General features: G+C 49.2%; 3 protein-coding genes across 3 annotated transcripts; 2 read left to right on the top strand and 1 right to left on the bottom strand.

Annotated features, from left to right (window-relative positions):
- Window positions 1-9,500: 9,500 nt before the first annotated feature.
- LOC136458833 (probable pectinesterase/pectinesterase inhibitor 61) lies at window positions 9,501-10,525 on the bottom strand. Its single transcript, XM_066458749.1, has 2 exons — window positions 10,285-10,525; window positions 9,501-10,144 (listed from the first exon to the last, which is right to left on the bottom strand). The coding sequence occupies exons 1-2, from the start codon at window positions 10,480-10,482 to the stop codon at window positions 9,716-9,718; spliced, it is 627 nt and encodes a 208-aa protein (XP_066314846.1). The 5' UTR covers window positions 10,483-10,525; the 3' UTR covers window positions 9,501-9,715.
- Window positions 10,526-37,189: 26,664 nt separating this feature from the next.
- On the top strand, window positions 37,190-37,756 carry LOC136460923 (uncharacterized). The gene has a single exon (XM_066460446.1). It carries the CDS (start codon window positions 37,190-37,192, stop codon window positions 37,754-37,756), a length of 567 nt encoding a protein of 188 aa, XP_066316543.1.
- A 16,221-nt stretch (window positions 37,757-53,977) lies between these two features.
- On the top strand, window positions 53,978-56,026 carry LOC136458832 (high-affinity nitrate transporter 2.3). The gene has a single exon (XM_066458748.1). It carries the CDS (start codon window positions 54,241-54,243, stop codon window positions 55,786-55,788), a length of 1,548 nt encoding a protein of 515 aa, XP_066314845.1. The 5' UTR covers window positions 53,978-54,240; the 3' UTR covers window positions 55,789-56,026.
- The last annotated feature ends 16,063 nt before the right edge of the window (window positions 56,027-72,089 follow it).

Genomic DNA, 72,089 nt, shown 5'->3' with positions numbered 1-72,089 from the left:
GTTTGCCGAGTGTCGGGCACTCGGCAAACCAGAACACTCGGCAAAGGGCCGCCGCCGCTAACGGTCGGTAGCCGCCGTTAACCCTTTGCCGAGTGTCTTCTTCTGACAGTGTCATTTTTTTTACACTCGGCAAACCATATTTTTTTTACTTTTGACCTCCAAACTTTTTCTGTAGTCCTCATACAATACCTGGTACTCCATATTTCAATGTGGCACATTTCTTGGACTTTTTCTATATTTCTTTAATTTATTTCATTTAATTGAATTTTCTTGGATAATTCAAATTATAACTGCTAGTCATTCGAATAATGGAAAAAAATGAATGAAAAATGATATTCATGTTATTTAGTATAATGTGAGGCCGTATCCAGAAATAAACCATCAATTTCGAACATCTTGTTCACGAAACATGACCACGAAATTGCGGTCGAGTTGTTTTTAAATTCTATAAAAAACAAACGAAGTCCGAAAATCATGAAACTTGTCAAGATATCATGATATCATATGTGGAGGCTGTGATAAAAAATTGAGAAGGTTTCGCGCAAGTTGTCACGTACGGTTTGTCGAGTGTCTGAGTTTGGCGCTTGACAAAGGAGCCTCTTTGCCGAGTGCCAGGACGGCTGGCACTCGACAAAGAGTTTAAATTTTTTTTTAAAAAAATACCCCTCTTTGTCGAGTGCCAGGCCGGGTGGCACTCGGCAAAGAATTTAAAAAAAATAAAAAAAATACTTTGCCGAGTGCCAGATCGTGGGCACTCGACAAATAATTTTTTTTAAAAACCCTCTTTGCCGAGTGTCAGGCCAGGTGCACTCGGCAGAGAATTAAAAAAATACTTTGCCAAGTGTCCGATCGGGGGCACTCGACAAAGGGGGGATTTAACCCCGGTGGCCCAGCCGGCCCACACACACCGCACGCACGCACACACGCACGCTGACCGCGCCAGCGCTGCCGCCGCCCCCCGCGCCAGCTCCGTCGCCGCCCCCGCCCGTGCCGCCTGCGCCAGCTCCGCCCCCGCGCCCACGCCCGTGTCACCCCCCGCGCCGCGCCGCCGGAGGAGGAGGAGAAAGAGAGGAGGAGGAGGAGAGGAGGAGAGGAGGAAGAGAAGGAGGAGGAGGAAGAAGGAGGAAGGAGGAAGGAGGAGGAGGCACCCCGGCCGCCGTTGCCACGTCCCCGGCGCTTTTCCAGCTGTCGTCTTGTCCACCGGCGCCCTAGCCCCTTCACCACCACCGCCCTACGGCGCCCACTAGGTATGCCCTACCGTCATCGTCGTCGTAGTATTACTAGTAGTTGCGGTAGTAGTAGTGGTGGTAGTCGTAGGAGTTATAGGAGTGGTTGTGACATTGTTATATATATGTGGTTGGATATAATCTTGTGCATGTCGGCCATCGTGCCGTTCATATATATGTGCATGTCGGCCATCGTGCCGTTGGTTTTCTTGTAGGTTTTGGAAACCTCACCGTGCAGGGGAGGTGCTGCCGAAATTTTATATTGACAGTTTTATGTTTCTTTTTTTTGCAGAGAAGAGCCCGTCGGAGCGGAGCCGGAGTACCTCGGTGACCCCGATCGCCTTCCTCGCCGCTGCAGGTCTGCCTGCACCGCGTCGCCTCATCACTGCACCGACCCGCCATGGCCCCGTTAGCCTGACTCCACCGCCACCCTAGGTATAACCCCGCTTTCTGTATCATGGTTGTAGATCACGTAACCCAGTTAGGCGTCTCCCGTTCGAAAGAGATACGGTTGGAAATATGCAGATATTTCCATATCTAAAACCGTATCTGTTTCGAATTATCCACGTTTTTTGGACAGCCCGCAGATGCGTAGGTGAGGTTAGTTTCCATGGTCTGCTCCGATCCAAGACAGAGTTTTGGCATCATCTCCCTGTTGTTCTCCGAATACACACTCTCCATGTCAGGACTTGTATTTGGAGAACAGCGGGGAGATGCTGCCAAAATTCTGTCTCGGATAGGAGTAGAGCATGGAAACTAACCTCATCTATGGATCCTCGCTTGGGATTAGGACCTATCCTCACCTATTAGATAGTAGAAATGTCGTGTAGATGCAATTAATGTTTATATTACTCGCCGCTATAAATGTTAGAGGATGGAGGATCGTGAGTGGATGTACACGGGTCGCGCAAGTCAGGATTAGGTCACCAATAAATGAATCGACAAGACCAATGCTTTCTTGGAACAGGCCTTTGGCGCGGCTGCTAAAGGAGTGAGTAAAATTTGTTGTCCCTACAGCAAATGTGCAAACAAGAAAAGACAAACGAAGAAGGTCATGGGGGAACATCTTTGGAAGAATGGATTTACGGTAGACTATACTCGGTGGGTCTACCATGGTGAAGCTAATCGTATGAGAGAAGAGGTGGTGAGACCATGCGTCAAGGATTATGATGCTGATGCTGGGGTAGCAGACATGTTAAATGACTATCACGAGGCACAGTTCGTTGAAGGACGTACGGAGGAGGAGCTAGAGGCAATCGCAAAGGCGTTCTACGACATGTTTGCCACGGCACAGAAACCTCTTCATGGCCAGACAAAGGTTTCACAACTAGATGCCATTGGACGCATAATGGTGTTAAAGTCCTAGTATAGCCTGAGTTGAGATGCCTTCGATGGTATGTTGACAGTTATTGGCAGCCTGCTTCTGGAGGGTCACCTTCTGCCAAAGAGCATGCACGAGTCACAAAAACTCCTTTGTGCACTTAAGATGCCATATGAGCAGATACATACTTGCCCGAAGGGGTGCGTCCTATTTACAAAAGAATACATGGAAGCAAAGTACTGTCCAAAGTGTAAATCCTCTAGGTTCCTGGAGGTAGATTCTGGTGATGGACAGAAGAGGCAGCTTCACATTCCCGTGATAATCCTACGACACCTTCCGTTCATACCGAGGATCCAACGGCTATACATGACCGAGCAATCTGCGAAACAGATGACATGGCATAAAAATGGCAAACGATACAATCCTGATAGGATGGTACATGCATCTGATGGTGAAGCATGGACCCACTTTGATGGCATTCATCATGAGAAAGCTAAAGAGGCTCGTAATGTACGTGTTGCGCTGGCAACAGATGGGTTCAATTCTTATGGAATGATGGCTGCCCCATACATATGTTGGCCCATGTTCGTTATCCCCCTCAATCTCCCCCCCGACGTATGCTTTCAACGACAGAACGTATTCTTGTCATTGATAATTCCTAGACACCCGAGGAATAATATGGGTGTGTTTATGGAGCCTATGATTGATGAATTGGTCCGTGCTTGGGAGGAAGGGGTATGGACATACGACCGAGCTACAAAGAAAAACTTCAAAATGCATGTTTGGTACCACTACTCCCTGCATGACTTCCTGGCGTATGGGATATTCTATGCCTGGTGTGTTCACGGGAAGTTCCCATGCCTAGTATGCAAGGAGGGTCTGAGGTTCATTTGGTTGCAGAAGGGTGGCAAGTATTCATCGTTCAATAAACATCGGCAATTTCTCCCTCTTGACCATGCATTCAGACGAGACATCAAGAACTTTACAAAAGGTGTCATAGTGACAGACCCTGCACCACCGATAATGATTGGTGCCATGGTTCGTGAATAGATAGATGGTCTCATGGTCAATCCAGAAGGTGGTTTTGTGGGATATGGTGAGCAACATATGTGGACTCATAAGTCGGGCTTGACTCGGCTCCCCTATTTTGATGACCTTCTCCTTCCATACAACATTGATGTAATGCACACTAAAAAGTATATCGCCGAGGCACTTTGGGCAACAATCATGGACATTTCTGACAAGTCAAAGGACAACGTTAAGGCTAGAGTGGATCTGGCAACATTATGCGATAGACCAAACCAACATATGAAGCCTCCTAGTCGTGGCAAGACATGGAGAAGGCCTAAGGCCGATTTTGTCTTGAGCAAGCCCCAAAGGAGGGAAGTACTAGAATGGATCTAGACGTTAATGTTCCCTGATGGGTATGCAGCTAATCTGAGGAGGGGAGTGAACTTATCTACTATGCGAGTCTTAGGGATAAAGAGTCATGACTACCACATATGGATTGAGCGGCTTCTTCCAGTGATGGTTTGAGGCTATATCCTTGAGCATGTCTGGCTAGTGCTAGCAGAGTTGAGCTATTTCTTTCGCCGGCTTTGTACCAAGGAGTTATCTCAGATCGTGATTGCTGACTTGGAAAGAATGGCACCTGTGTTGCTCTGTAAGTTGGAGAAGATCTTTCCACCCAGCTTCTTCAATCTGACGTAGCATTTGATTTTGTACCTCCCATATGAGGCACGAATGGGGGGGGGGGGCTCGTGCAGGGCCGTTGGTGCTATCCAATTGAGAGATGTCTAAAGGTTTTTCGAAAGAAATGTAGAAATAAATGCAAAATCAAGGCTTCCATTGTAGAGGCATACATTCTGGAGGAGGTGGCGAACTTCACAACAACATACTATGGTGACAACCTCCCTAACGTGCATAATCCACCCCCTCATTATAATGCTGGTAAAAATGAATCGAACCTCAGCATTTTCCGAGGGCAACTCGGAAGCGCAAGTGCATCGACCCCCAAGACCTTGAATCATGAAAGTGGCGCCATATCATGCTATACGTGTTGACCAACCTTGACAAAGTGGCGCCGTACATGCAGTAAGTTCTCAACGAACTTGTTAAATACGCCATCACTATTCTGCATCCAACCCCCTTGTTTCTCGTTGGTACAGGGAATTTCTTCATGAATTCTGGCGTCAATCAAGGGATCCTACCCCACAGCAGCTAGATACCCTTCTTAGACAGTGTGCGAGAAATGGAATGCCTGATTTCATTTCTTGGTTCAAACGGAAGGTACCGCCCAATTTAGCTTGTACTTAGTTTGACATTCTAAGTTACTCATACGTGCGAATAATATAACGATGTATCCTGCTTGAGCTTGCAGGGCCAAAGGGATGCGTCTATGCGTGTCGAGTTGAGGCAGGTTGCCAATGGCTTTGCCTATAGGGTCAGGTCATTTTCCGGTTATGACGTGAATGGATATCGCTTTCGCACAACAAGCTACGAGCAGAGTTGGCTCAATCGAAGAACCACAAGTTCCGGAGTTTTTATGCCCGACGTTGATGAGGTCGAGTATTATGAAAGAATTGAAGAAATATACGAACTCAAGTTTTATGGTTCCAAACCTTTTAATTCCGTCATATTCAAATGCCATTGGTTTGATCCTGAAGTAACGAGACGGACATATTCTAATCTTAGGCTAGTCGAAATTCGACAGGATTCTGTCTTACCAGGAGACGATGTCTATATTGTGGCCCAACATGCCACACAAGTTTATTATCTCCCATATGTGTGTCAAACCAAAAGGCATCTTAAGGGTTGGGATATTGTGCATAGGGTATCGCCACACGGTAAAGTGCCTGTCCCAAACGATGAAGATTACAACTTAGACCCAAACACATATGACGGAGAGTTCTTTCAAGAAGAGGGACTAGAAGGGAGGTTTGAGATAGACTTAACCGAAGCGATCGGAATGGAAGTAGACAATGAAACGGTTATTGAAGAGGACGCTAGAGATGAGGTGCAAAATGTGAAGGACTTACAAATGCTTGAGCGATTACATTTAGACAATGACAATGGCAACATTGCTCATTTGGATAGTGTTGATTATTTCGACATGATTGATAGTGATGATGAGACTTATGATCTAGCTAATCCCGATCATGAAGATTATTTATAATACATGTAATACTATGTTATTTTGTAATTATGTTTTGTTTATTTTGCATCTCTTTCTAAGTACTTCTTGTTTATCTGTGCTTATTGGTTTACTCTTTTTAATTGCAGGTGATTGAACAAAGATGGTGGGCGGTGGGATGAGGAAGCTAGCGTCCTTGTACCGAAGGACAAGGACCGCTGCACCGGAGGAGAGTAGGAGGAGGAGCAGCCATAGGAGGGAGCCGTCGCCTGCCGCCCCATCGCGTGAGGAGGAGGAGGAGGAGCAGGTGCCCTAGGAGGATGCCGAGGAGGCGCAGGAGGATGCGTAGGAGGACGACAAGGAGGAGGCGACAGTAGGGGGTTCTGCTTCCTCTAGTTCGTCGTGCGTCTACTTGCGAGGTCCCGCAAGCCTCCCTTAGCGACCGATACCTCGTGAGAGACGCCCGCTGATTCGACCCGAGGGGGAAAAGTAAGTAACTTTAGATGTTATCACTACTTTATATGATATGTTGAAAATCAAAATAGAAACTAATAATTTTTCATAATCACTTGGGTAGGAACTAGACGATTGTGGCGAGTGGAGGTACTCACACATGCCAAGTCAATGGCATCCTCGGTCTTCTATGCAAGGAGCACTTCCCTGGCCTACTTGAGTACGCCGGAGTGACGGGGCCGGCCTACTTGTTTGACCACTACGCCGCCGCCCCCGATGCTGCAGATCGGGCCCGTAGGGTATTCAACAACAAGGCAGAGCGGGTGAAGCAAGAGCTATGGGTAAGTCTTTCTCGCACTACATTGCTCAATACATCGCATTCATTGGACATTCTTGAAATAATGAATGGATACATTGTGTTTGCATGCATGATTTCTTTAGATGCCAGGACTGACATGAGGCTAGGGCGGATGCGGTGGCTACCAAATGCTGCAAAAAACTCATCATGGACATGCATTACGAGGCGCGCATCCAGGCCGTCGTAACTTACCACGGGACCGTTCTTGGAATGAAGGTCACCAAAAGGGATGCAAGAACCATGACGCTGACCCGGGACCAGTACCTACAGGTAAATACAGAACATTAATACTGATTCCTTTTGAGATTAAGTAGGCTTAATTTCATCTTCTGATATGTCATGTACTTGATGGCCTATAGATGATTCCTTATTGGTGCGCCGTGCATCCCCAGTGCTGGGTACAGATGGTGGACAAGTGGTGCTCACATGAGTGGGAGGAGACGCACAACTTGTGCCGGGAGCGGCGTTTGATGATGCCAGGTGTAGCACACCATCAAGGTAGCCGTAGCCTCAGTGGATACGCAGAAACATAGGTACGCGAATTCATTTATTTATTCTAACGCTCAATTCTGCATGATTTCTAATCATCTTGCTATTTTTATCGCAGTCGGCGTCACATGGTGGCCAGCCTTGCTCCATCTTCAAGGCATTTGCTATGGCCCACAAGGGCAAGGCGACGTCCGACGTCGACTACAACCCGGAGGATGGGCCCGAGGCGTACAGCAATGCGACTGTCCACAACTGCCTCAGTGAGTACACATCGATGGCAAGGGAGGTCCATGGGCCAGAGTACGATCCGAGCACCGAGGACCTTGATGGAGAAGTCGTCATGAGGGTGGGAGGAGGCAAGAAGCATGGGCGGTACTGGATTGGCGACGACGCAATCGACTCGGCCACTACTCCCAGTCTCTCCTAGATTCGAGCAAGCAGCACGAGTACGGGCCCGGCCATACGACCTCAACAGGACACTTCACACCACCGGGTGGAGGCACTTGAGGTTATTCCTGGTTTATTCGTAGTTCATTGGTTTTTTATACCTTTCCTTTGCATTATTGTAACATTGGGGTGAATATATTGTAGGCCCAGCTGGAACAAGAGAGGAGGATACGGGAGCAGATGCAGGCGAAGATGGAGAGGGTGTAGGCCGAGCGGGAGGCCGAGCAGCGGAGGATGGCGAAGATTCTTTAGTACATGCAAAGTCTTGGCGCCGCTACGGGTGTAGTTCCGTCACCTTCGCTATTTGCTCCACCTCCACCTCCTCACTATTCTACTCCTGTGAGTATAAATATTTTAGTTTGTATGTTCATGCTTATGGTCAAACCTAGTAGAGTATGAAAGTTTTATTCATGTATGGTATATATTTATCTTGTCTCACACAATCCCCATTGAGGGGGAATCTGTTGGAAGGCGGGTTAAGGAGCAACGCAATGCCACGCGAGGGCTTTGCCGACCCCATCACAAGCGACGGAACCGGATTCCGTTCAAACGTGCCCATTAGCGAGCTAACCGAGCGCGTCACAAGTGACCCCTCTGGTTGCGGAAACTGCGGACGGGGCAACAGTCACAAAAACAAGCTAACTCTCGACCGAATCCCCGCTACGTGTGGGGGTTCAAGGAAGGTTGGACTTGCGAGAAGACCAAACGCACGGTCATAGAATGATAGCTAAGATCCTAAGGAGGGGGTACATGCGAATGCAATCTCTTCTCCTTTGTGCAGAATCAATCGGCGGCATCGAACGATCCTCATGCTTCAGCGAATCCTTCACCAAATTAGTCTCATTGGTCATCTGGTTAAGATTCTTGTGGTTGTTAATGGAACTTCTATTTGTAATTGTGGTTGTAGATGATGGAGCACTTGGATTACTTGTGAACTTATTTGTGATATATTGTGAGACATGTGACGTTTGTGATATATATGTGACGTTTGTGATATATATGTGGTGTTGGTGATATATATGTGCTGCTGATGATATATATGTGATGTTGGTGATGTTTGTTATATATATCTTCTGTTTGTCTGGATGGGATGTAAAAAACAAATAAAAAGGTTGTTTTCAGTCACTTTGCCGAGTGCAATGGCCACGACACTCGGCAAAGTGACTACCTGAGAACATGCTTTGCCGAGTGCAAAGGCCATTGCACTCGGCAAACATCACAGATTTGCCGAGTGCCATGGGCCAGGCACTCGGCAAAGGTCTCCTGTTTGCCAAGTGTCTTGACAGGACACTCGGCAAATAGGCTACCTTTGCCGAGTGTCTTGCCGGTGGCACTCGACACAGTGGCCACCTTTGCCGAGTGCCTGAGTCAACGGCGCTCGGCAAAGCGACGACCTTTGCCAAGTGCTTGACCTTGACACTCGGCAAAGCCGCCGTCACGGTGGCGCTCGCCGTCACGGCGACTTTTCTTTGCCGAGTGTCAGATTAGCACTCGACAAAGGCTTTGCCGAGTGCCCGATAAAGTGCACTCGGCAAAGAGGTCTTTGCCAATAAACTGTTTACCGAGCGCTCTTTGCCGAGTGTATATCGGCCTTTGCCGAATGTATATCGGCCTTTGCCGAGTGCCTGAGGCACTCGGCAAAGAAGCTGAATCCGGTAGTGATTAATGAGTTTGGCATTGTTCGCAGGTATGACCGGAACGAAGGCATACCTTATGTGTTTGCCAATAATGGGTAGAATAACCTACAAAATAAATCTAATGTTAGTTCAGAAAAATGCATCTTTCTTTGGAGTCCTCCGATAACTTCTTTAATTTGATGTATCCAAATATTATCATACTTCATTATATATTTCTCGCTAGTAAAAAATAAAGAGTGATTAACTCTTTAGAGTGCGCATAAGATATAGAAAATCTACTGGAGAGTGAAAAGATTGAGAAAGTGATGATTTTCCAAATGATTTTCTAAATGATGATTTAGAACGTGAGTTTAAGAAAGACACATAAAAAAAACTCCTCGGTGGGTTGTACTGTCCATGCTTAGAAGATCTTCAACAACTAGAATTGCATTTCTTAGTCCCGAAAACACCTATATATTCTGAAAGTGATTATAGTAAACATAAACATAAACATAAGCCTGTTATAAACGCACTGAAGCTCCCCATGGCAAATGCACAACAGATCGAGCAATGTACGCTAGCAAGAATACACATAAACATACATGTACGTAATGTACCATGCTTGCACTGCGTGTTTTCGTCAATGCATGCATGCAAGCGGCCTGGTGGCGTCTAGGGCTGCTCCTTGATGGTGGCTGCCAGGTCGAGGCAGTTGCTGACGAGGCGGCTGATGTGGCGCTGCGCCCCGGGTATGGGCGATTGGAGCTCCGGCCGCTCCTCGAAGGTGTCCTCGCAGTCGGTGGAGTAGGTGGCCGCCGCGGACAGCTCCGTCATGAGGTCCGCGTTGCTGCCGCCGTTCTTGAGCGTGTCCCGCGAGTTATTGATGGAGTCCACCAGTGACGCGTAGCTCTCCTTGCACGTCTCCAGCGACGACATCATAGGGTTACCCTGGGCGCCGCCCAACTTTATCGCCTCGTCCAGCTTCGTCTCCGCCATCGCCGCCTTCACCGCTGTGATCCGCAGGGACGCGTCCAGCAGCTGCTCCGGCGTCGTCACCCCGGGCAGCGTCGTCATCGTGGTGCACAACGTCTTGTAGTGCATCTGCACGCACATGCCATGCGTTGCGTGTGCATGCACATTTGTAAGTCTTCATTCAGGAAGAAATCAAGCCCCTACGTACCGCACTGCAATTCGTCTATACTACGCAACAGATCAAATTCGTGCCTGCATGCATGTGCTACCTGTTGGCATAACGCTACGAGTTCATCGTGGCCGGTGGTGCCGATCAGGCGACGGCCGTCGTCGTCATCGGCGGGAGATGGGCCGGCGGCCTCGAGGTCGGGGCCGACGATGGGGTGGACCACGCGGGCATCAACGGACTTGTTCGTAGACGCCGCCAAGGCGGCGACGAGAATCAGAGCAGCGAGGTATCGGAACATTGCGTGGTCCTTTCGGATTTGGAATGACCGCGAGGTTAACAAGAGAGACAAGGGCGTGAAATGGCTATAAATGGACGTCATTCGTATCCCAAAATTTGTGCTGCTGCTAAAGAGGTCGATCGGGAGTTGACTGCAGGCGAAAGTTGGCCATAAGTTTTTCCGGGTTGCCATGGTTGGTTAGCCTTCATTGTAGGTCGCCTACTCCGTACCCTTGCAGTTTTTATCATGACGAACCCAAATTTTAAGAAAATATATAGATAACAAAACTTGTGTTTGCAAAAATAAAATTAACTTCAGAAATAATGTTAACCACATTTGAGCATCTCCAAAAGTCTTTCTTAAACTCACTCTTTAAATTATTATTAGTTGGAGAGTTATTTGAACAAAAATCGCTCTTTATATCTTTTCACAGTCCAACAATTTTTCCATATCTTGTGTGCACCCTAGAGAGCCAGCCCGCTCTCTATCTTTGGTTAGCAGTAAATCCGAAATAGAGGATGACAATATTCGGATATCTAATTAAAGAATTCGTTGGGAGATATTTTTCACCAAAATCTATATTTCCATTCCCATCAATTAGGAAGGATATAAGCTCTTGGAGTTGCTCATATATCCTTTTCTACTGAGTCAAAGTCGTGTGATGCAAAATTATTTTTATCGACTTTCCTTCACATGTATGATATTTGCTATATTAGTTCAATGAGAAATGGCGGTAATTTCCTTTCTTAGCTTGGACTCCAAGAGGACCTAAACTACTCCCTTCCTTCTTTTTTACATATAACATTAGTTTTATTTGAAGTCAAACATTACTATATTAGACCATCTATTTCAAAAAAAATCCTTATAATTTTATGACATATGAATTATACTATAAAAGTATTTTTCACAATGAATCTAAAACATAACTCTTATGTCATGAACCTATATAATTTTTTTAGAAATTGTCATAGATCCCAAAATTTCTTGTAGTGAATTATGAGCTACGGACCCACATGTCAGTTCCACGCTGAAGCGTCACGTCAGCTAATTAATGGACTATGACATGGTTGTTTTGGACCGAGATGGTATATTTAAATAGTATAGGAACCTAGATATGCAATTTTATGGTTCGGGGACCTAGATAAGAATCGCGTAATAGTTTATGGACCGCCAATGTAATTTACTAAAAAATCTACTTTTTTTTAATAATTCAATTGGTGCTTATGGGATCGGTTGCAAACCTTTTTTACAAATAGGAGTTCCATTTAGCTCAAGCTTAGAGCATCTCCAAGAGACTTTGTGGAACTCACTCTATAAATTATTATTTGGAGAGCTATTTAAATAAAAATCACTCTCTATACCTTCCACCCTCCAATAATTTTTTCTATATCTTATGTGCACTTTAGAGATATTTGACTAGCGAGAAATCCGGAATAGAGAATGACAATATTTGAGGATCTATTTAAACAAGCTATTAAAGGTTATTTTTCTATCAAAATCTATATTCCTAACGATAAGAATCGCGTAATAGTTTATGGACCGCCAATGTAATTTACTAAAAAATCTACTTTTTTTTAATAATTCAATTGGTGCTTATGGGATCGGTTGCAAACCTTTTTTACAAATAGGAGTTCCATTTAGCTCAAGCTTAGAGCATCTCCAAGAGACTTTGTGGAACTCACTCTATAAATTATTATTTGGAGAGCTATTTAAATAAAAATCACTCTCTATACCTTCCACCCTCCAATAATTTTTTCTATATCTTATGTGCACTTTAGAGATATTTGACTAGCGAGAAATCCGGAATAGAGAATGACAATATTTGAGGATCTATTTAAACAAGCTATTAAAGGTTATTTTTCTATCAAAATCTATATTCCTAACGATAAGGAAGGATATAGAGAGGCTCTCGAAGTTGCTCTTATTCATGACTAGCCAATCAATGGTATACATGTGTAAGATGGGAGGTTAGTTCTACTGATTCAATATATATAGCCAGCTGCTGTGTATTTAAACATATATTTATTTTAAGATATCATCTTAATTACTTGAGGCAGCTGCAAGATTCCAACACAAATAAAATACAAAGAACAAAACTAAAGTCGTATCAAAGTAGACAGATAAAATATTGCTGAAACGGAATCATGAATCTTTGTAGGTCAGAGCAAGGATAACACCATCGTATCTGGACTTAACTATAACTTTATAATGACGTAATAGTGACACACATCTGGGAGCAGAGGGATTGGCTTCCGCAGCAGGCCACCGAACCGAATCGCCACGTCCAGCTGCTGGGGTCACCGGTATGGTGGAGTTGAAGGCCAGGGCCATCCCGTCACGTCCATAAAAAAGACTAGTGGTAACAACTAGCGACCAATTGGATACGATCGATCGAGACACAGGTTGACATTTTGGCATGAACAAGTTGGCAGCTATCTTATGCATCACATCCAGAGAGAAAACTTGGTACAAGACGTACGGCCAGGAAAGTATCAGCTCTGAACTAATGATTTTAGTCTGAACTACTCCATCCGTTCTAAATTATAATTCGCTTTGACTTTTTTGGTTCATACATTTTGCTATGTATCTAGACATATTATTATATCTAGATGTATAACAAAATAAAAAAAAAATCAAAGTGACTTATAATTTAGAACGGATAGAGTAGTATTGTACTAGTCTCGAAAAGAACTGATAGAGCCGCATATTCTCGCAAGATGTTTACTCCTTTAGATTAGAAATGACAAAGGCAGTTTGGGCACTGTGTGTTGAACTTGAACCAGGGCAATCAGAACCGTCAGTTGTGCTTGCACTCCTTTCAATTTGGTTTTGATTCGGGAGCTCTTTAGTCTTGTCTTTATACGAATGCGTTACCATTTTGCATGCATTTGATTCTGTGATAATGCCCTAATAATGATATTGTCTGCTTCCGTACTTCTGTGCTATAAGATGTGAAGAACAATGTAGTGAAGTACTGCGAGCAAGTACGGAGAAACAACAACATATTTCAAATGACGAACTTGCATATTTGATTGCCTACCAGTTGGCTACCTGGCTGTTAACATACAGTAAGCCACAATGAAATCTTTTATGCAATACCATACTGTCCTGGTTGCAACTGCGCTTACACACACTGTGCAGAGCTCAATGTCTTCGCAGATCATGACAAGAGCAGGCCATCGTCAAGCTGCAAACAGTTCCGTCAAAAATTGATCCATGTTCCTATCTGCACTGATTGTCTGCGTCCTCCACAGATCAGTATACCTATGAACAGGAAATGTACAAATTAGCGCATTGTTAGTTGTACAACTAGTTTGATTTGTCGAATACACAGAACTAAATGTATTATTTGCATTACCACAACACATATTGTGTCAAGGTTATACTGAATTCAGGATGATCAAGCATGGTTTTTACGTCGTCGTATAGCTATCTTTATCACATATTCAAGATTTAAGAAAATGATCCATGACATCCATGCCCTCTGATCTGTGGGCAAGTTTCAAATGTCCATGGTCCTTAATATTCTGTATCAATCAGAATCTAAATCTATATATGTGGATCAAGTATATTAACTATTCTTGTTTTAGTACTTCCCCATTGCAAAAGGCCAAGGTGGTACTGTGAGATCCCAAAGTCAGATTGAGAATCCTCCATGTTCTGACGAAAACCCACAGTACGCGGGGCTGGCACAGGTATTACTTTAGCATTAGGCTGCTAGTTGCTGCAAGTACAAAATAATCTCAATCTAGTAGTTGCCCTATCAAAGAGCTTGGGTGGATCCATTTCATAGAATCTTATAAGAAACTAAGTTCATGGACTACAAGTTTTCCTGTTTATATTATACACATATAGTCTTCCAATAGTTCATAGCGCTCTTTTTGTTGTTCGAAGCAAAGCTGAAGTCAATGCTTCCACAGCAACTATCCTGGAAAATGTACATCCTAGCAAACCTCATTTATCTTAAGACAACAAAGGTTAGCAATTTTCAGGATGGTTTGATACATAATCAATTTGGATTCTGGAATTGTTTAAAGAAAAGAGGAAATTGCAAGGGGATCCCCTTGTCATTTTTCCTAATAACTAGTTTTTGGCTAGCCTAACCTTTCGCTTTTTCTTAGAGCTGAAGCACCTAGTTTTGATATGTTCTCATGTATTCATGCTATGTGAGTGACTTTCTTAAAAATTCAAAAGGCATCTATCATCCAACTGCAATCTGTCCCAACAGAATTAAATTCACCAACACTTCAACCCTTCACTCAGTAGTTTTGCCCTTTGAGAACCCAGAGGTCACGTGTATTCATTAGACAAAACTATAAAATGTCATCTTGCATGTGTACAGATAGAGAGAGTTAGTTGGTTTTTGTGACATACATATTGTCGGGGACCAATACTAAGGTACCCGAAGAGGAGGAGCTAATGGTCATCGATTCATCCGAGCAGTCAAGAGCGTGAGTACAGCTCTAACCGACCCCAGGTGTGCGGGCTCCGCCTTGTCCGATCTCTTGGGGAGGGCTCCGTCTCTCCCGACCCCAAGGTCGTGAGCTCCGCCTCGCCCGACCCCAAGGTCGCAAGCTCCGCATCGTCCGACCCTGAGGCCACGGGCTCCGCCTCGTCTGACCCCAAGGCCGCGGGCTCCGTCTCACCTAACCCTGAGGTCGCGGGCTCCGCCTCGCCTGACCCTGAGGCCACGGACTCCGCCTCGCCCGACCCTTGGGTTTGCGCTCCGCCTCGCTCGACCCCTCGGGTGCGGGCTCTGTCTCGCCCGACAGAGTCCATACCGCCGCCAACCACTCCAGGTCCAGACGTATGGGCCTAGGTCAAAACTCTGACAATAAGGAAGAGATCGGCACGCCCCGATGTAACCTATGGCCATGACGGGCCATACCTAAGGATTTACATCAAGAACAGTGTCGGGCGTGCCGGTGCTGTTCTGTCTAACCCTCGTACGAACGCTGACAGGTGCGTTAGTTCACCACGACGCCCACCGGGACAGAATGGGACGCCATGACCGGCAGACAATGCCTGCGCATGGCGTCAGTGACGAATAGGGCGGCGATGTGGAGCCATCCTCATTGACGTCTATAGGATCGGCGGGACCCGCATGAAGAAGAAGAATGACCCGGCAGTCCTGGCAGCCTTCCTCTCTCTCTCGTTCTTCTCCTTTTCCTCTGCTGTAACCCGCGCTTTCCCTTGGCCTATAAAAGGGAAAGCAGGGAGCCCCATGAAAAGGATCGATCCATCGATAGATCGAGCTAGATCCGCATGAGATCAGAACACGAGATAAACACACAAGAACACGACACGAACACACGGCTGAGCAGCGATCGAGCTCTCGGCACCCGTTTACTCCTTCTACTAGAGACTTAGGATCCTTTCCCTCTCTCGCCTGTTTGTAACCCTACTATAAACTTTCAGTGCTAGTAACACGAGCAACAACGATGAATTGGACGTAGTGACTTTCTGCCCGAACCAGTATAAATCTCGTGTCCTCTAAGCACACCATCTGAGCCAGACGCACAATACTAGAAATTTACTCGTCGGTGGTAACTCAAAACACCGACAGTTGGCATGCCAGGTAGGGGCCTTTTGCCCATCTCGACGTCCACACCAGGCCTCGGATGACAAGTCACGACATCAGCTGGGTCCTGGGCACGCACGTGCGCTTCGGGAACCTAGACTTCATCGTCACAATGGAGGGAGAGTTGGCGCAGGCTTCCGCCGCCGTCCAACCTCTCCACTCCACCGGCCTCGATGCGATTGCTGAGGTGCTTGAGGAGCTACAGCTACACGCACCGGAGGCCCACGCCCCCAGGAGCGACCAGCTCCTCGGCTTCGATTACGGGAGGCTAGGGCGCCAGCTCGGCGCCTTCCTAGGACCCCGACCGTCCCTGGAGGACCTACACCACCTCACCTTCTCGTTCACCAACGTCATGACGCAACATGTCGGAGGAGATCCGCTCTCCCTAGAATACCTTGTTCGGAGCGCCGCGATGACGCTCCCATCCGGTCTACGCAACACCGCAGAAACCGTTGGCCACCTTGTGGCGCAATGCACTCCCCCATCCCCTATGAACGATGAGTTCGTGGGGATGACTGAATATGTCATCAAATCTTTCCACGACCTCCTCCCAGGAGAATCGGAGTTGCCCTCTAGCTCTGACTCCGGCGGGGGAAGCCATCACCCCTCTCGTGAATGTTTCATGGCAGGTACCCCCAAGGGACACGTCAAAAGCATCCACGAGGGAGAGGCTACCCCAACAAACGACCTCGACGATGAGGTCGAGGGGGATGCAGGGGCCCCACCTCGCCAGCGGGTGGAGCAGCCGAAGGCCCGGCACCAAGAGCCCGAGTGTGGGGGTATAGCCCCCAAGACATGGGCCGCACCATCGGAGGTGGCCCGGTCCACAAGATTAAGGCGTGCACGGCGCTGCTCGGCGTGCACCGCAAGACATTGTATAGTACCAAATAGGATACTTTACTTGTAACCCTACCCCTCTAGAGTATATAAGGAGAGGCAGGGGTTCTCTACTCGACATGATATATTCAATACAATACACCAAAGACACAGGACGTAGGGTATTACGTCGATCAGACGGCCCAAACCTGTCTAAATCACTGTCTCTGCGCCTTGTGTCACCATCTGGTTCCTGATTATGCGCACCCCCACCGATCAATCTACCATCGCGGGATACCCCTCGGTGGACTGCCGAGCATATTCTGTCGACAGTTGGCGCACCAGGTAGGGGTGTGCGCTTGATCCATGGTGAGCCAGATGGACCTTAAATCAACAACGCGTTCTCGTCGTCAATCTCGTGGAGATCCATCCCGGTCCACGACGACGATTCATCGCTGCTACACCAGCCCCTGCGACAACAGATCCGATCTCGGAACCACCTCCGAGGTCGTCTTCACCGAAAACTCGCCGCCGCTGCTCTCGTCAGTCCTCGTCGATGGCTCGCCGCCGCTACCCTCATCAGCCCTCGTCGACGACTCACTGCCGCTGCCCTCGGTGGCCTTCGCTGATGTCCCTCACCGTCGACTCATCGTCACTGCTCGGCGGCCTTCGCTGACATCCTTCGCCGACGTCCCTTGCCGTCGACTCGTCGTCACCGCTCGGCGGCCTTCGCCGACGTCCCTCGCCGTCGATTCATCGTCACCGCTCGGCGGCCTTCGCCGACATCTTTCGCCGACGTCCCTCGTCGACGACTCACCGCCGCTGCCCTCGGCGGCCTTCGCCAACAGTCTTCGCCGACAGCTTTCGTCGACGTCCCTCGCCGTCGACTCGTCGTCACCGCTCGACGGCCTTCACCGACATCCTTCGCCGACGTCTCTCGCCGTCGACTCGTCGTCACCGCTTGGCGGCCCTCGCCAACATCCTTCGCCGACGGCCCTCGCCGTTGTCTCATCATCATTACTCGGCGGCCCTCACCGACATCCCTCGTCGCCGCCGAGCTGCAAGCAAGCTGCCTGCGTCGCCGACCAGATAACGCTATACGCCGCTAACCAGACACTCTGTCTAAAGCTAAGTCACATTTTAATATTCTTCTAAAATATTCTCCAATCTCCGTATATCGTCATAATGTTTTTCCGAACTGTTTTCTCCATGTTTGCTCTCCAAACGATTTTTCGAACCCCCGAACAGTCGCGTTGATGCTCGGACGCCTCCAGAGACGGCCCTGTCTCCGGCTCCTCCCTACACGTGCTACGGGCTCCGCGCTCTGCGTTATGGGTGGTCGGCAGTGGCTCCTTAGCGACACCTGTTCCTCCTACACGTGCACGGGCTCCGCGCTCGATGTTATGGACTATGGGCTAGCTAGGGCTGGAGACTCAGCTACACACTAACTGGTCGGGTGGTTTATATTAAACATAAATATATTTTCACGCCAACTGATCGCCGAACTGCATACGTCGTTTCATCACCATTGCTGATTTTTCTCTGGAGTTTATTTATTTTTACATCATGTACTACCCGTTCTACATGTTTCTATTGCAGGATCATTGTCCAGGTGATCGGACCACCTGGTGCTCGGACTTCTCCACCGATCAACTGGTCGGACCGCTTGGTTCATGGACTCCGTCACCGACCAGTTGATCAGACTGTTCGCCGCTCGTGCTTCATCGCTAGCTACGCCGGTTACTCCTCGGCCCTTGGATTCTTCGTGCTCGAGGACTAAGTGGGCACACTTCACCGCACGGACGTCGTCACTTACGTCGGTGCTCAGACCTCGCCGCCTACGCGGGGCACTCCTCGGTGCTCGGACCTCGCCGCCTACGCCAAGGACTCCTCGGTGCTCGGACATCGCCGCCTACACCGGGGACTCCTCGGTGCTTGGACCTTGCCGCCTATGCCGGGGACTCCTCGCTCCTCGGTGCTCGATCATCGACAGCAACGCCGGGGACTCCTCGCTCCTCGGTGCTCGGTCATCGCCAGCGACGCCGGGGACTCCTCGGTGCTCGGTCATCGCCAGCGACACTGGGGACTTCTCGCTCCTCGGTGCTCGGTCATCGCCAGCGATGCCGGGGACTCCTCGCTCCTCGGTGCTCGGTCATCGACAGCGACGCCGGGGACTCCTCGCTCCTCGATGCTCGGTCATCGCTAACGACGCCGGTGACTCCTCGCTCCTCAGTGCTCGGTCATCACCAGCGATGTCGGGGACTCCTCGGTGCTCAGACATCGCCGCCTACGCCGGGGACTCCTCGCTCCTCGGTGCTCGGACATCACCGCCTAGGCCGAGGGCTCCTCGCTCCTCGGTGCTCGGTCATCGACAGCGACGCCGGGGACTCCTCGGTGCTCGGTCATCGCCAGCGACGCCGGGGACTCCTCGCTCCTCGGTGCTCGGTCATCGACAGCGACGTCGGAGACTCCTCGCTCCTCGGTGCTCGGTCATCGCCAGCGACACTGGGGACTCCTCGCTCCTCGGTGCTCGGACATCACCGCCTACGCCGGGGACTCCTCGCTCCTCGGTGCTCGGTCATCGACAGCGACGCCGGGGACTCCTCGCTCCTCGGTGCTCGGTCATCACCAGCGACGCCGGGGACTCCCTTGCTGCTTGGATCTTGCTACGTCTCGTCGATGTGCTATCAAGCTGCTCCATGCTGTTCGGATCAGGGTGCTGATCTTGGGCAGCACGTCTGGGGTCTTGATATGCATATGTCAGACGACGTCGGCAAGCTTTCAGACTTCTTTGACCCTGCTACAAGATTCATTCTTCATCTTCCAGCAGGCTCAGGGACTAAGTGGGCACACTTCACCTTGCGGTGAATGTGCTTGTTCTCATCTCGAGGCTACGCCCGGGGACTGGCTGCCTGCTCGGCTGGTCTTCTACTTTATGACCCTGGCACCACGTGACTGCGTCACCTACTGTCAGGCTCGGGGACTAACTGTGGGGGTATGGCCCCCAAGACATGGGCCGCACCATCGGAGGTGGCCCAGCCCACAAGATCAAGGCGTGCACGGCGTGCACCGCAAGACATTGTATAGTACCAAATAGGATACTTTACTTGTAACCCTGCCCCTCTAGAGTATATAAGGAGAGGCAGGGGTTCTCTACTCGACATGATATATTCAATACAATACACCAAAGACACAGGACATAGGGTATTACGTCGATCAGACGGCCCGAACCTGTCTAAATCACTGTCTCTGCGCCTTGTGTCACCATCTGGTTCCTGATTACGTTCACCCCCACCGATCAATCTACCATCGCGGGATACCCCTCGGTGGACTGCCGAGCATATTCTATCGACACCGAGGAAGCACAACTCCGGCTCGAGTAGGAACGCGCGGAGCTCGAGCGACAGATCAAGCACAATGGAGACAGCGGGCGTGCATGCGGTGTGGCCCGTGATGTGAACCGGAGGATCATCGAGGATAATGAAGCCCTCCCACACTTCACTCGGGGGAGCTAGGACATCGATGACACGGTGGCCTTGCTCTGGGGGCTTTCGGGGCCCACGACGCCCGAGGATCGTCGGGCCCATCACGAGATTTGCATGCTACTCGAGCGTGCAGCGGCATAGCAGACCGAGAGCTCGCTGTCCCGACGACGCAAGCTCGATGCCAGCCAACGCACACCCTCAGAGCGACCCGACAAGGATGTGTCAGTCCACCAAGCGCCGTAAGGCAGTAGGCCACGCACTGTGGTCCCAGTGCTTGAGTGTCTCAGACGCCACTATGACGCGTGTGACACCCTCGATGCCTATAGGCATGCCTGCGATGATGAGAGAGAGGGGGCTAGCCGTGGCTACCACCCACGTCGTGGTAGACGCTACGACAGTGGCAAGGACCGAAGCCCAAGCCCTAACTTGCTAGGACCTTAGGCCTTTGGCTGACATATCCTCAACGCCGTCTTCCCTCTATGGTACCTACCACCGACCAACATCCCAAAATACTTTGGGGAAATGAACCCTGGACTGTGGCTCGAGGATTATCGGCTTGCTTGCCAAGCCAGTGGAGCAGATAATGACAATTTCATTATCCGCAATCTTCCATTGTTCCTGGCCGATTCGGCGCGAACGTGGTTGGAACACCTTCCGTCCAACCGAATCCAAAGTTGGGCGGACCTAAAAGAGATCTTCGTGGAAAACTTCTAGGGCACATACGCGCGTCCTGGGAACCCCTAGGATCTAAAAATTTGTCAATAGAATTCTGGGGAAACCCTTTGTGGGTACATCCAGCGCTTCTCCCAGCAGTGCAACGAGTTGCCCAATGTCGTCGACACCGACATCATAGGGGCTTTCCTGTCTGGGACCACCTGTGAGTCCCTAGTCCATAAGCTAGGATGTAAGGGCCCGTGAACCACTAAGGAGCTCCTCGACATCGCCACCAGCCACGCCTCGGGCGAGGAGGTGGACGGAGCGATCTTCGACCACCTCAAGGGCAAGGCAAAGTGGGACGAGGACATCAGCGAAGGCGCCTCCAACCATCCCAACAAGAAGAAGAACAAGCAACAGCGCGAGGGCTCGCTCGTGGCCACCGCCGACCGCAAGGGGGGTCGGAAGCCCGCTGAGGGTACCCCGGACCACTTTGAGAAGCTACTCAAAGGGCCATGCCCAAACCATGCCTTCCTCGTCAAGCATCTATACAAGGACTGTGGCCTCATGAAATGGTTCTTGTTCGGAGGCTCCAACAAGGGGGAGCATAGGAAGGATCCCAAGCTGGTCGCGGACAACGTGAGGGGAAGGACGGTGGATTTTTAGCACTAGATGGCTACCTCGTGATCTTTAGAGGTTCGGCGGCCTATGACTCTAGGCGCCACTAGAAGCTTGCGCACCATGAGGTCTATATGACCGAGCCGACCATTCCTTCCTTCCTCCGATGGTCGGAGTCTGCCATAACCATCGATCAGACCAACCACCCAAAAAGCGTCCCGCAGCCAGGAAGATATCCGCTCGTGGTCGACCCGATCATCGGCACGAAGTGGCTCACCAAGATACTGATGGATGGAGGCAGTGGCCTCAACATCATGTATGCTAAAATGCTCGATGCCATGGGCATCGACCGAGCGCACATCCGGCCGATTGGGGCACCTTTCCACGACATCATACCTGGAAAGCAGGCCGTGCTAGTTGGACAGATTGATCTATCCATCACCTTCGGGGATCTGACCAATTATAGGATGGAGACCCTTACCTTTGAGGTGGTCGGGTTCCATGGAACCTACCATGCCATCCTGGGACGTCCATGCCACACAAAGTTCATGGCTGTTCCCAACTCCACCTATCTAAAGTTGAAGATGCCGGGTCCATGCGGGGTCATCACCATTGACACCTCCTTCTAGTGCGCCTATGAGTGCGAGGTCGAGTGATGTGAACACGCCGCAGCAATTGTCGCCTCCAAAGAGCTTGTGGCCATCAGGAAGGAGGTCATTGAAGAAGCACCCGACCCAAGCGGTCGGCTAGGTCTTTCGAGCCTATGGAGGGTGCCAAGGAGGTCCTCATAGACCCCAACGTCTTCAAGGCAAAGTGGTGCACATTGGCACCACACTTTCCTCCAAATAGGAAAGCGCGCTCGTCGACTTCCTCCGTGCCAACAGAGATATCTTTGCGTGGAGACCCTCGGACATGCTAGGCGTTTTGAGAGAAGTCGCCGAGCATGCCTTGAAGATTAGGACAGGCTCCAAGCCGGTGAAGCAGCTGTCGATACGGGACCCACAGGATACCCTGCAAGGGAGAGAGAAGATCTAGTCAAACTAGGATTCTTCCCATGTAATCTTAGTAGTAGTACTATTTAGTAATCCTACTAGGAAATCTTATTGTAAACCGACTAGGACTCTGGCCTCCTAACTATATAAAGGAGGGCAGGGCTCCTAAGAGAGGAGGATTTTATTTGGTACACAATACTTCATAATCAATGCAACGCAGAGGCTAACGCCGACTAGACTTAGGGTTGTTACTCGACTATAGTCGAGGGCCTGAACTAGGATAAATCGACTATCTCTCGCGTTAACCGTCGAGTTCCGCATACGCTGAAGCCCGAACATACTGCCTCGGGTATCCCCGTGGCAGGCTATCGGTGGTGAAACATCGACAGCTGGCGCGCCAGGTAGGGGCCTTCGGCGACTTTGCATCCGAGAGCTCGATGGACCTCGACAAAACGATCTTCTCGACGGGATCAACTTTCATCTTCGGCTCATGGATCTACGAGGCGGACAACAACGGCAAGCTTCAAAGCCATCTCCTCAAAGATCCAGATCATCATGAAGAATCTCCTATTTCAACAACTACGACGGATCAGCTCATCAGAAGATTCGCGCAGCTCATAATATCCGATTCGAATAAGATTCCACGGCTACGCGCGTCCGACTCGAATTCAAGTTCCGTGTCCAAGGTGAAGTCTTATTCGAGTACTTTCAAGAAACCGAGTTCTTTTTTGGCTGGATCCCAGAGCACAACCCAAAACAACTTGGATTACCCTCGAAGTTCTTTCAAAAAGTCGAGTTCTTTTCCATTTGGGCTCGACAACACAGTAAAAACCCATCAGGAATAGATCGAAAGGTTTTTCAATCCAATGCTTAGGATACCACTGGTAGGAGCACAGGAGGGTCTCGTGCTTATGATAACATCACAAGACTGTATCATCCACTGGCCAGGTCCTGTTCCTAAAGATAGCGGAACCCAACTAGTTAGGACAACAACGACATCTATTCTACCTTACCAAGAAGGAGACTCGATCTGCGACACCGAAGCATCTACTGAAGTCATCAGCAACTCCAACAGTATGAAAACTAACACCAATAACAGAATGGCTCACGCGCGAGAAGTACTCATGGTTCGACGTCCTCGGTCACCATTAAATCCACCAGAAGCACCCGATGTCAGGTCATCAGATGAATCAGAATCCAACATATCGCCCTTTGCCTAGGGCTACGATGGAGAAACTGAGAGTCAGAAACAAGCTAGAGAAAGGAAAAACAAGTTGAAGCAAGGGCGCCAACACCGTGCTAGGCAGCGCAGGGAAGCCTGGACCAGATATGAGTCAGAGTTGGCTGAATACGACAAAAGAAAATCACAACGAGAAGTCGAAGGAAGACGCACGGCGAATACGCCCTACGATAAGATTCAAGAAGCATTAGAAGAACTCAGGGCAACTTCATATCCCGGTGAGAAGTATGGACAGCTCCAAGACTTGTTCCGGTCGGTGATCCTAAGAACGCATGAAGAGAGAGCCCAATCAAGGCTACCCACCAGATCAACAACCCACAGGCAAGAAGACCAAAATCAAAGGAAGTCCGCTTTCAAAAGACTTGGGCCAGGTGGAAGCCATAGCGGAGAAAGTAGGAAGGAACATAATCAAGGCCACCAATTTGAACAACCAAGGAAGACCAGGAGTAGGGTGCCTACCCAGACAGCCTCGCAGACTTATTCCCATCAAAACAATAGTTGGCCAGAAGGAGGTGCAGAATCCGAATTCAAAGAAACCAGAACACATGACAGATTCCCATGTTTCGCGAACAGGCTTGCATCGGTACGATTACCTCACAAGTTCAAACCATCTAACCACTCCAAATACGATGGTAAAACTGAACCAAGGCAATGGCTCAGAATATATTCACAATCGATTGAACTAGCCGGAGGAGACGACGATATCAAGACCCTATTCTTTCCCATGGCACTGGAAACGATGCCCCTCCAATGGTTCGATAAATTGAACCCAGGGTCGATCAGAACTTGGGAAGACTTGCAAAGAGCTTTCTGTGAAAATTTCACGGGTATCATCACGCACCCAATCACTCATGCAGAACTGAAAGGACTCAAGCAAAAGGGACGTGAAAGTCTCAGAAATTACTATCGACGATTCGGCGAACTGCGGGCTCAAGTGCATGACATCACCGAACGAGAAGTAATTGAAGCTTTCTCTCACGGAATCATGGCTAGGTGGCAATTTCAAGACTTCTGCAAAGAAAATCCGAGAAACAATGAAGAGTTCAGACGAACAGTAGAAAAGATGATTACTGCAGAAGAAAAAACACGAGAGAGGTTCCCGGATAGAAGCAACCAGGACAACCCGGACAAGCAAAATCATCGAAATAGCAGACATCAAGAGAGAAAACGTAGACCAGACAATACCGTGGTAATGGCCGACAAATCAAAGAAGTTTTCCAAACCCAGAAGATATGATGACATTGAAAACATACATTGCCCATTGCACCCTAATGGGAGACACACCATCGGAAATTGCTACACTTTCAATGATCGATACACAAGAAAAGATAGTAAGGAGAACACCAAAGAGGACAATCAGAAAAAAGATGAAGACAACCACGAGGACAAAGGATTCCAAAAGCCCAAGGGAACGGTAGCAGTGATCTTCTCAGGGGCTCTAGATTGCAGAAGCAAACATCAAGAAAAACTAGCACTATGGACTATCATGACAGCAAAACCGGCTACACCAAGATATCTCAATTGGTCACAATATCCAATCCAATTTTCAAGAGAAGACCAATGGACTAGCGTAGGGAACGCAGGCCACTACCCACTAGTTCTAGACCCAACTATTGCTGGTATGACTGTCACAAAAGTACTAATCGACGGGGGAGCTGGACTCAACATCATCTTTTCAGAAACACTAAGAAAGATGGGACTACAACTCGCCGGGATGATTACACCAACAAGCACACCTTTTTATGGAATAGTACCCAACAAAGCAGCCATGCCACTCGGGCAAGTTACTTTGCCCGTTACTTTTGGAACTCCTTCGAACTACCGAACAGAGTTTATCAAATTTGAGGTCGCGGACTTCGATTCGTCATATCATGCAATCCTCAGATGCCCAGCACTAGCAAAATTCATGGCAATACCACATTATCCGTACTTATTGCTTAAGATGCCAGGACCCAATGGTATCCTTTCTCTTCGAAGTGATTTGAAGCGTGCTTTTGACTGCGACGTTCAGGCAATCCAAATTGCAGCCAAAGCACAAGCCGACAAAGGAAGAAAAGAAATAGCAACAATTGCTGTGGAGATGAGCTAGGAAGAATTAGAAATACCGGCTAAAAAGCCCAACATCATCACACCACCAAAAGAAGCCGACGTCAAGCAAATCGACTTGGACACCGGCGATACCTCCAAGATAGCAACCATCAGTGCTCACCTCTTGGCAAAATAGAAACTCGTGCTCACCAACTTTCTTCGGGACAACAAAGATATCTTCGCTTGGAAGCCGGCCGACATGCCAGGTGTCCCAAGAGAGTTGGCTGAGCACAGAATTGATGTTAATGAAAGCTCTAAGCCTGTAAAACAACGGCTACGACGATTCTCACCCGACAAAAAGGCAGCGATTAAAAAGGAAATCACAAAACTGATGGCAGCTGGATTCATCAGAGAAATCCTTCATCCAGACTGGCTAGCTAACCCGGTCCTTGTGCAGAAGAAGAATACGGACGAGTGGCGTATGTGCGTCGACTACACAGATCTCAACAAACATTGCCCAAAAGATCCGTTCGGGCTACCACGCATTGACCAGATAGTCGACTCAACAGCAGGGTCTGCACAATTATCCTTTCTCGATTGCTATTCAGGATATCACCAGATCGCATTAAAAGAACAAGACCAGAGCAAGACGTCTTTCATTACTCCGTTCGATGCTTACTGTTACAAGACCATGTCGTTTGGACTAAAGAACGCTGGTGCCACATACCAAAGAGCTATCCAAACTTGCCTTGGGGATCAAATCGGTGAAAATGTGGAGGCATACGTAGATGATGTAGTGGTGAAAATAAAAAACCCAGACACTCTGATTGAAGATTTAAAGCAAACCTTCGAAAACTTGAAGAGATGGAGATGGAAGTTGAACCCAAATAAATGTGTATTCGGAGTTCCCTCAGGACAACTACTCGGATTTTTGGTCAGTCAGCGCGGGATTGAAGCCAGCACCAAGCAAATTCGAGCTATAACAGAGATGGGCCCACCTAGAAGTATCAAAGATGTGCAGAAACTAACAGGATGCATGGCGGCCCTCAATCGTTTTATATCAAAACTCGACAAAAAGGGGTTACCTTTCTTTAAACTACTAAAGAAGATAGAAAAGTTTGAGTGGACAAATGAGGCCGATGAAGCTTTCAAGAAACTTAAGGCATACCTAACATCCTCGCCAATTCTCACACCCCCAAGGAAAGATGAAGATATGATGCTATACATTGCGGCGACTACTGCTGTGGTCAGCACGACAATAGTCATAGAAAGAGAAGAAGAAGGACGCGTGTATAAAGTACAACGACCCGTATACTACATCAGCGAAGTATTGTCTGAATCAAAAATCCGGTACCCGCATGTACAAAAACTACTCTACGCTCTACTTATCACCTCACGCAAGCTCCGCCACTATTTTGAAAGCCACAAGATTACCATGGTGACAGACTTCCCGCTCGGAGACATCTTACACAACCGAGATGCGACGGGACGTATATCAAAGTGGGCAGTTGAACTCGGAGCTCTTAACATCGATTTCACCCTGCGGAAAGCAATCAAATCTCAAGCCCTTGCCGATTTTGTGGCCGAGTGGACAGAGATTCAACAGCCTTTATCAGATACAATACTTGATCACTGGAAGATGTACTTTGATGGGTCACTCAAACTAGGTGGAGCCGGCGCAGGCATCCTCCTCATTTCTCCAGAAGGAAAACAACTCAAGTACGTCCTTCAGATATTGTGGCAAGCTACAAATAACGAAGCAGAATATGAAGCCATCATCCACGGGTTACGAGTAGCGATTACCCTCAGAATAAAAAGATTACTCGTATACGACGATTCTGCAGTAGTCATCAACCAAGTCAACAAAGATTGGGATTGCACCAAAGAAAACATGGGTGCTTACTGTGCCGAGATACGGAAACTTGAAAAACATTTCCAAGGATTAGAAATTCTACACGTCCTGCGCGATTTCAACATTGCAGCAGATGTCCTCGCCAAGCTCGGATCAGACAGAGCGAAGGTTCCACCCGGCGTATTCATAGAAGAGCTATCAGTTCCCTCTATCAAACAACCCGATGAAACAACCCATGAAATTCAGGCTAAAGGCGTTCAGATCTTGGTAATCAACACTTCATGGAGCCAAGTTTTCATCGACTATATCAAAGAAAATAAATTGCCAGCAGATAAAGCAGAAGCCACCCAAGTTGTTCGCAGAAGTAAAAACTACGTTCTAGTAGGAGACAGACTTTACAGAAGAGCAACATCATCAGGAGTACTCCTAAAATGTGTCTCGTTTGAAGAAGGCAAAGAGATCCTAGACGAAATACACTCAGGTTGCTGTGGAAATCATGTCGCTTCAAGGACACTGGTTGGCAAAGCATTTCGCACCGGATTCTACTGGCCAACTGCTTTGAAAGACACAGAAGAACTTGTCAGAAAATGCAAAGGTTGCCAAATGTTTGCAAGACAAGCCCATGTGCCAGCTCACAATCTTATCTGCATCCCACCCGCTTGGCCTTTTTCCTGCTGGGGGCTGGATCAAGTAGGACCTCTGAAGAAAGCAAAAGGCGGCTTCGAGTACATCTTTGTAGCAATCGACAAGTTCACCAAGTGGATTGAATACAAACCACTCGCAAAATACAGCGCAGCCAAAGCAGTCGAGTTCATCCAAGACATCATGCACCGCTTCGGCATGCCCAATCGAATCATCACAGATCTAGGCTCTCCCTTCACAGCTACAGAATTCAAAAGCTGGGCACAAGACTATGGTTTCAGCATAGACTACGCATCTATTGCACATCCAGAAGCCAACGGACAGGTAGAAAGGGCTAATGGACTCATACTAGCCGGATTAAAACCAAGGTTATACGAAGAACTAGTGCACTATGGGTCCAAATGGATTGAAGAATTACCTAAAGTAGTATGGGGGCTACGAACTCAAATAAGCAGAGCAACAGGCTACTCACCCTTCTTCCTGGTTTACGGGTCAGAGGCCGTACTACCTGCCGACTTGATCTGGACATCACCAAAGATAGAACAATACGATAAAGGAGAAGCAGAACACACAAGAAGATTAGAACTCGACAACTCAGAAGAAGTCAGAGTAAACGCTACCCTCCAGTCAGCCAGATACCTACAAGGTTTGAGACGACACTACAACAAGAGTACCCATCCTCGATCATTACAAGTTGGAGACCTAGTGCTAAGAAGGATACAAAAGACTAACGGACGACATAAGCTACTCAGTCCATGGGAAGGACCGTTCATTGTCACAAAAGTCACCGGACCAGGCACATACAAGTTAATAACCGAAGACGGAAGAGAAGTCAGCAATACATGGCACATCAGCCAGCTAAGAAGATTCTACGCGTAAAAACAACTCAAGAAAAAACAGATATGCAAGCCACAAGGGACCAACATTCACAATCGACGAGGGACAATATTCTTCGACAACATATGTATTAGTTTATATTCATGATCAATAAAGATGATATTCATCCACAACATGTCTTGTCATGACTTTAAGCGAGTTATTTTCACGAAACAAAAAGCAAAATGGCTGAAAACATGCATGAGCATCCCGGCCGAGAGCAAAATAGCTGAAAAGACGCTTGAGCCCGCCGATGAGGGTAGCTAAAAGCTAACACCCGAAACAAAAAGCAAAATGGCTGAAAACATGCCTGAGCATCCCGGCCGAGAGCAAAATAGCTGAAAAGACGCTTGAGCCCGCCGATGAGGGTAGCTAAAAGCTAACACCCGAAACAAAAAGCAAAATGGCTAAAAACATGCCTGAGCATCCCGGCCAAGAGTAAAATAGCTGAAAAGACGTTTGAGCCCGCCAATGAGGGTAGCTAAAAGCTAACACCCGAAACAAAAAGCAAAATGGCTGAAAACATGCCTGAGCATCCCGGCCGAGAGCAAAATAGCTGAAAAGACGCTTGAGCCCGCCGATGAGGGTAGCTAAAAGCTAACACCCGAAACCAAAAGCAAAATGGCTGAAAACATGCCTGAGCATCCCGGCCGAGAGCAAAATAGCTGAAAACACGCTTGAGCCCGCCGACGAGGGTAGCTAAAAGCTAACACCTAAAACTAGTCGACCGAAATTGAGCTTCAAAAGACCCTCCAGCTCTTCGTTCCGAAAAGCAAGAGGATCGGGGGCTACATCTAGATAGGAATACTTTTTTCTCAGAAAAACACAAGCGCCACTCAAAAAAACACTCGGATGCCAAAGTTTGTCAAAGCAACATTCCATGCCGAGTCGTCCACTCAAAAAAGCACTCGAATACCAAAAGTTTGTCAAAGCAACATTCCATGCCGAGTCGTTTTACATAGCGCAGACGAAAGGTTGTCAACACAAAGATCTACATCTAACAAGGCATAGCGTGGACAAAGCACTCGATGGGTCACGAAAGAGGAAGAGAAGAAAAGTACTCGATAAATTGAGGGATTTCGTCAGGATAACACACAGAGTTGTTTACAGAGCAGAGACGAAAACGGGACAAAGTACTCAGCAAGTCAAATGACTCCAACCACACCCGAGCAAAGAATACATCAACAAAAATAAAGAATCTTCATTTAAAGAGGAGTATAATATTACAAGAGGCTGGTCAATTGGATCAGGCATTGTCATCAGGAAGGGAAATATCAATATTAAGACTGTCTACAACCCTACTGGCTAAGTCTTCGACTTCAGGCTCCATCCTCTCAACGGCATCAAGGTATTCTTGACTATCAGCTTCCTCCGCTATCTTGGACAGAGGCGCCTCTGGAGCAAGAACCCGGACCTAGGCCAGCACATTCTTGGTACATACTTGAGCGCACTTCTTTCGTGAACTGAGCCCAAGATTGCCCGTCATCCGCTGGAGTCTAGAGAACATCAGCTACTGAACGAAAAGATTTCCACAAAATGTTCCAATTTTCAGTAGCCATCGCCAGCTTCCCAGACAAGTCTTCAATAGTTCTTTGGGCCTGCACAAGATCTCTGTCAGCTCCACGCCTAATCAGCTTAGCAAGGGCGAGTTCTTCCTCAGCATGAGTAATTACCTCCTCAGCCTTGTTATGACTAGAGTAGACAAGAGCCTTCATTTCATCAATACTCTCCGAGAGCTTCTGCTTTTCAGCTCGGAGAGCTAGACAAGACACCGAAAAACAAGTCAGCGAAAAATGAGTCAAAATACAAGAAGAAACGAGCAGAACCCGCGGCACCTTTGCATTCTTTCTTCGCAGATTCCACCGCGGCATCCCTCTGCTTCTCCGTCTCTACCACCCGGGCACGAAAGGTCTTCTCTTCCTTTTGGTGCATTTGACGCTCCGTCTCCAACTCAGCCCGGAGGAGGTCAAGATCGACTTTCAGAGCGTTCACCTCAGAAGACAACTTTCTCTCATTTTTAGATGAGAAAAAGAAGCCAGAATGATCACGAGAGAAAGACTGAGCAAAAAGAGACAAAGAGAAATCCAGGCGTAAGGACAGAAGAAAAACGATCATGCAAAAGAGGAGTGGCAGTAAAACTTACCTGGAGTTTTTCACCAAAAGAAGTTGCGAGGGTCGACAAGCTCCCCCAGGCTGCGGTCGGCTCCGATAACCGATGGGTGGCATCGAACTGTTGCACCACGTCACCGGAAAAAGAAGGACCGCCGGAAGCAAGAGAAGGGGAAGGAGAGGCCGGCTGGGATGAAGAAGGAATGACCAAAGCAACCTCCAGGGAAGCTGGAGCCAAACCCTCAGAAGGACCCGGCGTGATGGCTACGGTCACCTCTGAGGCGGCCAAGTCCGCAGCTTCGCCAGGCAGCTCCGGAGCCCCCGCAGCAACTTCATCAATAGTATGTTGTGAGTCCTGAGGCTCGGAACTCGATGGCACGGTGGAAGGCTGAGAAGAAGTCGATGAAGAAACGAAAGAAGATGAAACACTAAAAATTGATAAAAGGAAGCACCGGTGAGAACCAGAAGAAGGAAGATAAAAGCAAAAAAGATGAAGCCAGAATCTACTCACCCAACCACTTTCTTCTTCGCGAAACCAAAAGAAGGCCTCGCAGGGGGAACCACGACGGCGAAAACATCCCCGCCACCCGGTGACGGGAGCGGGATAGCAGATAACGCAGCCACGGAAGAAGCCAGGGCTGGAGCCGCAGAAGAACTCCGCACTAGAGGAGCGGTAGAGCTAGGTATCGAGGCTACCAAAGAACTCGACACCGGAGCTTCAGAAGAAGTCGACGCGGGAGCCTCAGAAGAACTCATACCCGACGTTCGACTACTTCAAAAAAGTTCAAGACTAAAAGTCAAGACAAAGAAGAGAAATTCAATGCAACAGGAATATGAAAAACAACTCACCGCCGCATGATGAGGGGTACTTCATCATCCTCCTCTTCCTCAGCCAAGGGAACCAGAGCACCTGCTGAAAAAAGAATAAAAAGTACTCGGTTCAAGAGAGAAACAGGAAAACAAAGGAACAAAGAGTATTAAATGTGCTCACCTAAGAGCATGCTAGCAACAACTGGAGTACCTGAGGGAGTACTTGGTTTGCGAGGCTTTTTGGAGACAGGCAGGCCAGATGAAGACCCATCCGTTCGCCCCCTCTTCGGGACACTGCGAGGACCGCGGGGGACTAGACGAGGAACATATTCTTCATATACATCAACAAATCCGGAAGAAACCCCAGGAAGGGCGGTAGAGGTTTGGGACTTACTAGTTGCAGAATTTCCAGCAAGTTTTTCCCCAATCTCCGCCGCGGCGGGGAGAACGTCAAGAGGGATTGGGTCGACAAAGTTCCACCCAAGCTCCTGCGAAAAAGGATAAAACACCAAGACAAGGAAAAGCTAAGCAAAAATGGATGCAACGAGGGTACATAAAGTACCCAAACAAAGAGATAGACAACTCACAGCTGGGGGCGGGTTGTTGGTAGAGAACTCAGAAATAGCAGGAGGAATAACGCTCACTCCTTTCAGCATCTTCTGGAGACGCTCGAGTACCTCCTCACCGGTCAGCTCAAGAGCTGGGACCATACGTGAAGGATCCTCAGCCCCAGAATACTCGAAGCCAAGGTGCTCCCGCTCTTTCAAAGGCTGAACTCGGCGGCGAAGAAAGCTCGAAACAATACCGAAGCCGGTTAAACCCTGCTGTTTCAGCATACTAATCCTATCAAGGAGGGGCTGGATCACTTGAATCTCAGCAGGTGACTCAAGTTTCTTGTCCCATCGGTCATTCACCATAGGACCAGATCCAGAGTGAACGACAAGGGAAGGGATCAAATTGGCAGCATAAAACCACTCGGCACGCCAATCTTTTACAGAATCGACCAGGTCATAGTCAAAAAACTTAATCTTAAGACCCAGGCGAAACTGAATCCCGCAACCGCCAAGAACGCTGGTTTCTTCGCGGTGGGGTTGGGGTTTCAGACGGAAGAAAAAGCGAAAAAGAGATAGAGAAGGAGGGATTCCAAGGAAAGCTTCACAAAGATGAACGAAAACAGAAAGATGGAGAATGACATTAGGGGTTAGGTGGTTCAGACTAACCCCAAAATAACCAAGAAACTGATGAAGGAAGGCAAAGTCCGGCGCGGACAAAGGAAACGAAGAGGACAATCTCACCAGGACCCAGAGCTGGAACCCGATGCTCGCCCGGAACTCTCCATTCAGCGATGACTTTGCTTTGGATCAAGCCGTCGCTGACGAGCTCGCGCAGCTGATCTTCGCTTGTTGTTGGAGCTAGCCAAACCTTCTGAGCAGCCCTCATGGCCATGAATTCCAGGTTTTCGATCAAAGAAAGGGATGACTCCTCGTCCACGAAGGTCGCCTGGGACTTGCTTGCAGTTTTCTTTTTTCCCATGAACTAGCAGAAGCAAAAAGGCACTGGGGAAGAAGAAGCTAGGATGGTGGAGCTCGGGTGACAGCGACGATGACGGCGGTGGATTTCTGAAAACTAGGGTTTAAAGGCAAGAGCTGGGCAGCAAAGGAAAGGAAGATAAAAGGTCTTTAAATAGATTTCTCAGTAATAAGAACGGCCCACAAGGCCCGTTAAAGCACAGTGTGAGAACGCAACGGTCCATTTACCGACGCAGCTAAAACGACGGAGGGCACAAATCCACACAACGGTACAAACCAACGGGCAGATTTCAAACTTATCCGTCCAGCACCACGACAGGGTTATCAGATCGCCGCCAGAACAACTCGTCAAACCAAGAAGAAAGAAAGAACTACCTCGCAAGGAACAAAAGAACCCGGTTATTTAGGAAAGAACTCGGTAATCTCATAAATGACAGGGATCACAGCAGAAAAGTAAAGGACAACTCAGAAGACAAGAATTGTTCCATTACAAGCGACTTCAAAAATAGAAGATTACAAGTCTTACAAGACCCAACAAAGTCGGCACCACGAAAAGCAAAGTAGCAAAGAGGAACATGGACACGGCTAAGCTCTGGAATGACTACGTGTCCCAAATTGCTACTCGGAAGGACAAACCGCCATCGGCTACACTGTTTTCTTCAAAGGACGGACGCAGTGCACCCAAGGCGGAAATCAGCAGCACGGCAAGACAATATGGAGCAGAGAAGGCCGGTGGGCATCTGTCTACCCAAGACCGATGTGATGCTGGATATGGTGTTGATTTGCACCGGACAGTCTCAAGACCGGCGACGAGGATCAACCTAGAACTGCCAGATGAAGGAACGAAGCCCACATCACAAGACTTCCTCCAACTACCGCCACGTACATCCTGGCACAATGCTGTCGCGGGATTAGCCTACCTCTAATCCCTATCACAAGACTTCCTCCAGCTACGACAAGACACATAGGAACTACAAAATATGCCCGGGGGCTGCTCTACTTCACAAACTACCATGTTTATGACCACGAAGGTTTCAACAGAATGTCCAATGGATGAAAACAAGCACTCCGGGATAGTATTTATAGATCAAAGGAGCGGTGCACATGGACTAGGAGTACCAACGAAATAAGACTAACCAAGGACCCAGTGAAAAGACAGGACTCAATAATGGATGACTCAGGCAAGAGGGAACAGTACTCGAAGACGGGCATATTCGGAAGAATATACCAGTACAGTACAACCCGTGAACAAAAGGCATTTACACTCAACTACCACCATACAACTACATCTGATAACAGCAGACCATCAAAGAATACGCCAAGACCTCGCGTCCGAGTTCTTCTTGAACAAAACAACAAGGATATACGCTCGGAAGCTGCATGCTGTGAAACTACTCGGATGATGGTTTAATCTAAGACTAAAGGGCTGCTTCGGAAAGATGCCGCAAAACTACTCAATGATGACATAATCCAACTCTCAGGGACTACTTCAGAACACAAATTTTCAAACAACATAAAGATTCAAGACCCTCCAACTTTTTGTTCCAAATAGCAAGAGGCTCGGGGGCTACACTCAGTGAGTGCACTTTTTCTTCGAAAAAGCGCATGTTACCAAAAGACTTCCTCAACGTAGACCACTCCGACAAAAAGAACCCGGAACGAGCCATATTCGAGTTCTTTTCGATAGAACTTCAATGAACAAACAGAGCAACTTCAAGACAAGATCCTCTAGCTCCTTGTTCCAAATAGCAAGAGGCTCGGGGGCTACACCTAGATGGATGTACTTTTTCTTCAAAAAGCACACACCACTCGAAGATCCTAAGAAGCGCTACATGGTTTCACTCAAGAAAGCACTCGGATGACGCTTGTTCCTACTCGACAAGACCTGAAGGAACGAGACGAGGCTTCTAGAGTTCAACCATGAAGTGCTCGGGGGCTTGTCGATACGGGACCCACAGGATACCCTGCAAGGGAGAGAGAAGATCTAGTCCAACTAGGATTCTTCCCATGTAATCTTAGTAGTAGTACTATTTAGTAATCCTACTAGGAAATCTCATTGTAAACCGACTAGGACTCTGGCCTCCTAACTATATAAAGGAAGGCAGGGCTCCTAAGAGAGGAGGATTTTATTTGGTACACAATACTTCATAATCAATCCAACGTAGAGGCTAACACCGGCTGGACTTAGAGTTGTTACTCGACTATAGTCGAGGGCCTGAACCAGGATAAATCGACTATCTCTCGCGTTAACCGTCGAGTTCCGCATACGCTGAAGCCCGAACATACTGCCTCGGGTATCCCCGTGGCAGGCTATCGGTGGTGAAACATCGACAACAGCGCATGCGTCACTTCAATGAGAAGAAACGCAGGGCCATCGGCGAAGTGATTGTGAAGCTTTAGGTGGCCGGGTTCATCAAGGAAGTATACCACCCCGAGTGGTTAGTCAATCCTGTTCTTGTATGAAAAAAGAGTGAGAAATAGAGAATATGTGTTGACTACACGGGTCTCAACAAAGCATGTCCAAAGGATCCATTTCCTTTGCCACGCATAGACCAAGTAGTCGACTCGACCTCAGGGTGTGAAACCCTTTGCTTCCTTGATGCGTACTCCGGGTACCATCAAATCATGATGAAAGAGTCCGACCAGCTCGTGACATGTTTCATCACCCTATTTGGATCATTTTGCTATGTCACAATGCCGTTCGGTCTAAAAACACGGGGGCTACATACCAGCGTTGTATGCTCAAGTGTTTTGGGGACCTCATCGGGTGAACCATTGAGGCCTACGTGGATGACATCGTGGTCAAGTCCAAACGGGCTGACCAGGTCATAGCCGACCTAGAGCAGACCTTCATGAAACTTCGAGCAAATGGCATTAAGCTCAACCCCGAGAAGTGCATTTTTGGGGTCCCAAGCGGTATGCTGCTGGGTTTTATCATCTCCGAGTGTGGCATCGAAGCCAACCTAGAGAAGATCTTGGCCACCATGACGATGGGCCCGATTCAGAACATAAAGGGGGTACAACGAGTTACAGGGTGCCTCGCAGCGCCTAGCCACTTTATCTTACACCTCGACGAACAAGGTCTCCCCTCTATCGGCTCCTAAAGAAGGCCAACCATTTCGAATGGATGCCTGAGGCCCAGGAGGCACTTGACATGGTCAAGTGGCTTCTGATGATGGCCCCGATCCTAATCCCTCCGATCGACGGGGAACCACTTCAGCTCAACATCGTGGCCACCACGCAAGTGATCAGTGCCGCCCTAGTGGTTGAGTGAGAAAAAGAGGGACACACCCTCAAAGTATAGTGTCCTATGTACTTCATTAGCGAGGTCTTGTCTGATTCTAAGACTCGCTACCCCCAAATCCAGAAACTCCTATACGCCATCCTTATCACCATGAGGAAGTTGCGTCACTACTTGGAGTCTCATCTAGTAATGGTCATGACGTCCTTCCCTCTCGGCGAGGTTGCCCAAAATCGGGATGCCACAGGCAGAACCATGAGGTGGGCACTCAAGCTGATGGGTCAAGGCATTTCATATGCCCCTCGAACGGCCATCAAGTTCCAAGTGCTGTCTGATTTCATTGCGGAGTGGACTGAGGTCCAAATGCCACCAGTGGTCGTTGACCAAGAGTACTGGACAATGTACTTCGATGGATCGCTGATGAAGAAAGGCGCCGGAGCGGGACTAGTCTTCGTTTCGCCCCTCGGGATATGCATGAGGTACATGGTTCGCATCCATTTCCCCTCCTCCAACAATGTGGCCGAGTATGAGGCGCTCGTCAACGACCTATGCATCGCCATCAAGTTGGGTATCCGACGGCCTGATGTCCAGGGCGACTCCCAGTTGGTCATCGACCAAGTCATGAAGGAATCAAGCTACCACAATGCCCAGATGGTTGCATATTGTCGAGAAGTCCACCAGCTAGAGGACAAGTTCGACAGTCTCGAGCTCAATCACATCCCGAGGCGTCTCAACGAGGCGGCCGACACGCTGGTGAAAGCGGCATCCGGTCGAGAGCTGATGCCAACAGGCATCTTCGCCAATGATCAATATAAGCCCTAGGTCCGCTATGAGGAGCCAGAATAGACCAGTGATGCACCGCCCGCCCTAGGTAGTGATTATAGTTCATGGGTAGTGATTGAGGAACTATACGCACCGGTGATGCACCGCCCGCCTACCATCGATCCGATCGAGGAACTATACGCATAGAAATTGGCTGTTACGGACTGTAAAGCTCGTGGATAGCAATTGATTTTATGTTGATAGGTATAGTACACGTAGATGTAAATGAGATCATCAGCTAGGCAGATACTACCAGTATGAATCATTGAGCCGATGAATCTAATCAACAAAGGATATAACATGCAAACAAATCGACTATATAATACAAATAGACCTATAAACGCTCTGAATCTAATCTATTACCATCAATCGTGAGGTTCAACCGGATCGATGGTAGCTATGATGATAATAACAAACTAAAACCGAAGAATCCGTAAAACCATCTATACTTCGACAGGCTTTCTGAAAGACATGCTATACGTGAAGGCTCAGATGAATCAGCTAAAATAGCCAATTCTGGTGAAAAGGAACTATGTGTGAACAATCGACTATTTCACATGGACAAACCTATGGACTCTTCAGACTTAATCTACTATCTCTAACAATGGGGTTCGACCAGATCGATGTAGCTGTGATAAAGATAACAAATCAAACTCTTAAAGTACACAGATCTATTCACACTTAACAGAATCATGAACACACATTGTAGGCGTTAAAACATAGGTGATCGGCTATTTAGCCGATGTAGGCATAGCAAATAGTTAAGGTCACGCCTAATCAAGAACAAATCTACTAACTAGCATCCTCCAAATCTACAGTGCCATCAGTGGGGATCGATCGGATCGTTACAGCCATAATAGCGAAATATAGACCAGATTTAACTAACCAGCAAACCTCTTCAAGATCATACACGCCTTAACCGCGTACTATGCACGATCAAGATTGAAATAGAGTAGCCGATGAAACATAACCCGTCGCTTAGAGTAAGAAACATCATGTTGTGACAAAGCAAACAATGGACTAAAAGGATATGATGTCGATCTAGATCGATCTCGACCTGGCAAATTGATGTTGCTGCAAACTAATATCAATAAGAACATCGACAATATCAGTAACTTAATGAATCTACCCGAAGGACGCCACCCTTAGGTAGAGCCGATAACTTGACCTTAATCTAATTCTAGCAGTGGAGGTCGACCAGATCGATGCAGCCATACTTGAACTAGACAAGAGTCGATAACTAGCTTATACTAGAGCTCGTAGTGGAGGTCGATCGGATCGATGCAGCCATACAAACCAAAGTATAAGCCATGACGGTACTTACAGACTAGCCAGAGGTCGGTCGGACCGATGCAGCCCTGCTTGCTGAAAAACTCACCGAGATCTATTCTACTCCTACTCCTAAGGGTTGGCAAGAGCTAAAAAAGGTAAATTGTATTTGATTGATTGGATGTCCCTTTTACAATAGCCGAGGTCTAATATTTATACCCAAAACCTAAGCATGAATCCTTCTTAAGTATGACTTATTACAATTTCTGGCATAAGATAAAACATTCCTAATTTAAGATAACTTGGACCCTAATCTTTTCCTTTTTGTAGAGTCCAATATGTTTTCCCCGACGCTAACCATAGCTTTTCTATTGTTATCTGCTGGCGTCATCTAAAGAGAGCTGATTCTAATGCTACATCTAAATCAATAGATATCGATCCTTATGCAATCGATTCCTTGATGACATGATCTTGGAAGCTTCAAGTTCCCGCATTCTTCTTCCCAAATTTTGGTGTAAACACCAAGTCCTTTGTCCTTATTGAGGCCGAGCTCTACAGGCGAAGCCACACTGGGATCCTATAGTGCTGCATCTCGATCGAACAAGGGAAATGGTTGTTGAGCAATATCCACGGTGAGGTCTGCGGTCACCATGCCACGCCTAGAACTCTGGTCGGAAATGCATTTTGACAAGGCTTCTACTGGCCGACCGTAGTAGCTAATGCTGAATAGATTGTGCGCACCTATGAAGGGTGTCAATACTATGCATGGTAGACCCACTTGCCGGCCCAAGCACTCCAAACGATCCCCATATATGGCTATTCGCGGTCTGGGGCTTGATCTGGCCGGACCTCTCAAGAGGGCACTCGGAGGCTACACACACTTGCTTGTCACTGTCGACAAGTTTACAAAGTGGATAGAGGCTCGACCGATCTCCACGATCAAGTCCAAGCAAGCCGTGCTGTTCTTCCTTGACATCGTCCATCGCTTTGGGGTCCCGAACTCCATTATCACGGACAACGGCACGTAGTTCACTAGAAAGAAGTTCCTCCTATTCTACGATGAGTACCACATTCACATCGATTAGGACACTGTGGTGCACCCCCACACGAATGGGCAGGTCGAGCGCGCGAACAGCATGGTCGTACAAGGTCTCAAACCTAGGATCTTCAATCGGTTGAACAAGTTTGGTGGACTATGGGTCGTGGAGCCCCACGGTGCTCTAGAGCCTAAGGATGACCCCCAGCTAGGCCACTGGCTACACACCATTCTTCATGGTCTACGGTTCTGAGGCTATCCTCCCGACCGACCTCGATTATGTAGCGCCGAGGGTCAGGGCATACAATGAACAGGGAGCCAAGGCGTCCCTCGAGGATGCCATGGACTAGCTAGATGAAGCGCACGACATCGCCCTCCTCCACTCGGCCATGTACTAGCAAGCATTGCGCTAGTACCACGGCCATTGAGTGTGGGGTCAGGCCTTCAACGTCAAAGACCTAGTGCTTCGCCTCATCTAGAGCAACAAGCTCTCTCTGCTGTTGGAGGGACCGTATGCCATCGTGGAGGTGCTCTGATGAAGCACCTACAAGCTCAAGACCATCGAGGGCGAAGTCCTCGTCAATGCCTAGAACATCAAACAGCTATATTATTTTTACCCTTAATATACACACACTTTCTCTTATCAGTTTCGCTACCAACTCCCCGATCTTTAGTAGGGGGTCGGGCCTCACTTAGGGGATGATAAGAGCATATCTATCCGGTAGACATTCTCTATGATCAACCCTTTCTCACGTTAAGACCCAGAAGTGAGGATTACGAAAACAGACACTGAGTAAAACTGGTCGGACTGCAAGAAACCTACGCCCCAGCGGCTACGACGTTTTTGCTCACCAGCATGATCAGAGTTTTTTCTGCACCTTGAGCTTTTTAGCCTTAACTACGGAAAGAGTCGGTACGAGTCTAAGACTATATCCACCTAGCAAACATTCTCTATGCCCAACCCTCTCTCACATCGAGACCTAAAAGCAAGGGTTGCGGAAACGAACGCTGAGTAAAACTGGTCGGACTGTAAGAAACCTATGCTAGCGGCTATGGTGTTTTTGCTCACCAGCATGATCAGAGTTTGTTAGCCTACACCCCGAGCTTTATAGCCTTAACGATGGAAAGGGTCAGAACGCACTAACCTTTTTATACAAAAGGGGAGAAGGGCTAAAAATATGTTTAGCCATAACAAAATCTAAGAGCTTGTTCACTTGTTATGAGTCCATCGCCTGGCTTATCTACCTAACTAATTTCTTAGGGGCATGATCTCATCCTCTATCTCTGCAGGAAAGTCCTATGCCAGCGGGTCACCCTAGTCGATCGGACGGCTCGGGCCGCTATCGAGAGACTAGTAAGGACTAGTAGAACGCCCCTTGCAGGTTATGCCGACTCCATCATGAACGACGGACCCAGATTCCACTCGAATGAATCTGGTAAGTGCTCCCCAAACCCATCACTCATGCCATTGAGGTAAGTCCTATGCCAGCGGGTCACCCACATCGATCGGACGGCTCGGGCTGCTGCCGAGAGATGGGTCACCCTTAATTTATGCATGTTTTCTCTTATTTGTTTCGCTATCGACTCCACGATCTCTAAGCGATGCCCAACCCTGGCAATGGCAAGGGGTGGGCCTCATTCGGGGGATGGTGAGAGAGTATCTATTTGGTAAACATTCTCTATGCCCAACCCTTTTATATCTCTAAGTGACACCCGACCCCAGCAATGGCAAGGGGTCGGGCCTCACTCGGAGGCTAGTAAGAGTATGTCTATTCGATAGACATTCTCTATGCCCGACCCTTTCTCATATTAAAAACCTAGAGGCAAGGTTTGCGGAAACAAACACCGAGTAAAATTGCTCGGACTGCAAGAAACCTACGCCCCAGTGGCTACAGCATTTTTGCTCACCAGCGTGATCAAAGTTAGTTACCCGCACCCTGAGCTTTAGCCTTCGTCTTCCCAGGAAGGGTTTGGAGGTGCCCACTGGTGGAATCTCCATCGAGGAGAGGCCAACAGGTCACCCAAGTCGATCGGATGGCTCAGGCCACTGCTGAGAGACGGGTAAAGAGCAGTAGGATGCCCCATGTAGGTTATGCTGACTCCATCATGAACGACGGACTCGGATTCCACTCGAACAAATCTAGTAAGAGCTCCCCAAACCCGTCACTCAAGCCATCGAGGTAACTTTACCAACCCCCACTTTACTTTTCTAGTGCATGAGCATTCATTCATCCATTCTCATGCATCCAAGCATCGTAGATGCAATTATTGCATCACAACGCTTCGCATCGTATCACGAAGCGGTAGTCGTCTCATTCGATATGAGCGGCGACCGACCGAGGTTCAAAGGCTAGCCCATGATGGGCTCGAGGCCGCCTCACGTCGAATAGAGCTAGGGGAGAAAACACAGATGAGCCCCAGCGGCCCTTGCTCGACCTGCTCAAAAGCAGAGAGGGTCATCTAGACCTTCTCGTTCGATCCTAACCTCGAGTCATGCCCATAGAATCTCCATCGAGGGGAGGCTAATGGGCCACCAGAGTCTATCTCCAAAACGACTCGGGCATCTACTGGGAGGTGGGTTAAGGAGCAGTGAAATGCCATATGAGGGCTATGCCAACCCCGTCACAAACGATGGACCTAGATTGCACTAGGACATGCCCGTTAGCGAGCTCAATGAGCGTGACACTCGAGCCATCGAGGCAAGTGTTGTTACCTCAACCCCTCTGGTTGTGGAAACTATGGATGGGGTGACGCATAAAACTTGGCCAACCCCTACCGAGCCCAACAAGGATCGGGGGCTCGAGCCGCCCGACCCCGACTCAGGAATCCAAACGACCGAGGTTCAAAGGCTAGCCTATGAAGGGCTCGAGGCCACCTTGCGTCGAACAGAGTCAGGGGAGAAAATACAGATGAGCCTCAGCGGCCTTTGCCCAACCCGCTCAGAAGCAGATAGGGTCATCTTGACCTTCTTGTTCGATCCTAACCTCGAGCTAAGCCCATAGAATCTACATCGAGGGGAGGCCAGCGGGCCACCAGAGTTGGTCTCCTAAATGACTCAGGCATCTACCGGGAGGTGGGTTAAGGAGTATGCCACATGAGGGCTATGCCAACACCATTATGAACGATGGACCCAGATTCCACTTGGACAAGCCCGTTAGCAAGCTCACCGAGCGCGTCGCTCGAGCCATCGAGACAAGTTACATTAGCTCAACCCCTCCGGTTGTGGAAACCGTGGACAGGGTGATGATAACAAAGATGAGCCGACCCTCAATCAGACCCCCGCTACACGCGAGGGGCTTGAGGAAAGTTGGACTCACAAGGAAACTGAATGTGCAGTCATAGAACAATGGCTCAGATCCTAAGGAGGGGGTACGTACAAAAACTAAGAATAATGTTTCTAAAACAAGAGACGCTTTCTCCTACTAGTTTCATTATCATCTCCCCGACAATGACAAGGGGTCAGGTCTCACTCAGGGGCTGATAAGGGTATATATATACCCTTTCTAAAATAGTCGTCATGCCCGACCCCTTCCTCATGATTAAAAACCTACAGGCAAGGTTTGCAAAAACGAACCACTGAGTAAGGCAAGTTGGACTACAAGAAACCTACATCCTAGTGGCTACGGCACTCTTGCTTACCAGCATGATCAGAGTTCCTGCCCACACCTCAAACTCTACGGTCTTAATAATAGGAAGGGTCAGAATGCATTAACCCCTTCTTACACATAAAAAGGGAGAAAGAACAAATTTGTTCAACCGAAGTAAAAGAACAGATTTGATCAAATGAAACAAGTTGACAAGCTTGTTTAAATGAGACACAAGGGTCAAAACTTGTCCGCTTAAAACAAAAATGATTGCCTGACCTATTTAACTAACTAGCCCCTCCGGAGGAGAACTATGCCTTCTATCCTATCCTCTAGGTCCTGCGAAAGGGGAGACATAGACGTTTCCATCTCCTCCAGCTCGTGGACTTCATAATGAGTTGCGTAGCCATGGCTCATCACCTCAAGATCGATGCTATCCCCATAATGAGAATGAGCAATCATGATGGACTGACTGACCCTGATGCGAAGGGCATTCCTCTAGAGCTGGCACACCCAAGCCATGATCTCGATGACACGAGCCATGAGCGAGCTGGTCCCCTCCGACCGCACCACCTCAAGGTCATCGTAGACCACTCTGAGGGCGACGCTTAGGATACCGAGCTCGTCACTCTCCGCCTAAAGATTTCTCCTCACCTCAGTGAGATCCACAGCCAGCCTAGCAAAAGCGCTTTTAGCCTCTAGCTTTTGGGTCATCTCCCTTTCGAGCTCGGCCTAGAGGGAGCCAACCTTTTGTTGTGCGTTGTCACGCTCTTGGTAGGCTCGATCATGCTCTCGAAAAGCCTGGTCACGCTCCTCATGAGCCGCGCCATGTTCCGAGCAGAGCCTCTCCACGGTTTGGACCAGCTCATCCCGCTCCTTGCGTAGCTGAGCGACCGCTGTGGCATCTAGGCTTGCTCTTTTCTCCAGGGCCACAAGCTTCTCCTTGGCCCCTAGCTTTAGATCCCTTTCTTTCTCAACCTTGCCCAGAAGGTTAAGGATTCGCTGGCAGGTTTCAGCATCCTTCTAGAGCAACTCATCCCACTGCTTCCTGACCCTGGTGGCTTCTTCATCATCCTTCCGCAACCTCGCCGATAGGGCCTTGAAAGCCTTCTCGGCCTCATCAGCATCCCAATGGGCCTCGGCCACCCCCAACCGAAGATTGGCCACCTCCTCGGGGAGGGGAGTCAGCTCAACCACCCTCTGCTGGGCAGCAATGAGTTGAGCTATCACCTCCCCGGGTAGCCATGCCTCCTCGACAAGGCGTCCTAGGTTTCCTTCTGTTGATGAAGGAACCGAGATTTCTCTTGGCTGTGAGCTATAAGGGACTACAGGGAGACGATGGTCATGATATAAAAAATATATAGAGGAAGAAAAGGGCAAGAAGTAGGACCAAACAATACCAGGCTAGAAGGCACAACAACGTCTCTCAATGCGATCCCTACATCGAGGCTCTCCCGCTTCATGCTCTCTGTGGCATCGTCAAGGGTAAAAAGCATTGACGCTGGATCCTACGGATACGTCCACTAGAGCAGGGGCTCGCCCCATGCGGGCGAGCCGCTGCCCACTGATGTCAGGGTCAGGGATGACTCCCCACCGAACCCAAGCACTATTGACCCCTCTCGCCATGATGTCCTCGTCGGGACGCCCCCTCTAGTGACGGAAGGGGACAGCGGTGCGGACACGAACCTCTCTCCCAGCACCATGACTCCTGGGGATCCCTCGGCAACATCCCCCTTGGTCCGACCCATGCCAGGCACTGTCGCTTGGGCCACCGATGGAACAGGTCGTGCCAATGCCTCAGGCGACGCTGCGGTTGCGCCCGACTATGACCCATCTGTCATGGCAGCCGTCACCTCCACCTACATCGGCGCGGTCACAACCAGCTGCATCGCGCCCGCCACGGTCGGCGCCATGAGCACGGTCGGTAGCCTCGTCCGCCCTACCATCGACAGCGGTATCGTAGCTGTCACTGGCTGCTCCACGACCTTCGAAGGCGCCCCTCGAATGCCCATGTCTGCCCATCCCACCAAGGGCACAGGCGCCACCATGGGTGGTGCCTGACCAACTAGCGATGCAGTCACACTAGCGCTGCTCCCACCCAAAACGGGCGTGACACCAACCGACGGCGACCGCCCCGATTGGAGGGCGATGCTCTTCTTCGGCGCCAACGCCAAAGGATTTCAGTGCCTGCCGACGCTGCGTGGGATGAAAAACATAAGTCACGATGAAATTCGACTAAAATAGGAAAAAAATAGAGGAATTGATGACTCACCGCAGCGTCATCAGGTGGTAGATGCGTTTGGGGGACAAACCCCCGACCCTCGTTCTCCCTCGTCGGAACGGGGCCGTTTTGAGCCCACCCCTACTCCTGGACAGAGGGGCTCACCCCTTGTAGCTCCTGGGGCACATTGGCATAACGCCCCGCTCCCCTTGGCGCTTAGGGCGTGATGACGGAGCCACTCACCTCCACTGGCACCTCGTGCGCAAAGGCAGAGCCGCTCGCCTCTGTTGGCTCCTAGGGTAGGCCGATGGTATGGCCCGCCTCCACCGGCTCCCTAGATGTGCCCTCCCCTCCATGGAACGGGAAGGGTCCTGATGCCTGCAAGGATGAACCGACGCCTGTCAGTGCTTCCTCGTTCTCTAGGTTGTCCCACTCAATATCATTGGCTACCTCCATCACCTCGTTGTCGTCACCATCATCATCATCGTCAGTGTCCTCCCCTCATTCCCACGCCCACAACTTCCGCTGCTTCTTCCTCTTATTGTCCTCCTTCGCCTTCCTCAGCCGCTCGCCCTCGGTGCGATTCGCCACCCTCATGGCCGAATCCCTCGGCAGCAGCACCGGGTGATCCATGAGGATGAGGTCCCTCAGCTGGTCCTACCCCTCTCAAAGTTAGTCTCACAGGGCCAGGAAATCAATTGAAGAGAAAGGGAAACTTACGAAGACAATGTAGCTTGGCTCTGGCCGCATCAGAGGATGCCCCAGCACCAGGTAGATGAAGTTGAGGGCGGCACCCGCGTCATCCCATAAAGGCTACATCGCCTCCTTGATGCATTGCGCGATCTTGGAGTTGGGGAGCATTCCCTCGACAAGCGCCATCCCGTCGAACGACGCCTCAGGCACCATCACGTATAGCGGGAGCACGCGCGTCATCAATGGTGCCACCCTCCTCGCATGGTAAGCCTCGATGATGCCCGACCCTTTCAGGCCATTTTCCTCTAGGATGTGGATGGCGGTGATGTGGTCTTGAATCTTCTTCTTGTCCTTCTCTAGGATGCCCCACTTGCTCCACTGCTCCGAGGCCTCTTCGATCAGGCACCCGGTGAACTTCGACAGAAGGGCTGTGGTGTCATTCTTGAGGTAGAACCACTGCGAGTGCCACCCCTTGTTGGACGTCGAGAGCCACATGGACGGGTACTCGCTAACCTGATTGTTCCAAAGTTGGATGTCGGCGCACCCCATCAGCATGTGCAGCTCCTGCCTGCCGCTCTTCTCCCTCTTCTTCTGGAAGTTGATGGAAAAGAAATACCTCCACAAGTTGAAGTGGGGGTGATCCCCAGGAATCCTCTGTACAACGCAACGAATGCCGTCATGTGTCGAATCTCGTTGACGTTGAGATGCTGTAGCTTGATCTTGTAGAAGTGCAGCAGCCCACAGAGGAATTTGTGGGCGGGGGTCACGAGCCCGCGCTCGTGGAAGTGAGCGAACAACACCACGTAGCTGTCGGGCGGAGACGGTAAATCCTCGTCGCTGGGCAGCAACCACTCCTCGATCGAGGTCCACGCATGGAGAAGACTGTGATGGATGAGACCCTCCATGCGCTGGGAGGTGATGTCGGAATGGCACCATGGATCCATTGGAGGTGGGGACGGATGGATGCGAGCTCAACGGCAGCGGAGGAGCGGAGGCTATGGATCTAGGGTTTCGGCGGTGGGCTAGCAAACATGGCAGATCCAAAACGGCGATGGCGGAGAAACAGAGAAGGTAAGGTTGCGGTTTTGGTGTACAGGAACATCAAGGGGAAGGACGCTATTTATAAGGTGGAGCGGGGCGAGAAGGCGAACCATTTACCTAGATTCACGCGCCCGCTGTGCCACAACACAACACCTCCCTCCGAAGATCGTGCGCACGCAATCTCTGGCCATACCCTCAAAGGACATGCCGGATAACGATTCGCCCGATCGATAAGCCGAGAATCGTCGCAGGTAAGGAGGGATACAGAGCTGAAAATGCTCCTACGGCCCATTCAGGCCCAGGATGTCCCACCGACGGGTTCACGGCCGCTTCGGGGCACCCTAAGAGCGAGGGGTGGAAAGGGATGGGCCCGCTAGCGGCTAGTACCTGGGCGCACGAGCGCCGCGGGCATCCCGGCCCACGTTCGAGTATCGACCGGATACGATCCATGGTTTTTCCTCAAAGAAAGGCAGAGAGCCCTCGGGACCGATCGAACGGACCTGAGAACTATATTGATTGACCGCTGAGAATCTGGAGTCGGTCACTAACTAATCCAAGCCGGACCCCCACGAACGAGATGCCGGGGCCCCACTCGGACTAGACCGTTAACAGCTCACCGAAGATCATGATTCATCCATAGAGGAAAAATCATGGCACGCCTCAGCCCCTCCGTTTTTATCGGAAAAAATGCTTGAGGCGTGACGATCACGAAGACGAGCCGACCCTCGACCGGACCCCTGCTACGGGAGGGGGCTCGATGAAAGTTGGACTCGTAAGGAGACCGAACGCGCGGTCATAGAACGACAGACCCCCCGTAGGGGTCGGAATCAGGAAAGACCTTTTCTGACCCACCAAATCTCACGGCTATACCCTTGAGGGGTCCGATCACGACGAAAGGGAATCGCCATCCCCCGGACAAACCGTGGGCGACAAAAGAAGGCCAAGGCCCTCAGAATCCTCCCGTTCGGAAATCTTTCATGCAATACCATGCTGTCCTGGTTGCAACTGTGCTTACACACTATGCAGGCCCCATTCGCTTCGCTGAAAAATCAAGTCGAAACACTGTTTCCGCTGATTTGTTGTGAGAGAAAAACACTGTTTCGGCTGAAAAAAATAAGCTGAAAAAGACAGATTATAAGAGAAGCGAACAGGGCCGCAGAGCTCAATGTCTTCCTAGATCCATGTTCCTATCTGCACTGATTGTCTGCGTCCTCCACAGATCAGTATACCTATGAACAGGAAATGTACAAATTAGCGCATTGTTAGTTGTACAACTAGTTTGATTTGTCGAATACACAGAACTAAATGTATTATTTGCATTACCACAACACATATTGTGCCAAGGTTATACTGAATCCAGGATGATCAAGCATGGTTTTTACGTCGTCGTATAGCTATCTTTATCACATATTCAAGATTTAAGAAAATGATCCATGACATCCATGCCCTCTGATCTGTGGGCAAGTTTCAAATGTCCATGGTCCTTAATATTCTGTATCAATCAGAATCTAAATCTATATATGTGGATCAAGTATATTAACTATTCTTGTTTTAGTACTTCCCCATTGCAAAAGGCCAAGGTGGTACTGTGAGATCCCAAAGTCAGATTGAGAATCCTCCATGTTCTGACGAAAACCCACAGTACGCGGGGCTGGCACAGGTATTAGGCCTTGTATAGATTGCAGTTTTTTCACTCTCTTTCCGTCACATCAAATCTTTAGATACATGCATGGAGTATTAAATATAGATAAAAAAATAACTAATTACACAGTTTGATTATAAATTTATACGAGACGAATTTTTTGAGCCTAGTTAGGCCATGATTGGACAATAATTGTCAAATACAAACGAAAATGCTACAATGCCCAATACTGATTTCTAACCTCAATCTAAACAAGGCCTTACTTTGGAATTAAGCTGCTAGTTGCTGCAAGTACAAAATAATCTTAATCTAGTAGTTGCCCTATCAAAGAGCTTGGGTGGATCCATTTCACAGAATCTTATAATAAGAAACTAAGTTCATGGACTACAAGTTTTCCTGTTTATATTATACACATATAGTCTTCCAATAGTTCATAGCGCTCTTTTTGTTGTTCGAAGCAAAGCTGAAGTCAATGCTTCCACAGCAACTATCCTGGAAAATGTACATCCTAGCAAACCTCATTTATCTTAAGACAACAAAGGTTAGCAATTTTTAGGATGGTTTGATACATAATCAATTTGGATTCTGGAATTGTTTAAAGAAAAGAGGAAATTGCAAGGGGATCCCCTTGTCATTTTTCCTAATAACTAGTTTTTGACTAGCCTAACCTTTCGCTTTTTCTTAGAGCTGAAGCACCTAGTTTTGATATGTTCTCATGTATTCATGCTATGTGAGTGACTTTCTTAAAAATTCAAAAGGCATCTATCATCCAACTGCAATCTGTCCCAACAGAATTAAATTCACCAACACTTCAACCCTTCACTCAGTAGTTTTGCCCTTTGAGAACCCAGAGGTCACGTGTATTCATTAGACAAAACTATAAAATGTCATCTTGCATGTGTACAGATGGAGAGAGTTAGTTGGTTTTTGTGACATGCATATTGTCGGGGACCAATACTAAGGTACCCGAAGAGGAGGAGCTAATGGCCATCGATTCATCCGAGCAGTCAAGAGCGTGAGTACAGCTCCAATCGACCCCAGGTGCGTGGGCTCCGCCTTGTCCGACCTCTAGGGGAGGGCTCCGCCTCTCCCGACCCTAAGGCCGTGAGCTCCGCCTCGCCCGACCCCAAGGTCGCAGGCTCCGCATCGTCCGACCTCTGGGGGAGGGCTCCGCCTCGCCCGACTCCGAGGCCGCATGCTCCGTCTCGCCCGACCCTAAGGTCGTGGGCTCCGTCTCGCCCGACCTCAAGGTCGTGGGCTCCGCCTCACCCAACCTTGAGGCCGCGGGCTCAGCCTCGTCCGACCCCAAGGTCGCGGGCTCCGTCTCGCCCGACCTCAAGGCCGTGGGCTCCGCCTCGCCTGACCCTGAGGCCGCGGGCTCTGTCTCGCCCGACCTTAAGGTCGCGGGCTCCGCCTCGCCCGACCTTAAGGCCACGGGCTCTGCCTCGCCCGACCTCGAGGCTGCGGGCTCCACCTCGCCTGACCCCAAGGCTGACTCTTGGGTTTGCGCTCCGCCTCGTCCGACCCCTCGGGTGCGGGCTCCATCTCGCCCGACGGGGTTCATATCACCGCCAACCACTCCAGGTCTAGGCGTATGGGCCTAGGTCAAAACTCTGACACCAAGGAAGAGACCAGCACGACCCAATGTTACCCGTGGTCATGACGGGCCATACCTGAGGATTCACATCAAGAACAGCGTCGGACGTGCCGGTGCTGTTCTGCCTAACCCTCGTACGAACACTGACAGGCGCGTCAGTTCACCATGACGCCCGCCGGGACGGAATGGTATGCCATGACCGGCAGACGACGCCTGTGCATGGCGTCAGTGACGAACAGGGCCTCGACATGGAGCCATCCTTATTGACGTCTACAGGATCGACGGGACCCGCATGAAGGAGAAGGACCCGGCGGTCCTAGCAGCCTTCCTCTCTCTCTCTCTCGTTCTTCTCCTTTTCCTCCGTTGTAACCCGCGCTTTCTTTTGGTCTATAAAAGGAAAAGCAGGGCGCCCCATGAAAAGGATCGATCCATCGACAGATCGAGCCATATCCGCACGAGATCAGAACACGAGATAAACACACAAGAACACGACACGAACACACGCTGAGCAGTGGTCGAGCTCTCGGCACCCGTTTACTCCTTCCACCAGAGACTTGGGATCATTTTCCTCTCTCGCCCGTTTGTAACCCCTACTACAAACTTTCAGTGCTAGTAACACGAGCAGCAGCGACAAACTGGACGTAGGGACTTTCTGTCCGAACCAGTATAAATCTCGTGTCCTCTAAGCACACCATCCGAGCCAGATGCGCAATACTAGAAATTTACTTGTCGGTGGTAACTCGAAACACCGACACATATGCTAAGATTTATCATGTTTGTCTTGTTGCATCTAGCTATGAACCTGGGGGCGATTTGCAAAAATGGGACTTGAAACATCGGTCGTTTGTAAATTTGATACTGGACCCACATTCATAGACACAGATGGACCCACTTATCATCCACCCGAGTGTCATTATAATCGAGGAGTCAATCTTTCAATTGTCATTTTTGCAATTTTTTCGAACCTGGGCATTGTTTTATCCAAACTCTTGAAAGTTTTCTAGCTATTGTCCATGCATTGTTGCAATTATACACGTAGTTTCCAACCCGTGGTAAAGGATCTCCAACTGTTTATGTGGAATATTTTCATTTTGTGAAGCATTATCCCTGCAGAATTTCCATCTTGCTGAAAACCATATGCTGCCGTCCCTTTTTCTTTTCTTTTATGCTAAGCATATGCTACTGCCTTTTGGCTAGCATAATCTTAGCTGTAGTAGGTCCATAAAGCCACTTAGTTTGATTTTTTCAAATGTATCATTGGTGTGACCAATAGCTTAACATCTTAATATGCCCCTCCCATTCACTTGTGTGGTTTCCTTCATTTTTATTAAGATGTCATTTGGACGCAAACACCTGTTTCTAGCGAAACAGCGGGTAGCTCCATTTCCAAGATTTGACAAGTAGAAAGCAACAGTACAAGTAATGTGCATGACAGAGAGACACGCCGGATGTGTGCAGCACAACAGCATCCGTCGCATTGTGTTAGAATTTGAAATCCTGCTCCAAAAGTTCCTCGAAAAACGCTCTCTTTGCTAAAAAAAAAGAAGGCTCATGCTTCCTGTGCGATGGTACTTGAGCTGGGTGCAGCCGTACCTTGAGCATATGCATGGTATTTCTTAAATTCACTCTCTAAATCTTTAATTAGAGAATCATTTAAATAAAAATCGCTCTCTACGTATCTTTTCACTCTTTGACAGTTCCTTTATATCTTGTACGCATTTTGGAGAACTAGACCCTCTATCGATCTTTGGCCAGCAAAAAATAGGAATGGAAGGTGCCAATATTGGAGATATAAGAGCATCTCCAACTCTCCAAAAGACTTTGTTAAACACACTATCTAAATCATCATTTGGAGAGTCATTTAAATAAAAATTGCTCTCTGTATTTTTCCACCCCCAACCAGCTTTTCAATATCTTGTGTGCTCTCTAGAGAGCCAATCCTACTCTCCATCTTTGACTACCAAGAAATCTAGAATAGAGGATGCCAATATTTAGAAATCTATTTAAACAAGTATTGGAGGACAATTTTTTTCATCAAAATCTCTATTACTACCAATAAAGAATGATATATAGAGACTATTGGAGTTGCTCTTAAGAGGCTATTGGAGGTGCTTTATATTTCAACACTCCCCTCAAACATAGAAATAGCCAAATAGGAATCATCTATGGTGCGCATTTTAGAGATCTAGCCTGCTTTAAATATTTGTCTAGTGAAAACCAGGAATAGAAAATGACATACTCCCTCCGTCCCTAAATAACTATCGTTTTCGTTTCCCGAGAAACAACTTTGACTAAATATATATAAATAATAATATTTATGGTAAAAAAAATTAATATCATTAAATAGATCGTTGAATCTATTTTCATAATAAATTTATTTAGAGATACAAATATTGCACGTATTTTCTACAAATCTAGTCAAATTTACGGCATGGAAACAAAAAACGACATTTATTTAGGGACGGAGGGAGTATTTGAGATATAAAGAAGCTCTTTGAGTTGTTTTATATTTTAACACTCCCCTCAGACGTAGAAATGGGAGTCGTCTACAATTATTTTATTTAATTGCGCTCACTAGGATTTGAATTTGAAACCTCTAATTATGATGCTATATTGATCTACATGCATTGATTAGTTCAACTCATACCTTCTTCCTCTCAAAATAAATCAGTTAAATTATTTTTAAGTTTGATCAACTTTATTGAAACGAGCAATAACATCTAAGATAGCAAATAAGTATATTATGGAAATATATTTCATGATGTATCTGACAATACTAATTTAGTGTCATAAATATTGATGCTATTTTCTATAAATTTAATTAAACTGAAAATAGTTTGACAAAACAACTCTACGTCTACGTGTGCTCATTTAATACGGGTTTAGGACTGAGGGTATCCTATCTCAACTCACGGAATCCTAAAAGTCTTCTTTGCTGGCCAATAGGATACCTAAGATCCGAGGAGTGGAGCTGTGGTAGTTCCACGGGCCAAGGAACTGACGTACTACTACGTGGCCTCTCCAAGGTCAGGGTTCAGAATCTTCGCTTTAGCCAGCCAAGCCCGCTTGTCCACCACGACAGCGACACCGACCACCTCGCTCTGCTCGCCAACAAAACAAGTCCCGCCGCGACGCCACTCCGCTGCCGTGCGCGCCCGCCGGCCTTCCACTGGATCGCTCCACCTCATGTACACAATCTTTATTGGTTTCCACGTTGCCCCCTCGCCGTCTCCAAGCACCGCGCCCCGGCCGCCGCACGCCGCAGCCGCAGCCGCTTCTTGCTGCAGTTCCAGCTAACTCTATATAAACGCCACGTACGCGCCGAAGCATCAGCACAGCCACGTACCGGCTTCCGGCGGTGAGGGAAGAGGACACTGAGTGAGAAGCAGGCGGGCGGTGACATGGCGGAGGGGGAGTTGAAGCCCGCGGCGATGCAGGTGGAGGCCGCCGAGGCGGCGTCCAAGCCGCAGTTCAGGATGCCGGTGGACTCCGACAACAAGGCCACCGAGTTCTGGCTCTTCTCCTTCGCGAGGCCGCACATGAGCGCCTTCCACCTGTCCTGGTTCTCCTTCTTCTGCTGCTTCCTCTCCACCTTCGCCGCGCCGCCGCTGCTCCCGCTCATCCGGGACACGCTCGGGCTCACGGCCACGGACATCGGCAACGCCGGGATCGCCTCCGTGTCCGGCGCGGTCTTCGCGCGTGTCGCCATGGGCACGGCGTGCGACCTGGTGGGGCCCCGCCTGGCGTCCGCGTCCATCATACTCATCACCACGCCCGCCGTGTACTGCTCCGCCATCATCGACTCGCCTTCGTCCTTCCTGCTCGTGCGCTTCTTCACGGGCTTCTCGCTGGCGTCCTTCGTGTCCACGCAGTTCTGGATGAGCTCCATGTTCTCGCCGCCCAAGGTGGGTCTCGCCAACGGCGTCGCCGGCGGGTGGGGCAACCTCGGCGGCGGTGCCGTGCAGCTCATCATGCCGCTCGTGTTCGAGGCCATCCGCAAGATCGGGAGCACGCCGTTCACGGCGTGGCGCGTGGCCTTCTTCATCCCGGGCCTGCTGCAGACGCTGTCGGCCATCGCCGTGCTGGCGTTCAGCCAGGACATGCCCGACGGCAACTACCGGAAGCTGCACAAGTCCGGCGACATGCACAAGGACAGCTTCGGCAACGTGTTCCGCCACGCCGTCACCAACTACCGCGCCTGGATCCTGGCGCTCACCTACGGCTACTGCTTCGGCGTGGAGCTCGCCGTGGACAACATCATCGCGCAGTACTTCTACGACCGCTTCGGCGTCAAGCTCAGCACCGCCGGCTTCATCGCCGCCAGCTTCGGGATGGCCAACATCATCTCCCGCCCCGGCGGCGGCCTCATGTCGGACTGGCTCTCCAGCCAGTTCGGCATGCGCGGCAGGCTGTGGGGGCTGTGGGTGGTGCAGACCATCGGGGGCGTCCTCTGCGTGGTGCTCGGCGCCGTCGACTACTCCTTCGGCGCGTCCGTGGCCGTCATGATACTCTTCTCCCTGTTCGTGCAGGCGGCCTGCGGGCTCACCTTTGGCATCGTGCCGTTCGTCTCCCGGAGGTCGCTGGGGCTCATCTCCGGCATGACCGGCGGCGGGGGCAACGTGGGCGCCGTGCTCACGCAGCTCATCTTCTTCCACGGATCCAAGTACAAGACGGAGACGGGGATCAAGTACATGGGGCTCATGATCATCGCGTGCACGCTGCCCATCACGCTCATCTACTTCCCGCAGTGGGGCGGCATGTTCGTGGGGCCGCAGCCCGGGGCGACGGCGGAGGACTACTACAACCGGGAGTGGACAACGCACGAGCGCGAGAAGGGGTTCAACACCGCGAGCGTACGCTTTGCGGCGAACAGCGTGCGGGAGGGGGGCCGCTCAGGGAGCCAGTCCAAGCACACTGTCCCCGTCGAGTCCTCGCCGGCCGACGTGTGAAACACACACATGCGTACGGTAGTGCCCGTATATACAATCAAAGGTCCCACGTCAGCTGATCATATGTACTGTTCCTGAATCGTGGTGTTTATTGTGCATCCGTGTGGTAATTTCTGTGTGAAGGAAAAGCCGGTGGTGAATTTCAGCAAAGCCAAAGTGATAGTATAAGGGATTGTTCATTTTGCTAGGTGGTTTAAATTTTTCCTGAAATATATAAATCAACTTCATTCCAGGTCAAGATCCAATTGAAAAGGTCATTACTTATAGCTCAATAAAAGCGACATGAACCAAAGTATGGAATTTGGCATATTATGAATAATAGTAATAAAAAGATAAATTCTCGAAATTCTTACGATAACCAGAAATATCTGGCCTATAATTCAACAACCTCTAATCATCATCACCAATAATATATATTAAATATATTCCTTTTAAAAGATACCTTATATGGCAATATGAAAAATACATAAGATAACTCCTAAAGGCATCTAAATGACCCATTTCTTTCATTATGAAAACAGTTTAAAAAAACTCCAAAATTTACATCTAAATTACCCATTTTGTTTTCTCTCTTGTTTCTTCTTCTTTCTTAGTGTGTTGCTAGCTGTCAGTTTTGCCATATTTTGATGTTTTTTTCATAAAATGCTGGCAATTATCCTAGAATTTTAGTAAAATAATCAGAAATATCTAACCTTGAATTTAGTAGCAAATAATAGCCCTTAATTTATTATATTTTCTATAAATTACCCCTCTATTGTTACAACAAATACATAAAGTAACCCAGTAGATATGTACCCTTCGAAGCCCAGCTTTCTACTCGCAGTTCATTGTCTCGCGGTCCATCCTACTTCGGCCTCTGGCTTACCCTTCACACTTTGCACGGTATATCATAACTAAGCCATGCTTTGAGCTTCACCCATACAAGACTTGCACATGATCAAGCGGGATTGCGGGAACATTGCTTTGATGGGCTTTGCAAACCGTGCAAACCAACTGCAGAGGAGAGGTGGGAGGGAGGATTTACAAAAGTGTAATTACGCCCGCTCCTAATCACACTTTTGCAAAATCCCCCTCCCACCTCTTCCCCGCAGTTGGTTTGCACGGTTTGCACGGAGAGGTTGGTTTGCACTTGATACGTTGCCTTTTCTAAAACCATACTCTATTACGGTGCCTATGTTGGAAAAACATAGAACTTAATTTTAGAAAGAAAAAAAATCTAGATCTGGTTTCATATTTTTCTGATCCAACCAAAATTTTAAGATTGATTCTGATTTTAGAATTCTTAATTGCATATTTTTTCCAAAAAAAATATTTTTTATAATTTTTTAATAATGTCACCTTTCTAAACTAACAAGGTAGTCCGTTTTATATCTACTGTGACTGACTTCGATGGAGGACCGCTGGCATGGTTAACTAAAACTGTTTTCAAAACCAGTCCCTATCAGATGGCTTCAAAAGTGAGGGGTCTCAAAATTCGATACTCTTATTGGGAGAGGCAAAAAGAGACTCCTCTATTAGTGCCACAAGGGCACTCTCAATGCAGAAACCATCATAGTTTCTATGGACATTAATTGTACTCCCACATAAGCGTTTTGCTGATGTGGCAATGTGGTTATTGAATAAAGAGAGCAAAAATCATATAAACCGGGTCTAAATTAGAAACCATGTCTACATAAGAATCAAGACACGAAGGGACGTGATTGGTAAAGAATGGAGAAAAAACGTATGTAATTGGATAAAAAATTGCTATTCATTAGGACCATGGTTTTCTATATATAATGTCTATAAAAATTAACAGGTATAGAAACTACATATAGTTTCTAGCATCGAGACTGCTCTAAGTTTTATTGGCCCTCTTAATTTTATAGTTCATGCTCCGCAACGGGCACATCGGGACAACAAGACAAGATGTGCAATCTGGTTATATAATTACTTCGAGTCGTCGAGATCGGCAGGCAAACTAGCTAGGCCCAGCAGAAAGAGACCTGACTGATAAAAAAAAGATTAAGTCCACTTTTGGCCCATCAATTGTTGGGTTTGTCTAATTTTGACCTTCAACTACAAAACCGTATAATGCTAGTATCCAACTGTCAAAACCGTTAACTTTTAGCACCGGGCACGGGTGAGGCTATTTTATCTCACGTGGACCGGTTTTGACCACGCCACGCTGGCGTTGACCTCCTCTCAGTGACATGTGGGGCCCACGTGTCATCGACTCAACCCCTCCCTCTCTATCCTCACGGCCACGCCTCGATGCCTCCTCTCTCCGCTCGCGGCGGGGCAGGCGCTGCTCCCTCGTGTGGCTCCCTCGCGGGCGCAACTCCCTCCAATGCGGCGGCGCTGGCCTCGGCGTTGACCGTGCCATGCTGGCCCCTCTCTTTCCTCCCGTCACCAGCGGCGAGCAGGCTACGGTGGCAGCGCGCAAGCAGCATGGCGGTACGCAAGCAGGCTTCGGTGGCGACGCATGAGCAGGGCGGTGGTGCTTGAGCAAGTGGCGGCGGCGGCACCCGAGCAACATGGCAGCGTGCGAGCAGGCTACGGCGGCTGCCGCCTCCCAGGGCCACAGCCGAGCTCGCCGGTTTCACCTCCAAAATTCATCACCTACACTCGACCTCTCTTCAATTCCTCTTACACGTAGCCTCCCGAGGTTCCTAGCTACCTTGTGGACGCGGTCGCACCGGCTTTCGTGCACTAGAGAGCTTGCCCTAGCTATCTGACGTGGCGGAACCGCGGCAGCGGCGTCATGTGCACGCGCAGATGATGGCTCGGCATGGGTGAGACGGGGCGCAGCGCTGTGCCCAACCAGGCATGCAGTGGCGGTAGGGCTCTTAGCCATGGCGCGGACGCGGCAGACACACAGATCGGCGTGGCAGAGCCAGCATGGAGCAGAGGCACGCGCGACAACGGTCAGTCGACTAGCCGTCGAGCGTTGCAATGACAAGGGCACGGTCGGGTGCGGCAGCGAGGCAGCAGCACGATGCGGCAGCCAAGCAGCAAGGGTAGCGCGGGCGCAACAGGTCAGCAGGACCGGCCAGGGCAGCGATCGGAGAAGCGGCGACGGCAGGGCGAGGCTAGAGCGGCTCAGCCACGGCACGGGCGGGACAGTGGGTCGGCTAGGCGAACTGCTATGACAGTGCGGCGAGGCAGCACGGTGTAGGGCGAGCAGGAGCTCGGCCCTCGACAACCGGACGCGGTGACCACAGACACCGGCCGAAATAGAGTGCTGCACGATTTTGGCGTGCGTGTTTCATAGATTTCACTGTGGCACTCTGGCCCATTCAATTTACTAGCCCCAAGCTTGCACTTAGAACTACAACCTTTATTCAGGCACTTCCCGGTTTCGTGCAATTGGCATGGAAGAATAGAGGCCCCAACATCGGTTTGTCAGGCTGTGTAGCTTGGAGAGGGAGGCGTGGTCAAAACCTCTCAACGTCGATCAAAACAACATTGCCCCCGCCCAGGTGCTAAAAGTGAACGAATTTAATAGTTAGGGTACTGGTACTAGACGGTTTTATAGTTGAAGGTTAAAATTAGACCTAACACAATAGTTGAGAGGCCCAAAATGAACTTAATCCCAAAAAAAAAGACTGTTGACTAGGAATTGTGCCAATTTGGCCGCCGTGAAGGACATGAGTACTGTAGCAGATAAATAAATCTGTTTTTTAGGGAAGATAAATAAATCTGTTGGTTCTAAAAGATCCCGACGACCCAACATAACCCACCCTCACGTCGCCGCAACCGTGCCGACGATGCGATCAATTCAGTAGTCCGTAGACAATTTGCTAAGAAGATCTTCTCACGCAGATCGTTAAAACCTCCGAACCCCACCCATACATAGCAGCACATCATTGTTTGAATTGACCACATAACATTACTTTTGCTTTTGGCAGTGTTGAATTCACTCTAGTTGTTTTCTTATTTTCCTATCTTTCTCTATCAATTCAAGAATCAACTTTCTTGAAACCAAAATAATTTGCCTTTTGAAGTGATGCTAGCTTCAATGATACCTCAGTTACATAGCATTTGCCAAGTTCAATTGGATAGTTTATTCTTACTAGGTAAATGTCCGTGCATTGCACACAAAAAAATTTATACCGCAATAATTCGAGTTAAACGTGAGTGTAATGTTTGCAACATTCCATTTGTAGTCAATCATCAATATTACACGAGTTTTTATGAAGAATGAGCAATTGCAATATGAGTCAAGTTTTGATGTGAACAAATATAAGTATCGAGTCTTAATAGTACAATGAAATTGTAGTACATATAATCATTGTTCTAAGATAATCACTTAATTAGACCATGGTGGCAGCGACAGAATCGATCTGCGCCACCATGATGAGAAATACCTGAGAGCCGCATTCAGGGTAGAGACGGGAGTTTGGTGGGTTTGCAGTTCTTTGTCAAAATGTGCCGAATTTTGCCGAATCCACCGTTAAAAATCTGGCAGACGTCGCTAGTACGCGGTGAAACAAGTGTAGAGTTTTCTAGTAGCAGAAAATTAACAACACAAGAGTTCATTCTCAAAAAACCATTTTCTTTGTTAGATGTCTCTTTCCTCAATAGCAGCCAATGTTCATGTTCCTCTTCCTACTATACCTACCTATCCAAACCCGTCCTAATCCTAAAAAGTGTCTCTTGTATATATCTCCTACAACAAAAAATAACAAAGCGTGGACAGTTTTTGGTGCGATATTTGTCCATCGTCCTGCCTACCGCCCGTGCGATCTTTCTCCGCGCCCCCTACGCCCGTCTCCCTAAGGAAAGAAACGTTGACCCGCTCCCGTGATTCTGGCCGCGCCCCCATCGCGCCCACCCTGCGCCCGTGCCCGCACGCATCCACGTCCTCCTCGCCACGCGTGCCCCATGTAGCAGTAAGGAGGACGACGCTGTATCCACGTCCTCCCGCTTGCAGTAAGGAGGACGGCGCCGCCCGGATACGTCGGAACCCAGAAGTGGCTGACGCAGCCCGGTTCTTCCCTCTCCCAGGCGGCACCTAGATCTGCTCGCGACGGGCGTCATCCTTTGTCATCGTGCTCGGCAGCAGCAACATCACCATCTCTGCTCACAGAGTCCGGAAGAGCCCGATGCCGCATCTCTGCTCGCGAGCGGACCCGCCATCCCCGTCCGCACGCTCGGCAGCAGCACCCCCACCAGCGGTACGTGCTTGCCCTATATATGCATTGGATTCCTTGCATTGGATTGGTTGGACAGTGTACAACTCCAGATCAGGCCAGCGGCAGCGGGTTCCTCCGCCAGCCTAAATTAGGGACTGTTTGTATTTTGTTCTCAAGCAGATCGTGCTGCACTTTTCTTTATGTGAGCTTGAAAGAAATACGGTATTTCTGAATTGGGGATCTAAGGAATGAAAATTAATCAGCATGGCCTTTTCTTTTTGTTACTTCACATAGATCTATACAATAGTGATGGAGGCAGTACGTTCATATTAGGCTAGCTATGTTTACCGTGCTTATAGACCTTAGGTAGTGTTTTTTCCCACGTTTTCTCTTGAGCGTGAACTCATGTTCACCAACCTGCTAACCCGTGATTGTTTAGCTTGATCCACCTGTAGGATGTATATTTCAGGTACATCATGTTACTACAAAATTGACCTGACCATAAGTGTTTGGTTGTTTCATGAACATGCTTTTACCATCTCAACTATTATATGGAAGAATGAAATGATCAAAGAAAGGACTTGCCCTGGCTTTTGGATTTGTTTTCCTACATGTACTGATTCATGTTAAGTCGTGTGATGGTGTCGACAGAATATCGTCGGCAGTCCTCCGAGGGGTATCCCACGAAGGTAGATTGATCGGCAGAGGAGCGTGAGATCAAGAACAAGAAGGTAACAGAGACACACGAGTTAGACAGGTTTAGGCCATCAGTATGACGTAATACCCTACTCCTATGGTCTGTTGGTTTGTATTAGCTATCGTATGATATTGCGTAAGTTTGGAGGGGGTCCCTGCCCGCCTTATATAGTCCGAGGAGCAGGATTACAAGTCGGTTAGATCTGAGAGATAACCGGAAAGTAATAACTGATTACAGGAATCTTGGGATCATATATATCCTAACAGATCTCGTAGTATCTTCAGGATATCTTTCAGATGTCTTGCGGAAGGCACTGACTGGAGTCGTGCCCCACAAGGCTTCGTCTTATGGGCTGGGCCGCCCCTGAGGGCATAGCCCATGTGGTCTGTCGTGGGTATCCGGGGTCATACCCCCCACGGCTAGTCCCTGAGTGCCTTGTACCCGTAGTGCAACGCCGTCTTGGGCTTGTCCGGGCAGGTGTGAACGAAGCCGAGCAGTCGAACTCATGGTCCAACCACCATGATGAGTTGTCGAGCAGTTGTGAGCAGTTGCCGAGCAGCGTGTATTGTCACCGAGCAGCTCGAACCGTAGCCGAGCAGCATAACCCAAGCATGGCTTGCCATAAGGGTGTAAGGAGCTCAAGTTCAGAACCAAAAATTTCTTCATAGTGGAACAAGTGTGCCCACTTAGAGTCCGACCACGAGAAAAGGAGATAGTCTTCTTCAACTTCAAGAGGTGTGGAGTCTTCAGGAATAAAGCAAGCACATTCACCGCGAGGTGAAGTGTGCCCACTTAGTCCCTGAGCCTGATAGTAGATGACATAGTCATGTGGTGCCAGGGTCCAAAGTAGAAGAATAGTAAAAGACCGGCCGAGCAGGTAGCTAGTCCTCGAGCGAAGCTCTAAAATGAGAGAGAGCACATTCACCGCAAGGTGAAGTGTGCCCACTTAGTCTCCGAGCCTGACAGTAGGTGACGCAGTCACATGGTGCTAGGGTCAGAAACATAAAAATAATAAAAGACCAGCCGAGCAGGCAGCCAGTCCCCGAGCCGTTTATGGAGATCTCTGAACAAGCCAACTATGGAGAAAAAACCGGAGTAACGGCTGTACAGTAACTGTTACCGAGCCTCAATAAATGGCGGAGAAGTCGGCAATTTATTCAGCGAGTGATAACCAACGTAGCGATAAATTAGCGACGTGGGATGCGGGTGCGTAAAAGCCCATGTTACGGCCCAACAAGCCGCGTCAGAGAATTCGAAGGGGCGCAAATCACGGGAACAGTTTCCCAAAAACCCTTGAATGCAAAAGGGTGGGTAAAGTGTTTTATAGCTGCGCCACCACATCCCTCGTTCATACCTTTGCCACTTTGCCATTCTGTCTTCATCCTTAGCCCTCACATTTCTAGATTCGCATCCACGCACGCTCCCGACGCCAGTCCCCATCTAGATCTGAGAGATGGCGCCGAAGAGGAGAGCTGTGAACCTGAAGAAGGCGAGCCCAAAGAAGGCAGGAGCGGGAGCCAGTCGCGACGAAGAGTGGGTGCCATCGCGCATGGGGGAAGCGGAGCTCGAGAGATTGGTGGAGGCGGGTGTGCTTCCTGACTGCGTCACTGCTGGATGGTGGCTAGCCAATGGTGAGCCCTTCCCGATGCCTAACACGGGTGAAGCTGTAGTCTTCGAGGATTATTTCTGGCGTGGGTTGGGGTTCCCTGTTCATCCTTTCTTGCAGGATCTGCTGGAGTTTTGGGTGATATGTCAGTGCAATCTCCACCCCAACACCATATTACACATCTTGATCTTCATTCATTTCTGTGAGACGTTTCTAGGAGTTCTGCCACATTTCAACCTCTTCAAACACCTGTTCTAGTTGAAGAAGAAGGGTGGCGGTGGATCCAAGATGGTCGACGGCGTATATCTTCAGCTTCGGGATGGAATGACCAGCGATTACATTAATGTACCGTTGAACACTTCTCTGAAAGGGTGGAACTCCAAGTGGTTCTACATGAAATAGAGTCACCCTACAATCCGCTACGACGTCCACCATATCCTGGAGAACTAGAAAAGCTGGTCGGAGAAACCAAACAGTGCTGACATGGAACAAGTAAGGGAGCTCCTCGACCTGCTTGAAGGCGTAGAGATTAGCGGCAAACTAGTGGCAGCAAGCTTCGTAGTGTGCCGAATCCAGCCCTGCAAGGAGAGGGCCCACCCAGGCTTTGACTATAGAGGTGATGACAACGAGACCCAGGAGAGGACGGAACGGCTGACGAAACAAATTGTCCTAGGGCGGGCCGCAGAGCTATTCGCTCCCAACACCTCGTTCAGCTGGGCAAAGCAAACGAGGGCCTTCAACTGTACAAATCCGCCTCCTTAGGTAACCATCTCGATTGTTTTTTTCGATACTTTTAATCCTGAAGCATTGTCGAGCAATGAACTGATTCACTTATGCAAAGATCCATTCACAGGAAAGAGCGGTGTACTTCTCCAGTGTGCCGAGGGGTGATTAGCCCAGGGGTGTAGACGCCCGGCCACCAGCTCGGTTTGAGGGAGATGCAGCCAACGCTTCGTCAGAGCCCAGAGATGGTTGGACAGAAAATTTGCCCCCAGTATCGGAGAAAGTCTAGGGAAAAAGAGCAGCAGCAGACGAGCCAGCCTAGAAGAAGAGGAAGACGGCGGCCGCCGGTCCCCTAAAACCGAGCGGCATCTCGCTTGGTGGCGACCGGACCACTCGACAGCGGAGGACCGCGGTGCTCGAGTGGTCGGACGATGATGAAACTTCGGTGGCTCCTCCATCGAGCACTGAAGCACCTCCGCGCAGCATTCGCGCGGAGGAACAAGCGAGGAGAGGCGGAGAAGTTCCCGAGCGGCAGGCGACGGGAGTCCCCAAGCAGCAGACGATGGGAGTCCCTACACAGCAGGCGGAGGGGGTCACAGAGTGGCAGGCGGCACAGAGGCCAACGGTGGAGGAAACCAGACCTCCACCCCAGAGTACAGGAGTCGACCCCATGGCTACGCCTGGGTGTTCGGGTAGGCGTCACTGGTTCAAGAAATTGTTTCGGTAGACCAAACAGTGAGTATACTTTCCTTGGAGTTACTTTATTGTCATTTCTTAGCTATTTTGGCGCTTGACAAACTAATCTGTCATAGAGCGAAACGTGTGGAGGGTCTGACCCCATTAGTCCAGACTACCGAACCGCCAAGGGCTGATCCCATGGTGGAAGCAACGCCGGCAGCTACCGTCCCAGAGTCCCCATGGGCTCGGTAGCCAGAGGAGGAGTCAACCGCTACTGCTGGCGATCTTAGCGATGATGAACGAGCGGTGTTGGCGATGGACGGATTGGCGGTAGTGCCTGAGGCAACGGCAGGAACCGCCGGGTCTTCGGGAGCAGAGGCTGGAGTTGCCGGCAATGCGCCGGAGTCTGGGGCGGTGAAGTCGGTGGTGTTGAAGGAGCAAACAACGCTTCCTGAGGCATCGCAGGGCATGGTCAGAGCTGCTATCCGGCCACGGAGCCCCCTGGGGGTGCCTCGAGCTGTAGCAGAAGAGGACAAGGTGGAAGAGATTGAGCGCGCTGAACTTTGACCCCAAGCTATCCGAATCCTCCGCAAGCGCGACGATGAGGTGGTGGTTATCGAGGACAAAGACACCACCAGGGAGATGAGGAGATTGAAGACCGCCCTTGCCGGAGTGATGAAACAAATTGAGGTTAGTACTGCATCTGGAGTGGTCATCTTTGACGTTGGAGATCGAAGTTCATCATTATAATTATGTATTTGCAGGGGATAACTCGGACTATCAAGCAGTGGCACCAGCTGATAAAGAGGATGGAACCCCTCACCGAAGAGAACAAAAAACATAGAGAGGTGATGAACCTGATGGAGAGAAACATCCAGAGAGCCTAGCGCGAGTGAGACCTTGCTGAGTCCAAAGCGCGAGATCTAGAACACCAGAAGGGGTCCTATCCGAGTAGCTGGCGACTGTGTCCGAGCAGCTACGGAGCAAGTCTAAGGAGCTGGCGAGTGCCTCCACGCAACTGGAACAGACTTCCGAGTAGCTCAGAAGTGTATCCAAGCAGAAAGTAGGTACGGTATATCGGCGAATGTGCTTTGTATTGTTGAACAGCCATATTTTTGGTGATGACTGTTGTGCTTGTAGAGCAAAACACGGAGCTCGGCCAGCTACGCCAAGCCCTCGAACAACTCTGAGAGGAGAAGGCAAAGGAGACAGGGTAGCAGATAAACTGGTCGAGGAGTTGAACGGTAAGTATTCCCTGGTCAGAGCTAATGCTGAAGTAGTTTCCTTTCTTGACGGAACTTTGTAATGCTTGCAGACGACCGTCAGAGGGTCAAAGCGCAATTCGATGTGCTGTTGCAGGATGCCCAAACACAGAGGTACAAGTTTGATGCCGTAGTTGCCAGAGTCAAACCAGTGCTCGACTGCGTTGACCTAGCGGCGGCTCCTCAAACCGACGGTAGGCCACCGTGCCCGAACATCATCATCGAAAGGTGCAAAACGGCGTGGGAGAGCTTCAAGAACTTCAATCGCGACACCATTGTTACCGACATTACTCATGCCCTTACGGTGGTCCGGTCCCACTATCCATCCGTTGACCTTCAGGTGATAGGGGGTGGATTCACCGAAGGGCTGAGCGAGGCGGAGACCTAGCAGCTGGAGGATGAGGTGGAGGATGCAGCGAGAAAGCTGGCCGGCGACATCGGCCTGTTTGGTGAGATGAGCGGCGATGGCAAAGCTCGGTGATATGCTCAGAGATTATCATCTATAATTTTTGGACAGCGTAGTTAGAATGCGCGATAGCGCAAAAAACACTTATGTATGTGATAAATGTTATAAGGTGCATGTGTATGCAGTTTGCTTGTAGTTCGGTGAAAAAATCTTCGTAGTTTTAACCATAACGCAATTATACATAATATAAGTAGCGTCCAAGTAGTTGGTTTGCTACTGAACCCCATGTCCTCAGCTAGCCCATAGTCCATAACGTCGAGCGCGGAGCCCGTGCACGTATAGGAGGAATAGGCGTGACCAAGGAACCACAACCGACCACCCATAACACAGAGCACGGAGCCCGTGGTATGTGTAGGGAGAGATCAGAGACTGGGTCTTCTCCATAGAGAATAGAGCAGAATGTGTGTTGCTTGGCGGTTATCAAAATAACTTGGAGACATAGGTAGTATAAGCAGCGTCCGAGCAATTAGTTCTATGCTGAGCTCTCGGCCTTGGCTAGCCCATAGTCCATAACATCGAGCGCAGAGCCTGTGGACGTGTAGGAGGAACATACGTGACCAAGGAACCATAGCCGACCACCCATAACGTAGAGCGCAGAGCCCATGGCATGTGTAGGAAGAGATCGGGGACTAGGTCTTCTCCAAAGAGAACAGAAAAGAAAGTATGCTGCTCGCTGATTGACGAAATATCATGGAGATTTGGAGCAAAATGTTCGGCAATTTGGAGAAAACCGTTTGGCGATTTAGAGAAAACTTATTTGGCAATTTTTGGAGAAGACGTGCTCGGCGATTAGGAGAAATCATTCGGCAATTATGGCGAAAACGTGTTCGGCGATAACGTTGGAGATTTGGAGAAACATGGTCGGTGCGGTTATGGCGATTTTGAATTGGAGTTCGCAATGGAGTAGCATAGACCTCAGCAACCATAAGTGGGGGTTAAACCACAATGGAGAAAAAGTGGAGATAAGTTATGGAGACCAAAACTTTATTCAATATAAAGTGGAGAGTACATATCTGGAGCGTTTCAAGGATACAAACGTATAAGGTGCTTGATGTGCCATGAGTTGGGAACATCGATTCCGTCTAAGTCATATAGGCGATAAGACCCTAGTCAGGTGACCTCTTTGATGATGTAAGGCCCATCCCAAGGGGAGGAGTGCTTGTGCATCCCTTCGGTTTTTTGTTTTCTGTGGAGAACAAGGTCACTGACAGCAAATGAACGACCTTTAACGTTGCGGTTGTAGTACCTCCGGAACCCTTCTAGATATTGGGTTGTGCGGACAGATGTGATTTGGCATTCTTCCTTAGCCCTGTCGACGTCCTCTGTCCGAATAGTTGTGGCCTGCTCTTCGGCATAATTTTCCACCCTAGGTGCTCGGAAGACAATGTCTGCTGGTAGTATGGCTTCTAAGCCGTAGATCAAGAAGTATGGAGACACACTGGTGCTGTGACTAGCTTGAGTACGCAGTCCCTAGACTATAGCTGGTAGCTCCTTGAGCCATCTGCCCAGGTGCTTTTCTTCTTTCTAATATAGTCTCTTTTTGAGGGCATCAAGGATCATGCCATTCGCCCGTTCGACCTGGCCGTTGGCTCTAGGATGAGCAACAGAGACATATTTGATGGAGATGCAACAGTCTTCGCAGAAGTCCCAAAGGTGATGGCCAGTAAATGTAGTTCTAAGGTCGGTGATGATGCTGTTCAAGAGACCGAATCTATGGATGATGTCTTCGAAGAGCTCGACTACTTTCTTTGCAATAGCTGAGACAAGCGATTTATACTCAATCCACTTGGAGAACTTATCAATGGTGATGTATACGTACCGAAAGCCACCTGGTGCTGGCTTAAAAGGGCCAATCATGTCCAGTCCCCAGCATGCAAAGCGCCAAGAAGCTGGAATGGTCTATAGTTCTTGTGCCGGCATGTGTATTTGCTTGGCAAAAAATTAGCATCCTTCACAACGTCGGACGAGATCTTCTACATCGGAGATGGCCATGGGCCAGTAAAAACTAGCTCAGAAAGCTTTGCTGACTAGTGTTCTCAAAGCCGTGTGGTTGCCGCAGGAGCCAAAGTGAATTTCGAGAAGTAACTTCACTCCGTCTTCTTGGATGATGCATTTTTGTAGAATCCCTTCCTTGGCACTTTTCCTCATCAAGTTGCCGTCTACCAGCACGTAATGTTTGCTTCGACGGATTAGGCATTCGGTTTCAGTCTTATCAGCAGGTACTTCGTTGCTGGTAAGGTACTTCATGAACTGTTTCCGCCAATCGGCGGCCAGTGAAGTTACCGCCAGTACCAGCTGCTCGGCGGGGGGGGACTTCCTGAACTTCCTTATCTTCTTTAATGGATGGCGCCAGGAGATCTTGAACGAACACCCTTGGTGGAATCACGGCGTGAGAAGAGCCCAACTTGGATAAATGGTCAGTGAGCTGATTCTGGTCACGTACCTCGTGGTGGTACTCGATGCCGTAGAATTTTTCTTCAAGCTTCCTAATTTCGGCGCAATATGCATCCATCTTCTCGCTAGAGCAAGACCAGTCTTTGTTAAGCTAGTTGATGACTAGCGCGGAGTCCCCGTATACCAAGAGGCGTTTGACGCCGAGCTCAACGGCTATATGGCATCCATGGAGACATGCTTCATATTCGGCGGCATTGTTGGAGGCCAGAAAGTGTATCCGAAGAACATATCAGAGCTTATCCTTGGTCGGTGTAATGAACAGAATGCCTGCACTAGCACCGTTGATGTTAAGGGCACCATTGAAGTACATCACCCAATGCTCGAGGCAGGTGGCGGCGATGGGCTCTTGAATCTCGGTCCACTCAGCGACGAAATCTGCAAGCGCCTGAGACTTGATCGTAGGCCTGCTTCTGAATTCAATGGAGTAAGTGTCGAGCTTGATAGCTCACTTCATGATACGGCCATTGTCCTCTTTGTTACGGAGGATGTCCCCCAGAGGGAACTCGGTGACCACGGTGATCTTGTAATACTCGAAGTAGTGATGGAGCTTACGCGATGTGATCAGGACAGCGTACAGCAGCTTCTGGACCTAAGGATAACGAGTCTTGGGCTTGTTAAGAACCTCACTAACAAAATATACTAGACATTGCACCTTATAGGCGTGCCCAGCCTCCTCACATTCGACCACAATTGCTGTGCTGATGACATGAGAAGTAGCGGCGATATAGATCAGGAGAGTTTTGTCTGAACGTGGCGCCGTCATGGTCGAAGGCGTTGTTAGGAACAACTTAAGCTGCTCAAAAGTTGTGTTTGCCTCTTCCAACCAGGAAAAGCGCTCGGAAGCCTTGAGGAGTTTGAAGAAAGGTAGCCCTTTTTGCCGAGGCATGATATGAAGTGGCTTAAGGTAGCCATGCAGCCTGCAAGCTTCTGTATATCCTTAACGCATGTTGGCCATTTCATATTGGTGATGACAGAGACCTTGTCAGGATTGGGTTTGATGCCACGAGCACTGATGATGTAGCCCAGCAGTACACCGGACAGAACTCCAAAGAAGCACTTTGAAGGGTTCAACTTCCATTGGTACTTTTTCAGGATGGTGAATGTTTCTTCAAGGTCGGCAATGAGATTGTCTGTGGTCCTGGACTTGACAACCACATCATCGATGTAAGCTTTGACGTTGCGGCTGATCTGTTGATTGAGGCACATCTGGATGGCCCTTTGATAGGTCGCCCTGGCATTCTTGAGTCTGAAGGACAAGGTGGTGTAGCAGTATGCACTGAAGGGCATGATGAACGACGTCTTGATCTAGTCTTCTTGCTTGAGAGAGATCTGGTGATAGCCGAAGTAATAGTCAAGGAAGGAGAGCAGTTCGCAGCCGGTGTTTGTTAAGATCAGTGTAATCAACGCACATTCTCCTTTCTTTATTCTTTTTTTGAATGAGAACAGGGTTTGCTAACCACTCAGGATGATACACTTCTTTTATAAATCCAGCAGCTAAGAGCCATTTTATTTCTACCCTAATAGCCTCCTTCTTGTCTGGCGCGAATCGACGGAGTTTCTGCTTGATCGGTTTGGCGGTCGGTGAGACATTCAAGGAGTGCTCGATCTTCTCCCGTGGTACCCCTGGCATGTCTGCATGTTTCCAAGCAAACATGTCGGCGTTGGCACGTAGGAAGGAGATGAGCACGCTTTCCTATTTGGGGTCAAGGTGAGCCCCAATCTTCATGGTCTTGGAGTGGTCGTCGAGGCTAAGGCTGACCTCCTTTATTTCCTTGGACTTGGTGGAGGCATGTGGAGGCTCTAGCTTTGGGATCTCCATGTCATCGGCGAACAACATCTTGGCTTCGGTGACCACGCTGGTCATCTGGATGGAGAGGTCGGTGGCTTCGGCGAGGGTGAGACTCTCTGTCTCACAGGCGTAGGCGATGGAAAGGTTGGCCCGTAGGGCCAGAACTCCTGCATGTTAAGGCATCTTCAGCACCAAATACACATAGTGCAGTACAGCCATGAACTTGACCAGAGCTAGCCGACCAAGTATGTCGTGGTAGGCGGTGCTGAAATCGACGACGTAGAAGTTGATGTGCTCAACACGGTAGTTGCTTGCCGTGCTGAACTGTACTGGTAGGGTGATCTCGCCAAGAGGTTTGGAGGCCCTGCCAGGTACCACACCCCAAATGGAGGAGTCAAAGGGTGTGAGATCCACTAATCCGAGGCCAAACTCCTTTAGGGCTCCAGCGAAGAGGAGATTCAGAGCGCTCCCACCGTCGATGAGCACTTTTTTCAAGAGCACCTTCTGAACAGTTGCATCGAGGACGAGGGGGAAACACCCTGTGTAGGGAATGTCTGCCCACTGGTCGGCCCTGCTCAAGGTGATGGGGACTTTAGACCATGGGCGATATCTGGGGTTGGCGATAGCGTCCTCCGTAGTGACATTGAGCACCCACCGTGCGGCGAGCTTTCACTCTCATCTACTCTCGGTGGAGGTGAGGCCCCCGAAGATGGTGGCAACCACCTTGTTGTGGTCCTATAAGGCATTGTCATTGCCCCCAGGTGGTCGGCGACCTCTGGCTCCATCGTTGGCGTCGTCGTCCAGCTTTTTGTCCTAGAACTCCTTAGCCAAACTGAGGCAGTTCTTCATCTTGTGCTTGGCGTTCTTATGGAGAGGGCATGGGCCATCGAGGATCTTCTTATAGTATTCGTCATAGTTGCGCTTGGCGCAAGGTTCATTGATGGCAGCGACGATGTGGTCTGGCCGGTGGCGGCAATTTTGACCAGTCTTGGGTCCTTCTGGCCGATCACGGCCACTGTCATGATGATGGTCATCGTGGCGGCGGTCGTTGTGGTGGCAGTTGTCGAAGCGGTCGTCGTAGCGACGTGTTGGGCGATGAGTGCCCGCATCCTCATTGAAGCGCACCTTGGCTTCCTCGGCGTTGGCGTACTAGTTGGCAGTTGTGATCATCTCGCTGATCCCTGTGGGTGGCTTACGGTTGAACTTAGAGCGATGCTCGCGGTGATGGAGTCCTCGGATGAAGGCGGTGATGACCTCAGCTTCTGTGATGCTTGGAATAGAATTTCTCATCTCGAAAAAGCATCGGATGTAGCTGCGGAGGAGCTCGGATGGCTTCTGGTTGATGCGGTTGAGATCATGCTTAGTTCTTGGTCAAGTACACGTAGCCATATAGTTGTCGGTGAAGACTTTTTTCAGCTCATCCTAGGATCCGATGGATTCCGTGGCAAGTCTAGTAAACCAGTTCATGACTGTTGGCGCGAGCATGACGAGAAGATAGTTTGCCAAGAC

Source organism: Miscanthus floridulus, chromosome 6 (assembly GCF_019320115.1).
Source record: "Miscanthus floridulus cultivar M001 chromosome 6, ASM1932011v1, whole genome shotgun sequence".
Taxonomy (NCBI): Eukaryota; Viridiplantae; Streptophyta; class Magnoliopsida; order Poales; family Poaceae; genus Miscanthus; species Miscanthus floridulus.
The sequence above is the reverse complement of the archived record's forward strand: the minus strand, read 5'-3'. Positions and strand labels throughout refer to the sequence as shown.

Excerpts from the sequence above, each read along its gene's own strand:
- LOC136458833 (XM_066458749.1), bottom strand. The coding sequence starts at position 10,482 with ATGTTCCGATACCTCGCTGCTCTGATTCTCGTCGCCGCCTTGGCGGCG. Across the intron at positions 10,145-10,284 it reads TCGTAGCGTTATGCCAACAG|ATGCACTACAAGACGTTGTG; the intron begins GTAGCACATGCA and ends ATGTGCGTGCAG.
- LOC136460923 (XM_066460446.1), top strand. The coding sequence starts at position 37,190 with ATGAGGTGGGCACTCAAGCTGATGGGTCAAGGCATTTCATATGCCCCT.
- LOC136458832 (XM_066458748.1), top strand. The coding sequence starts at position 54,241 with ATGGCGGAGGGGGAGTTGAAGCCCGCGGCGATGCAGGTGGAGGCCGCC.